General features: G+C 50.9%; 4 protein-coding genes and 2 pseudogenes across 14 annotated transcripts; 3 read left to right on the forward strand and 3 right to left on the reverse strand.

Annotated features, from left to right (window-relative positions):
• The first annotated feature begins 4,276 nt into the window (after positions 1 to 4,276).
• Positions 4,277 to 24,931, forward strand: NYNRIN (NYN domain and retroviral integrase containing). 3 transcript variants are annotated; one of them, XM_077908786.1, is made up of 9 exons: positions 4,415 to 4,556; positions 4,790 to 4,890; positions 13,499 to 14,166; positions 14,286 to 15,902; positions 16,781 to 16,911; positions 17,054 to 17,150; positions 18,816 to 18,917; positions 19,141 to 19,242; positions 20,358 to 24,931. In XM_077908786.1, the coding sequence occupies exons 3-9, from the start codon at positions 13,655 to 13,657 to the stop codon at positions 23,209 to 23,211; spliced, it is 5,415 nt and encodes a 1,804-aa protein (XP_077764912.1). In that variant the 5' UTR covers positions 4,415 to 4,556; positions 4,790 to 4,890; positions 13,499 to 13,654; the 3' UTR covers positions 23,212 to 24,931. The 3 variants fall into 3 exon arrangements, with proteins under 3 accessions (XP_077764911.1, XP_077764912.1, XP_077764913.1); XM_077908785.1 differs by lacking the exon at positions 4,790 to 4,890 and having other exon boundaries at positions 4,277 to 4,556; XM_077908787.1 differs by lacking the exons at positions 4,415 to 4,556; positions 4,790 to 4,890 and adding an exon at positions 4,934 to 5,071.
• A 2,444-nt stretch (positions 24,932 to 27,375) lies between these two features.
• Positions 27,376 to 46,728, forward strand: KHNYN (KH and NYN domain containing). 7 transcript variants are annotated; one of them, XM_077908790.1, is made up of 9 exons: positions 27,376 to 27,488; positions 30,521 to 30,723; positions 38,785 to 39,005; positions 39,847 to 40,961; positions 41,091 to 41,221; positions 41,307 to 41,403; positions 44,445 to 44,552; positions 44,758 to 44,859; positions 45,365 to 46,728. In XM_077908790.1, exons 2-9 carry the CDS (start codon positions 30,615 to 30,617, stop codon positions 45,618 to 45,620), a joined length of 2,139 nt encoding a protein of 712 aa, XP_077764916.1. In that variant the 5' UTR covers positions 27,376 to 27,488; positions 30,521 to 30,614; the 3' UTR covers positions 45,621 to 46,728. The 7 variants fall into 7 exon arrangements, 5 of the variants coding, with proteins under 5 accessions (XP_077764916.1, XP_077764915.1, XP_077764919.1 ...); XR_013385876.1 differs by lacking the exons at positions 27,376 to 27,488; positions 45,365 to 46,728 and adding exons at positions 41,979 to 42,046; positions 42,731 to 42,824 and having other exon boundaries at positions 28,430 to 30,723; positions 44,758 to 44,775; XR_013385877.1 differs by lacking the exons at positions 27,376 to 27,488; positions 45,365 to 46,728 and adding an exon at positions 42,731 to 42,824 and having other exon boundaries at positions 28,907 to 30,723; positions 44,758 to 44,774.
• Positions 34,508 to 37,785, reverse strand: CBLN3 (cerebellin 3 precursor). Its single transcript, XM_077908798.1, has 3 exons — positions 36,740 to 37,785; positions 36,316 to 36,435; positions 34,508 to 35,979 (listed from the first exon to the last, which is right to left on the reverse strand). Exons 1-3 carry the CDS (start codon positions 37,037 to 37,039, stop codon positions 35,782 to 35,784), a joined length of 618 nt encoding a protein of 205 aa, XP_077764924.1. The 5' UTR covers positions 37,040 to 37,785; the 3' UTR covers positions 34,508 to 35,781.
• A 1,264-nt stretch (positions 46,729 to 47,992) lies between the features above and the next one.
• SDR39U1 (short chain dehydrogenase/reductase family 39U member 1) lies at positions 47,993 to 51,026 on the reverse strand. Of its 3 annotated transcripts, none has more exons than XM_077908795.1 (6): positions 50,930 to 51,026; positions 50,542 to 50,648; positions 50,375 to 50,457; positions 49,890 to 50,011; positions 48,979 to 49,122; positions 47,993 to 48,685 (listed from the first exon to the last, which is right to left on the reverse strand). In XM_077908795.1, the coding sequence occupies exons 1-6, from the start codon at positions 50,943 to 50,945 to the stop codon at positions 48,339 to 48,341; spliced, it is 819 nt and encodes a 272-aa protein (XP_077764921.1). In that variant the 5' UTR covers positions 50,946 to 51,026; the 3' UTR covers positions 47,993 to 48,338. The 3 variants fall into 3 exon arrangements, with proteins under 3 accessions (XP_077764921.1, XP_077764920.1, XP_077764922.1); XM_077908794.1 differs by having other exon boundaries at positions 47,993 to 48,751; XM_077908796.1 differs by lacking the exons at positions 50,375 to 50,457; positions 50,542 to 50,648; positions 50,930 to 51,026 and adding an exon at positions 50,167 to 50,368 and having other exon boundaries at positions 47,993 to 48,751.
• Positions 51,027 to 51,568: 542 nt separating this feature from the next.
• Positions 51,569 to 51,669, reverse strand: LOC144321393 (U6 spliceosomal RNA; annotated as a pseudogene).
• A 12,049-nt stretch (positions 51,670 to 63,718) lies between these two features.
• LOC144320371 (alpha-ketoglutarate dehydrogenase component 4 pseudogene) lies at positions 63,719 to 65,475 on the forward strand (annotated as a pseudogene).
• The last annotated feature ends 2,157 nt before the right edge of the window (positions 65,476 to 67,632 follow it).

Below are 67,632 nucleotides of genomic sequence, written 5' to 3' on the forward strand. Positions count from 1 at the left end.
AAATATATCTTCACTGACTGAAAGGCTATCTTTGTCATATTCTGAATTTCAGGGTTCAGTTGCTCTTCTTTCCTACATCATTGGTCTGTTCCACGCAACAGTTTGTCTATTCACGCACCAAGTTGCTAATGTAGCTTTATATGTTTTGATTTCAAACCTTTAGCTTCCTGAACTGTGAGAGAATACATTTCTGTTGTTTCAAGCACCTCCCCCCACCTTTGTGGTAACTTGTAATGCTAATACAGGGACAGAGCTGGGATTTGAAGGCGAGTCTGAAGCGTGCCTGGGTGGCTCAGTCAGTTGAGCATCTGTCTTCAGTTCTGGTCATGATCTCAGGGTCCTGGGATAGAGCCTTACATCGGCTCCCTGCTCATCTGGGAGCCTGCTTCTCCCTCTCTCTCTGCCTCCTCTCCTGCTTGTGCTCATGCTCATGCTCATGCTCTGTCTCTCTCTCAAGTGAATAAATTAAAAAAAAAAAAAAAAAGTGAAGGTGATCTGAGTGCGAGCCTGAGCCCTATATTCTGAGTGGGAGCCAGGATATGCATTCATCCCTGTTGCTGAGAGACTATGTGAGGAAATGAGTGTATCCTCAATTTCCTTGGGCCTCATCAGCCTATCTGTGTTATAGACAAAGAGGTATGCTGGCCATTCTGTGTTCCTTCCAGTTCTCCTCTTTGCTCTCCAGCACCCTGCCCAGTGTTCAGGAGGCTGATCTCAATGGCCTGCCTCAACCCTTCTTCCTTGCCCTTTGGCTTCTGTCCAGGTTTGGCCAATGCCAGTCACTGGCAGCTAGTTGGAAGTCTGGTCCCTCCACACTGGGTGGCAACTTGTCAGTGGCTGTGCATCTTTACCTAAGGCCATAGCTCTTGTCTTGTGACCCTCTACTGCTCTGGCTCCGGTCCCTTAGTTCTTCCCCTTTCCCTTTCAGGCGTACGGTGGTAACAGTTTCCCCCACACTTACCCCAGAATCTCTCACTGGTTTTCCTTCACTCTGCCCACATCCTCATAAAGATCCATTCTTTAAACTTCCTTCAGCCATTTCTTTAGAGGGAACCATGTGCTTCCTACTGAGATCCTGGCCAATATGGAGAGCCATCACTCTCCCCCAGAGTAACTCCAGTTTCCTTGGCTCTTGCCTACACTTGCTTATTTGGAATCACCTTATGTCCTGACCATTCTATGTGCCTCTGGGAAGCTGCTTTCATTCCAATGGGAGCCCTCCAGGGCAAGCTGCTCTGGATTCTGGCAAAGTCAGGGAGAAGCCTGTCTCCCCTCTGAGTTACTCCCACACAAAGGTCCCAAGTAGGCTGCCTAGATCCCAGGGCTCCCCACCCCCATCTCCAGGAACTGGAATTGGCTTGTCTGTCAGGCTTCCAGGGCTGGCCCCTCCTTTAATCACCAAGAGCTTTCTCTTGGAGGCTTCTCATTCCTTATGCAAACAGGCTCCCGGCAGGGTGTGCTACCCTGTTGCCAGACTTGCCGAGACAGATCGAACTCTCCTTAGACTTGAGGTGAGATCCTTCTATACAAGGTTGGGAAGGTAGACTTGGGCTAGGGCAAGGAAAGCCTCTGACACAATCAAACAAGTTTAACCTAATGTTATAGGCAAGGGATCACTAAACATATTCATGCTGGGAGAGGCTTGCTTCAAAAATTAAGAGCTTTGCACATCAAAAAAAAAAAGAGATTTGCACATCATCTTGAGTACCCATTCCTGCTTTCCCTTTCGCTGAACTATCACTTCACCAGAGAGGCCCCATCGGGGCCCCCTTCATTATCACACTTTGCTTTATATCCAGTAGAATATTTATCGTCGTCTTAAATCACAGCTGTTTTCTTCTTTCTTCTCCCAGCCCACGAAGGCCAGGAGTTATCTTCGTCAATATTATACTCCCAGGGCCTGGCTTATAGTAAACGATAAATATGTGTTGAATTTGTTGAATGAGTGAATGAATTTGGCCCCGTGAATGAATTTAGATGAGGAGGCCCGAAGAGATCAAGGATTCAGCTACCTGCTTAATCGTGTGCAACTCGTCACGGGCAGTCGGCACCAGAGCCAGACTATTTAACTAAATCCACTATATCCGAGGAGAGGCAAGAGGAGGGGAATGGGTTAGCAGGGAGGGTGAGGAGAGCCGGATCCTGGCTGGTGACAGTGGGAAAGAGGGGATCTCTGGGAAAGCGTGGTGATATATTGGCCAGAGGTGAGGTGGGAACAAAAGATGAGATCTAGGAAGGGGAAAATTAAAATGTATTGGGTATCTGTTCTGTGGCAGAAAATGTGCTAACCTGTGCGGTCTGATTTACGACCTGTGCTGTAGGTATTTTTATGAGCTGAAGAAACGGAGTCACAGGAGTTTAAATAAATTACCCTCTTTTATCCATTTATCAAGTACCCGACTCCCAAACTTGACCTCTTTCCATCCTCCACAAGGCCCCTTTGAACTTGAGAACAAACTTGATCTTAAGAGAGTTTTCCTTGAAGATGCCACTGTGCATGGGGTCCACCGTCAGTTAGAAAAGGTCAACGACAGACAGTTATGCACTTATTCAGGGAAGAGTGAGGGGCAGGGGTAGGTGCCTCTCGCCGTGCTTCAGAGGAGAACCTGAATCTTGAGCAGCAAGCTTCTGATAAAGGGGTTGCAGATTGAAGTAGGAAGAGCGGAGAGGACCCAAAGTTCACCCTGAGGGTCTGCTTCAAGGTGCTATAAAGAGGCAGGACAGGGACATCAGATGGAGCACAGCAGAAGGCCACGGCGCCAGAGGCCACACAGATCACCTTTTCCTTTTCTGGATTCCAGTCTAGGAGGGGCAGCGGGAGTGGGGGTGGGCTGAGCCCAGGGGAGACCAGGAGCAGCCAACACCCTCGTCTCCCCAGCTGGGCCCTTTCCTTGCAGTGGGGTGTTCCTGGCTCCTTGCCTGCGTGGACCCAAACGCTCCACCGCGGGGCAGGCCAGATGTTCCAGGGCCGGCCCCCAATTAAAGTCCACCGCACCTTGCCCCCATAGGCACACTTGTGCCTGGTAGGATGCGGGGCTCCTTTGGGGTGCGTGTGTAAAATAAGGGTCAGTGCGGCCCCGGACCCAGGCTGGGCCCTTCCGCACGGCTGCATTCGGCGTTGTCTGGGCTGAGGATGAGTCGGGGCAGGGTGTCGGAGGGGGGTGCCCTCGCGGAGCTAGTCCCTGAGCGCCGCTGCCGAGCGCGGGCTGCGGGTCCCGGGTTGAGGGACGAACCCTCAAAGGCCGCGTGACACACCGGACCCCCTGCATCCCGAGCCTCCCCTCCGGCCATTACTCCAGCCGGCTGGCGGGGCTGACGGGGCTGGCGGGGCTGACGGGGCTGGCGGGGCTGGCGGGGCTGGCGGGGCTGGAGGGGCTGGCGGGGCTGGAGGGGCTGACGGGGCTGGCGGGGCTGGCGGGGCTGGCGGGGCTGGCGGGGCTGGAGGGGCTGACGGGGCTGACGGGGCTGGCGGGGCTGGCGGGGCTGACGGGGCTGGCGGGGCTGACGGGGCTGACGGGGCTGGCGGGGCTGACGGGGCTGACGGGGCTGGCGGGGCTGACGGGGCTGACGGGGCTGGCGGGGCTGCCGGGGCTGCCGGGGCTGACGCGGCTGGCGGGGCTGGCGGGGCTGACGGGGCTGGAGGGGCTGACGGGGCTGGCGTAAACGACGCGGGTCCGACCACTCGGGGGGCTCGCCCCGCCGCCAGCCCCGGGGGCTTCAGGAGGGTCCGGGCCGCCCGCCAGCCGCGGCGGCCCCCGGACTGGGGAGGGGGTGGCGAGGCGGCGCCGTCGCCTTCGTCGCCGTCGCCGTCGCCCTCGGCTCCCTGCCGGGTTTCCAGCCCGGAGTTTCCTCAGGCCGCGGCCTCCCCGGCTCCCCCCGCGCTCCCTTAACCCTTTCCTCGGGGGGAGGGAGTGGCCGGGTCCGCGCCTCCGGGGAGGGCTGGGAGGGGCGCGGTGGGAGGAGCCGGCAGAAAGTCCTGGAAGCCAAGCCCCCACTCCCACTCCCGCGCCCGAGCGCCCCCCTTCGCGTCCTCTTCCTTCCACCCGGGAAAGGGGAACGTGGAAGGAAATTAACTTTGACCCTGATTCCGGCTCGGGGCCTGGAGCTCGGGGGAAGGCGGAGGCTCCGAGGGCCCTCGGCGCCCCCCCCCCGCGGCCCCCGGCAGGAAGGGATCGTCGCGGGAGCCGCGGCCCACGGGGCCGGCGCGCGGCGGTGGCGGGTGGGTCCGCGTCCGCGAGCCGGGAGGACGCGTCCCGGGCGGGGGGCGCGCCGCTGCGACGGGGGGCGTGGCCGGGGCGCCTCCCGCCGGGACCCGGGTGACCCTCCGGGCCCTGCTTGCAGGGGCGGGCGGGGCCGCCATGCTCCTGTCCGGGGGCGACCCTCCGGCGCAGGAATGGTTCATGGTGCAGACCAAGTCCAAGCTCCGGGTGCAGCGGCAGCGGCTGCAAGTGCAGCGCATCTTCAGGGTCAAGCTGAACGCCTTCCAGAGCCGCCCAGACACCCCCTACTTCTGGCTGCAGCTCGAGGGGCCCAAGGAGAACATGAGCAAAGCCAAGGTAAACAGCCCGTCCCCACCCCCACCCCCTCCCCCGCCCCCAGCCAGACCCCTGTCGCGCTCCCCTGCCCCGGGGAGACGGGGGTCCCCAGAGGTCCCTCGACCTGGATTGGGCACTATGGCGGGCAGGTAGAGGGCCGATCCCCGGCCTTTTCACATCCCACTTCTTTCCCTCCGGTTCCCTTTTTCTTTTCTGCCTCACCCCCCTCTGGCGTGTCACTCCTGTCTTTAAAGTGCGCTGAGAGAGCCTCCATGGTGTGTGTTCCCCCGTGAGCCTTCCATGGCCGGGACCCCAGCGTCCAGAGCTTGCGCCTCCATCTGGGGAACAACTTAAGGTCCTGCATTTCTATGGCCTCTGCAACACCTCTTTGTTCTTCAGCAAGACTCTGGAAGGCTCAGGTCCTTCTGTCTCCTTTTAAGTCTCCTTAAATCCTGAGCTGCCCCTTGGAGCCTCTGGGAGGGCTAGGCTGGAGGGGCCCTTAGAGATGCTTCTAGAGCAATGCTGGCATTTTGCAGGTGAGGTATTGGGGACCGGAGAGGGTTAAGGGGCTTGCCTGAGCGCACAGTGTCAGGTGGGGGGTGGGTGGCAAGTGCTAGGACCAGAACCCAGGGATCTGGGCTACCTGCCCCACACTCTTGATGCCCCAGGCAGCCTCTTGCAGGGCCTGATGTATGTGAGTGTGTGTGTGTGTGTGTGTGTGTGTGTGTGTGTGTGTGTGTGTATGCAGCTGCTCTGGAAGGCAGCAGCCCTTGGGGATGGGTGGGAATCTTGGAGGAAGGCCGTGGGCTTTCAGATGAAAGGGCCTGCTGTGTGGGGCTGGGCACCAGACGGGCCTGGTCACAGTGCACCTCTCTTGCATTCTCCCTGGCTTCTCTCACAAGCTTCTCCTCCACTTGGGCCTCTCAGATTCCCTCTGACCCCCCAGTCATGGCCAAGGTCTCCCTCTTCCCCCAGATTCCCTTATCTTTTCCTGGTAGAAATGCTACAGCTTCCCTGGGTCCCAGGCCACCCACTCCTTGTGCACCATCTCCCTCCCCCCCCACTCCCCAACACACATACTGCTTCCCCAGCTGGGTCTGTACCAGTATCCTAATTGGTCAAGGCCATGGGTGGGGGAGCCCAGGATACACCGGCCAGTGGCAGGCAGGCAGGCTGGAAAGTTCCTCCCTTGGCCCCTCCACTGAGCTGCTTGGTCAGCAGTTTTTCCAATTCTGACAGAGGTGCTGGGGGAGGGAAGGGGGTGCCTGCTTAGAGAATGGATGGGCAGGAGCCTCTGTGATTCCGACTTTTCAGTAGCTGGGAGGGGGGGAAGCAGTTAACAAGAGCAGCCTTTGGAGTTGTTTTGGGTTCTTAATCTTTTCATTAATTTGAAATAGAACAACTCACCTTTTTATGGGATTTGCACTCTAAGAGGTGCCCAGCGCCCTGCCCCCTGCTTTAAATCCCAGATCAGCTTCTCCAGGCCTGTCTGCTCCTGTTCCCACTGCTGCCTCAGGGTTCCTTGGGCCATTGATCCCTCCTTCACCAGTAACCCTACTAATGTAACCAGTGGCTCCCTCAATTCCCTTACCCTGTCACCTCATTTCCCTTTGTCTTCCCTCGGGGAAGGGCCCTGTTTAAAATAGAAACACAGCATGAGGGGCTTCTGGGTAAGTCCCTCTCTTGCACAGAATGAGCAGAAAGAAGAGATGGTTGGAGGTTTGGAGCAGAAGATTAGGGAAGGTGGGAGGATAAGGCTTTGTCCCAGGAGTTAGGAGATCTGGGCTCAACCTTTTGTCACCAAGCTGTGTCTGGGACAGAGGGGTGTGGCAGCGAGAGTTTGAGATCTGGGTTTGCTACCCTTTAACTGGGTGACCTGGGTCAAATAATTTACTCTCCCTTGAGCCTATTTTCTCATCTATAAAATATGACACCCACATCATGGAAGGGTTGTGAGTCAGCTGAAATAATGCATTCTTAAGTACGCTCGCAAATTGGAGAGCTATGGGGGTATAGATGTCAGTTATTACTATTTTTAAAAGATTTATTTACTTTAGAGGAGGAGAGGGCCCGAGAAAGAGGGAGGGACTCCTCAAGCAGACTCCCCACTGAGGGCTCCATGTGAGTGGGGGAGTGCCTCCATCTCCAGTTCCCAGGACCCTGAGATGGTGACCTGAGCTGAAACCAAGAGCCAGATGCTCAACTCAACCAGCCACTCAGGCGTCCCATACATGTCAGTTATTTATTTATTTATTTTTTAAAGATTTTATTTATTTATTGATAGAGATGCAGAGAGAGAGAGAGAGAGAGAGGCAGAGACACAGGCAGAGGGTGAAGCAGGCTCCATGCAGAAAGCCCGACCTGGGACTCGATCCAGGGTCTCCAGGATCACGTCCTGGGCTGCAAGCGGCGCTAAACTGCTACGCCACCGGGGCTGCCCAGATGTCACTTATTTCTGTATAACTTTTTTTTGTTTGTTTGTTTAAGATTTTATTTATTTATTCATGAGAAACACAGAGAGAGAGGCAGAGACAGTCAGAGGGAGAAGCAGGCTCCATGCAGGGAGCCCAGTGTGGGACTCGATCCTGGAACTCCGGGATCACACCCTGAGCCGAAGGCAGACCCTCAACTGCTGAGCCACCCAGGCGTCCCTATTTCTGTGTAACTTTGAAGGAGTGCTTTTGTCTCTGATTTTCAGTCTCCTTATTTATAAAGTGAAAAGCTTAAATTAAAGTAAGATTAAATGCTCTCTAGGGTCCAACAATCTGATATGTGACAATTTCTCAAGTATAAGGATGTCTGTGGCTTCCATGTGGAGGTGCTGTGGCTGACTATTCCCAGCTGTAGGGACACAGAATCTTGCATTTTGATAACATCCCATGATATACAGGTCAATGGCAGAGAGGACCTAGTGAGACCAGAAACTGAAGTATGGGAAAGGGGTGAGCATGGGGGTGGCTGGATTGTGAGGTCGGTGGGGAAACAGGCTCATCTTGAGAGAGGCCTGGGTATGTTTCTAAATTACATGCACCAGCTTTCCAGGAAGATTTCTGTAGAACTCAAAAGTGCCTTTAAATTGTTATCTTGTGGTGGGATTTAAACAATAATGAAGATATTTACTGGAAATCACCTTCCCCGGGCAGCAAAAACAAATAGTGGGGTGGCCTGGCCTCTGAGGTGAAATCAGCAAGTGTAAAGGAGGGTTTTCATAATGATCAGAGTTACCCATGGACAAGCCCTGCTCACCCTCTGTGCTTGGCCACCATGTGGGGGAGGGTTGAGCACAGAGAGACATTTCGCTCTTCTCCTTTTTTAGAGATGATGGAGGGAGGTGAAGGGGGAGCCAGAGACTGGGTTCAGGGAGCTGTGGCACAGGGTGTAGTTGGCCGACTTTTGACTTGGCTTGTCAGATGGAAGCTGATCTGTCCCCTTGCTCCACACTGTGAGCACTAACATGGAAATTGGTGGCTGAGGATATGCTGGAGCTGGCTGCTACTGACCCCCTGTTAAAATGTCAGGAAGCTTGCAAAACCAGTGGAGTCCCATTGGTAGTTTGAAATCAGCCATTGTGGGAGTATTTGTGCCATAGAAATTGTCGAATGCCACAAATCAGGGCTCTGTTCCCCTCCCCCCACCCCAGGCTGATTGATGAATACTTACCAGCACACCTAATTGTGTTTTGGGCAATTAATCTTTCTCTCTTTTTTAAAATTTAATTTTTCTTCTGTCAAGGTAATGCACAATTAAAAAGTCCAATCACTTTATTTATTCATTCATTCATTTATTCATGAGAGACACAGAGACACAGAGAGAGAGGCAGAGGGAGAAGCAGGCTCCATGCAGGGAGCCCGATGTGGGACTCGATCCCGGGTCTCCAGGATCACACCCCAGGCAGTAGGCGGCGCCAAACTGCTGCGCCACGGGGGCTGCCCTAGATATCTTTTTATTTCCTGTGTTGTAGGTGGGGATTTAGTCCCTTTACATGACCATCCCTTCTTTTTTCCCAGTATAGTTATATTTACATTTTCTGTCAAACTTGCATTTCCTTTTACCATCATTATGCCTGTGCAGGGATCCCTGGGTGGCGCAGCGGTTTGGCGCCTGCCTTTGGCCCAGGGCGCGATCCTGGAGACCCGGGATCGAGTCCCACGTCGGGCTCCCGGTGCATGGAGCCTGCTTCTCCCTCTGCCTATGTCTCTGCCTCTCTCCCTCTCTCTCTGTGTGACTATCATTTAAAAAAAAAAAAAAAAATTATGCCTGTGCATATATCATTCACATCTGGGCATTGCCATGGACTCTGCTTATGTTTTCTTACTTTTTTTATTTCATTAAGACTAGGAACTCGTTTTTAAATTTGCTTGTTTTTATTTGTAGCCGATTCTTACAACTCTGGTAGTCTCTCACTCCAGTTTTCTAGAAGGTCAATCTATGGGTTCCGGGTGTCTTTGCAGTTCCAGCTTTTTTCTTGGAGACATCTTTCTTTCTGTCTAGCCATGACTGCACAGCTGTCATCCGAGACTTCAGTTTGCTGTCATGCTTGGCATCCCTTTGTCTCTTTTCTTTGTCCGATGTCTTATTTCCTGGACCACATGTCTTTCTCTTTCTTGGGTTGGTGGAGCACATCCATTGGTCGCATCAAGTGAGAAAGATGGTACAGTGCTATAGAGTATGCTGCTGATTGCTCTCAACGTGCTTGTCTCTTGTTCTACCCTCCAGTATGAAGTAGCAGACCCCCATGCCTCTTGGTGCTGGTGGTCTTATTATTATTTTTTAAATATATATATATATTTAAGACTTTATTTATTTATTCATAGAGATGCAGAGAGAGAGAGGGAGAGGCACAGGCAGAGGCACAAGCAGGCTCCATGCAGAGAGCCTGACGTGGGACTCGATCCCGCGACTCCAGGATCATGCCCTGGGCTGCAGGCTGCGCTAAACCGCTGCGCCACCGGGGCTGCCTGGTGCTGGTGGTCTTAAAACAATGCCTGGCATATGGTAGGTGCTCAGTGATAATTTGTTGAATGGCTCAATCTATTCTAAGATTTCTCTTCACCATCATCCTGGATGGTCTTTGCTTTTTTTCCTATGTCCGGTTTCCTTTGTTGATTAGCTGGAAGATGCTCCCAGCACCTTCCTGAGAAAGGTCCCCCCCATCCTTACCCCAGAAAGATTTTGTAGGAGGTAAAATGTTGGAGGAGGTAAAATGATGTGTCTTTGCATATCTACATTGCATATATGAAGGTCACTTGATTGATAGTTTGGTATTGAATTATCAATGGGAAATTATTTTCTTTTGCCTTTTTTTTTTAAGATTTTTATTTATTTATTCATGAGAGACACAGAGAGAGAGGCAGAGACATAGGTAGAGGGAGAAGCAGGCTTCCTGTGGGGAACCTGATGTGGGACTTGATCCTGGGACCCGGGGATTCCTGACCTGAGTCGAAGGCAGATGCTCAATCGCTGAGCCACCCAGGCGCCCTGGAAAATGATTTTCCTTCAGAAGTATGGAGCCATTATGCCATTAAAGTTTTGCTTTTGAGATGGCTGAAGCTCTTCGGGTACCAGGTCCTTTGTGTGTGAAGTTTTCTCTCTGGAAGTTTGAGGTTTTCCCCACTGTTTTGAGAGTGGGGAAAGGGTTCAGTGAGACCCCTTTGTGTGGGTTTGTCTTCATCCATCTTGGGTTACTCCTGCTGTACTCTGTGGGCTCATCCATCTGGACACTCATGTTCTTCAGATCTAGAACATTTTCTGGAACTATTTTGTTGATGATTTTCACCCCTGTGTTCTCTCTTTTTCTGGAACTCCTCAGCAGACATTGAGCTTTCTGGTCTTGTTGTACTTTTTCTTATTTTTTATCCCATTCTCTAATTCTGACTTTGTTTTCTGGAGATTTCCTGAAGTTTCTCTTCCAACCTTTTTATTTTTGAATTTTTTAAAAGATTGGAAAAAAAAAAAGATTTTATTTATGTATGGGGGGGTGCACAGGCAGAGGGAGAGAATCTCAAGCAGACCCTCCACTGAGCACAGAGCCTGACCCAGGTCTACCCCACAACCCTGAGAGCATGACCTGAGCTGAAATTAAGAGTCAGACGCTTGGGCAGCCCTGGTGGTGCAGCGGTTAAGCACCGCCTGCAGCCCAGGGTGTGATCCCGGAGACCCGGGATCGAGTCCCACGTCGGGCTCCTGCATAGAGCCTGCTTCTCCTTCTGCCTGTGTCTCTGCTTCTCTCTCTCTCTGTGTCTCTCGTGGATAAATAAATAAAATCTTAAAAAAAAAAAAAAAGTCAGATGCTCAACTAACTGAGCCACTCAGGTGCCCCACTCGGTCTGCCTTTATATTTATTTATTTGTTTGTTTGTTTATTTTGTAAAGATTTTATTTGTTTATTCATGAGAGACACACACACACACACACACACAGAGCATTGCTATCATTTTCTGAGCCTTTTGAGTATTCTGCAGGGTTATTTGAGGGTGATTCTGGAAGGCACCTAATGAATGGTAGCTGACTTAGGAAAAAAGCGAATCTTAAGTCAGGTGTTAAATAATAAAACACCTTGGTTGAGTATAGACTGACATTAAACTATTTGGTGTTGCTGTTTTTCTTTAACCTACAAGTTGACAGAAGACCTGTGGGACACTGGACAATGTGTTTTTACAAATACACCACTCTTTTTCTGTGCTTATTTTGTTCCTACCTCGTTCCTACCTCTTCTTTACTTTGTCACCTTCTGGAGGAAAAAGGTCTGGGTGGGCTTTAAGCAGGAAAATTGCTCCAGGTATTTTCTGGATGTAATTGCCTATTTATTGTTCTTCTTGTTCTTCTTCTTGTTCCTCTTCTTGTTTTTTTTTTAAATTTTATTGATTTATTCATGACAGACACAGAGAGAGGCAGAGATATAGGCAGAGGGAGAAGCAGGCTTCCTGCAGGGAGCCCGATGTCCTGGGATCATGACCTGAGCCAAAGGCAGATGCTCAACCACTGAGCCACCCAGGTGCTCCTTGCCTGTTGTTTCTTTACTTTTTTTTTCTGTAAGATATAGATGGCACTGTAATTAAGACCCCAGCCTTTGGAGTCAGAGTGCCTGAGTATCCCGGCCTACAATCTGTGTAACCTTGAACCTGTGCCCTTGCTTGCTCATCTGAAAGGGGGATGGTAGTAATTTCCTTATAGGACTGAGGGAGGAATAAATGTGATCATGTGTATAAAGAGCCCAAAACAAAGTTAGTGTTCAGTGAATATTAGTTCACATTTATTATTTGGAAAAAATCTTAGTTTTTAAATATCTTTTAGTTAAAAAATATTAAACAGTTAATGGAACAATAACTATTTTAAGCTCTTTGCACAAAGAGAAAGAAGCCACCCGCAATCTTCTCCAGCACATCTCTTCATTTTTATATATTGTTTTCAAGTAATTGGAATGCAGGGGGACTGGGATGGGCATTTGTTAAGGCTTATGACTGTTACCCTACCCTTGGTCAGATTCACCCTTGCCGGACAGTGGGACCTGCTACGGTTCTGTGTGGGAGGGGTTGGTTCAGGATGTCTATCAGGTTTTAAGCTGGTTTTGGACTGATCCAAAAGGGCTCAGACTTGGGCCTAAGTGCCTAGGTGAGGTGTATTTTAGGCCCTTTGGGGAAGGGGTTAGAGGTCTGTGGCCTGATCCAGGTGGAAGAGGTAAGCATAGGCCTGAGCAGGGGGCTGGAGTGGGCTTTAGGATGGCTGCTGGAGATCTGAAATGGAGCCTTTGTTCCCTTATGCAACTGTTAGGGAAAAACAGGAAGAGGGATGACTGTCATGGATGTGGGGATATGGAGAGACAGGAGGACATGAGGGTGAATGCAATCAACATGGGTTGGCTGATGACGAGCGAGAGCCCATGCTCGCATGGAGTTCATGGGGCCATGCTGGTACAACTCAGCTGTATAGAGGAGAAACCCAACTTCTCTCATCCCAGTGACTGCTGAAGACTGAGTGTGTGAGCCCCGTAAACATGAGGACTTGGTCTGCCTGGAGAGCCAGAGGCCTTCGTTCTGGTTCAGCCATTGTGCATATCTGCGGGGTTCCCCTGGATGTTGGCCCAGGGACTTACCTCCTCTGTTCCCTCTGGGCAACAGAGTTACCATGGTTACAGGTACAGGTTGTGCTAGAGACCTTCTAGAGGGGGGATTAAGCCAGAATCCCACAAGCTTACCCTGTAGTCACTGTGCGATCGGAGGAGGTGGAAAGAGCTCTGGTTTCAGAGTCGGATGTGGATTGTGGTCCTGGTTCATCACCCTCTAGCAGTGTGTCATTGGGCAAGTGGTGTATCCCTTCTGAGCATGCAGAATGGGGATGGGCGGTGCGATGCCAGACCCTAGGCTAAGCACTTCCTTTGTATTAACTCATTGAAGCTTCATAATAGCCTGAGGAGGGGGGAACCTGTTACCTCCATTTTACAGATGAGTCGCAGGCACTGGGAGGGCACATAACTTGCCTCAGGTCACATAAGTCCCTGGCACATGGAGGATACTCAGTAGTGTGCAGTTCTTTCTCCGCTAGCTGACGTTTCTAGAACACCAAGGTAGGGCTGGACCTTAGAGGTATCTCACTTAACCTGCCATCTTACAAAGGAAGGGACAGAGGTCCTGAGAAGAAGGTACATTTCCCACAGTTAACCTACCTAACCTGTTGTAGTCAAGTTGGAACTAGAAGCGGGGCCCTCGACTGTAAGCCTAGATGGTTTCCCCTTTCCCTGGGTGCCTGTCTCATTCTGTCACAGTTCCCTGGGAAGAAACGAATGTGTGAGGAGGTAGGACCAGCAGAGAGGGGCTGGCCTTGGGGGTAGCATTTGGATTATGGTAGGCAAGGGGAGGGCGTGTTCTTGCTGAAGGGCCGGCCTTGGGAGTGGGCAGTGCCAGCCAGTGAGTGCAGGCCCATAAAGGGATGACTTCTTTGTGTTTGCTCTCCTCACTGTGGCTTTAGGAGTATCTGAAGGGCCTGTGCAGTCCGGAGCTGTGGAAGGAGGTTCGCTACCCGCAGGCCCTGCACTGCGCCTTCCTTGGGGCCCAGGGCCTCTTTCTCGACTGTCTCTGCTGGAGCACCCTGGCCTACCTGGTGCCTGGTCCCCCCGGCTCCCTGATGGTCGGGGGGCTGACGGAGTCTTTCATCATGACCCAGAACTGGCTGGAAGAGCTGGTGGGGAGGCTGCGCTGGGGCCCTGCCGCTCTGCTCACCCCTCGGGGGATCTGGGAGGCTGAGGTGACCAGGGCGTTCGGGGCCCTGGTCTGGATCCGTGGTGACCAGTATGCAGGGGATCTGCTGCAGCTGCCCCCAGCGGTCCAAGAGCTGCTGCTGAGCCTGGTGCGGGATGCTGCGGGCAAGGAAGACATCATCGAGTGGCTTGGCCGCATTGGCACCTCTGAGTCCCGCTCTGACCCCGAGGTCCTGATCTGCCCTCCCCACCAGCAGAAGGAAGGCCCGGCTATGGTGTCTGTGGGAGACGGTCCTGGGCCCTTCCTGGAGGTGGGGGCCTTCCAGAACAAGAGTCTAGAACACTCAAAGAGATTGACCAGCCTGGGAGCCACCAGGGCCCTGGTCTCAGGCACCCCAGGCCAGAACATACAGCAAGAAACAACCAACCAGCTGGTACGGTAAGTTCTGAAGAATGTGTCTGGCTTTTCCAATCCTGTTCGTGCTCCCCCACCCCAAGGAAGTAGTTGGGGACTTAAGCGGTCTAACCACCTTTCCAACAAACTTGGGCTTCTTCCAGAGTCGATTCCAACAGCCATGGTGGTACGGACAGCCCTCGAGAGGAAGGCCCAGCGCGTGCCACCGGCAGCCAGGACTCTGCAAACCACACACAGGCCCTGTCCCAGCCAAGGCAGGGCCAGAGAGTGGAAGACAAACTCCCCTTCCAGCCTCCTGTGTCAGCCCTGGGTGTGTGCCCACCCTGGAAGGCCTGGACCCCAGGGCCAGCCTTTGGGCCCTTGTGGCCGGGTGCCATTGCCGCCACCTTCTGGAGGATCAATGAGCTGCACTCCCTCCACCTGGCTTGGCTGCTGTCCCAGGCATGCTTCAGTTTCCCCTTCTGGCAGAGGCCACTGGGCCCCATTCAGTTCAAGCTGCCAGGCCAGAACCCTTTGCCCTTAAATCTCGAGTGGAAGCAGAAGGAGCTGGTTCCTTTGCCCAGCATGGGAAGCCCAGACTGCAGACCAGATGGGGGACCAGGAGGAGATGCAGCCCTACAGAGTTGCCCAAGGCCAGAGACCCCCCAGAAGGTCATGAGTTTATTGGTGGTCTCAGGGGCCTCAGTAAAGGACAAGACCAGCCCAGGACTTCCACAGATAGGGCCACCCTTGACCTCTGTACCCCAGCTGCAAACTGGAAGTGAGCCAGGGGATCAAGGAAGCCTGCAGTGGGATTGTAAGGGGCCAGAAGAGGGGCCCTTTCCAGCACTGCCAATTGAGCAAGGAGTGTCTACACCTCAGGGGAGGCCCGTGGCTCAAGGGGGGCTGACCCCTCAGTCAGTACCCGATGCTCAAACAGTGCCTGAAACTCTCGAAGTGCCCATGGCTGCAGCAGTGCCCACAGCTCAAACCCCACCCGCAGATCAAGGGCTGTCTGCAGTCCCCAAAGTGCCTACAGCTCAGACGACGCTGGCAGTCCACACAGAACCTGCAGCTCTCGAAGTGCCTTCGGCTACAACAAAGCCAGCAGCTCAAGGGGTGCCCACAACTCAGAAGGCAGCCGAGGGTCTGCCGGTATCAGCAGCTCCCGTGGTACCTGCAACTCCAAAAGCTTCCGCAGCTCAGAAAACGTCTGCGGCAAAATCATTACCTGTAGGGCCCCAAACACCCAAAGCTCAAACTGGGCCTGCAGCTAAAACAGGGTCTGTCGCCCCCAAAGCACCTGCCGCCCCCAAAGCACCTGCCGCCCCCAAAGCACCTGCCACCCCCAAAGCACCTGCTGCCCCCAAAGCACCTGCTGCCCCCAAGGCCTCCAAAGCTCCCAAAACACCTGCAGCTCAGAAGACTCCCACAGATCCAGGGCCAGTCTTGGATGTGGCCAAACTGAGCGAAGGCCAGCCTTCGTCAAGGGGTGGTGCCTCTTTCCCAAAGGGCCAGGGGGAGGCTGAGAGGCAGGGTCCCCATTCTGGCAGCACCTTTGCTCCCAGTAGTAAGCACCCACCTCAGATGGAGGGGCTCCTGGGGGCTCGCGAGGGGACTGCAAGGCAGCAGCCTCGCCACCCACAGGCAAACAGCACAGTGACCAGCTTCCAGAGGTACCACGAGGCCCTGAACACACCTTTTGAGCTGAACCTGTCGGGGGAACCCGGGAACCAGGGGTTGCGGCGAGTGGTCATTGATGGCAGCAGTGTGGCCATGGTGTGAGTACCCACAGACGTGGGGTGGACATCTGCTCTTGACCTCTGGGTATGGGTGATGTGAGGATCCAGTGAGGAAACTGGGAGGGAGGTGGCAATGGTGAGCGGCATGCTAGGAGTGTGGGCGGAGTTGTTAAGACAGCCCTGCGAAGGGAGATTTTTGTTTTCTTTAATAGAAGCAGAAACAGGCTCAAAGAGGTGATGAATCTTGTCCAAGATTCCAGAGTCTACTAAGGGGCCTGGCCAGCCTATAGATTGGCTTCTGATCTGTCCACTGCCAAGGCCTACACTCTTGCTGCTGCAGCGCACCTGACATGGCATGGTGTCTGTCAACCCCCGGCTGGCTCTCAGTGTTGAGCCCGCACCTTATGGCCCGGCACAGTGTCCTTTATGCGGTTTTTCCTGACCGTGCCAATCAGCCTGTAGAGACGATCCTTCCGGCACGGCACTTACTGCTGTACACGTGTTAGCATAAATGTATGGAAGGCCTGTGGTCTTTTCCCACACACGATGGTAGTGATCTGTGCTGAGCACACTCCCGGCGCACAGTAAGTGCAAAGACTGTTTGCTTCCAGCCCTGAATTGACTTCTTTGTGTAGAAATTAAGTTGCCTTCTTTTTCCTTTTGCCCTGGAGGTCCCTACACACAAACATATGCGCCCCACCCCGCAAGTGCACATGAACACACACAGGGGTGAGTGAGCCCGGTAGGTGTTCACAGAATGTTTGATGATGGAGGAAAGGGAGAAGGGCATCGTTGGTGCTGGTGCAGGTGTGTGGCACTGCCTGCTGAACTGCCGGGCTTGGCTCTGAGGGAGTGGGAGAGATGCCAGGCTGCTCCTCAGGGGGAGGTTGTTCCCTCACTTCCCACCACCCCCACAGGCATGGCCTCCAGCACTTCTTCTCCTGCCGTGGCATTGCCATGGCGGTTCAGTATTTCTGGAACCGGGGCCACCGAGAGGTCACTGTGTTCGTACCTACCTGGCAGCTGAAGAAGAACCGGAGGGTGAGAGGTGAGCTGTCCCCTGCCCACTGCCGGCCTCCCCCCACCCCGGCCCCTCTAGTGTCACCATGCTTTTTCTTCCCTGCCTCTCTGTCCCTACCATGGTGTCTTGTAGCCCTTCTGAGCATCTGTCTTCTGCTTTTCACCTCCAGAGAGCCACTTCCTGACGAAGCTGCACTCCCTCAAGATGCTTTCCATTACCCCCTCCCAGCTTGAGAATGGCAAGAAGATCACCACCTACGATTATAGGTGTGCCAGTCCCAGGCCTTCTTTCTGCAGGGCTCCAGGGGCTGGGCTGGTGTGTCATGTGGAATCCTGCCTCTGCGAACTCTGGGGAGATGGAGGCCAGATGTCAGAGGGGCGTGTCGGAGAGGACGGCCTGGTGCACAGGCCCTCTGTAGGGAGAGGGAGGGAGACAGTGTGGACAGGGCTCCGAGATCGGCTCTTCCCAACACCAAGGGGGAGTCCTGACTTTGAGACTCTGCAGCTCCACTCCCTTGGTAAGCAGGCTTTCCTCCCCCATTACCTATGGCCTGAGACGCGCTTTGGATAGGACTAGCCCAGGTGACTTCTGGTACTTCCAGTGAGCTGTTGCCCAAGATGTCTGTCTGTCTGTCTTGGTACAGTTTGGGCTAAAGTTCATGTCTCAAGGAACTGCTTCACAGTCTTTTCCTCCCCTCAGCCCTGGCACTGGGAGGAGGTATGTGCGTGCGACTGTATGTGGTCAGAGCCCTGGTGGGCTCTGAAAATGGAGTTAGGCTGGCCCTGTCTCCTTGCTAAAGCCCCAGTGCCTACCTACTTGGCAATCCTAAGCACCCAGTGCTCAGCATGGCTGCAGGACTAGTACGCACAGGGGGAGCCTGTGATGCTGCCCCTGTTTGGGCAGAGAAGGCCCTGCCATAGTCACCGTCCGAGGCGGGAGATGATGCTGGGCACATGTGGGTCTTGGTGGGCACACGTGGGTCTTGCTGCCCCGAGGCACTTCTTGGGCTGGGCATTGAGAAGTTCTGTCCCTCCCCACTTTTCCCAAGACCTGGCATCTTACAGGGGCTGGGCATGGTCACCCAGGCGTCCTTCCTTTGAGAGCTAGACCGGTTGGTAAGGTCTTTAAGTGCCTCTAATTTCTGGGCTGGCTTTGAGGGAAGATGGCTCATCCGCATAGGGCCCTCTGCTGGGCACTTATGGAATGGCATGCTTGGGGCCGCCAGGATGGCAACCTTCAGGGAATGCCGAGAAGTAGGTGGCCTTTGCTTTCTTTCCTGGTCACAGCCCTCTTTCAAGGAGAGGTGGTCCTTGGAAAAGTGGATTTGTTTATTCAGGTATGTGTTTTTATATATGTTTAGGTGTATATACATACATACATAGTACACGTGTGTATGTGCCGCGTGTGTACGTACATGTAGATGTATGTATGTCTCTTGGCACGTATGGGGAATGTTGTGCCTTGGTGAAGAAAGATAATGGAATATCTGTGTGCACGCTGCGTGGCAGGCCCTGAGGCAGACACGTCAGTGTGCTGTCTCATTCAGCTTAATCCTCACAGCAATACAGTGTAGGTATCTTCTGTCCATTTTACAGACGTGGAAACTGAAGCTGCAAAAATGCATGCGTGAACATGGATGAGTATGCAGTTTCTCGTACGCGTGTCTGTGCATGCGTATGTCTGCCTGTTAAACAGGGGTCTGCGTTTGTGTGTACAGTTGGGGGTGTGCATCCAACTTCACACTCCCGGGGGCTTGTGGTGACCCTGGATGGCTGCAGAGACGAGGGGATGGGCTCCTGATCTGGCTCCCCAACCACCAAGGGCAGCATTTTTGGTCAGCACACCTCAGCGTGTCACTGCAAGTTCATTTCCCCCAGAGGGCCCCGTGAGTGAGGGTTTTTGGGTGGTGAGCAGCACCCCTCCTCCTGCAGGTTCATGGTAAAGCTGGCAGAGGAGACGGATGGCATCATCGTCACCAATGAGCAGCTCCATATCCTGATGAATAATTCCAAGAAACTGATGGTGAAAGATCGGTGAGGCGATCCCAGGGACTTGAGCTTTTCCTTCTCTGCTGATGTCAGGCAGTCTCTGGCAAGGGGGTGCTGGGTCGGGGAGAGGTGCCCTGGAGCCATGCCCACCAGCACCTCCTGGGAGGAGATACGGGTCTCAATGCCCTGTACAGACACCCAGGGGGCAATGGGCTGTAGATGAGTCAGGGCCTCCTCTATGACCATATTTCTTCTCTCTTGGCTCCAGCCTGCTGCCCTTCACGTTTGCGGGGAATCTTTTCATGGTGCCAGATGACCCCCTGGGCCGTGACGGCCCCACCTTAGACGAGTTTCTGAAGAAGCCAAACAGGTAATGGGCCGGCCTCCACTGCCTCCGAGGCCCTCCTGGGGCTGACCAGAAGCTTAGTGCTAGCCAAAGTCTGTCTAGTAGTGCTTAGCAAAGAGCAGAGTGATTTGATTTTTCAGCTCTTTGCACTTCTACCACATATTGATGCCTCCATAAGCCACTTGTGGTATGGTTTTTTAGTTTTACAGTTTTGCATGCATACTTGAATACTGCATGCACCCTTCCACAGTTGGCATCTGGACTACTCTACGTTTTATTGTTTTTTTCCCCAGATATATGCCATGTTAATGCACGTGGCTCATTTTAATGGGGGTTGTGATATTCCTTTCCATAAGTATCCAACGGACTTATTGAACTTTTTGTTGTGGGCCATTTGACATTTCCCATATTATGCTGTTGGCATCAGTGCTGCGGTGGACAGCGTCATTCTTATTTCATGGTGAACAGGGGGAGCTGTGCTAGAGTATATACGGGTGAATTTTTTCCATATCTATTATCTTTGATTCTCACACTCACAACTTGAGTTAGACATGTATGACCATTATCCTGGACCTGGCATCCACCTGCTCTGAGCAGCCTCACTGCCCACTCCACAGCTCCCAGGGCCCAGCCCGGGACTGTGGTCAGGGCCACTGCGTCCTGGGCCAGGTCCCTCAGTCTCATTTCCCTGGTTTGGGAGAAAGTGATGTGGAGGACGTTTGTCTGCTGTGCTCTCCCATGTCCCTTGTCGGGCCTCGTTCCCTGTCTTGGTCTTCCCCTGGCTTGCTCATCGGAGGGGCCGGATGGAAGTGTCAGTCATTTACCTCTTACCAAGTCATTGGCTTAGAACTGGTTGAAAATGTCACTTGGATAATGAGGTTTTGATCAGATGAGCGTCCAAGTCATAGCTGAATCTCTAATATGGAGGCCTGGCAGGTGCTGGAGCTAGAGGAGGTACCTGCGGGCAGGGTCCTGATGCAGGCTCTGCTGTGCTGCAGGCTGGCACCTGGCCAGGCTCAGGGATGCATGGCCATGGGGCAAGGCTCTGCAGATGCGCTTTCTCCCTCAGGGGCCCCCTTCCTCCTCCACTCGGCCCCTTAGCGCCTCTCCTCTGCTCTTCCTCTGCCCTTCCGGTGTAGGCTAGACACCGATGTTGGCAACTTCCTGAAGGTGTGGAAGACGCTTCCTCCCAGTTTGGCCAGCGCCTCTGAGCCGAGTGATGGTGCTGACCCTGTACCTGTGGAGAGTCTGCAGAACACAGAGGAAGTCAGGGCGGAGAAGGAGGAGAGGCAGCAGGACGGGGAGCAGAGGGAGGGGCAGGGGGTGCGGGAGCCACCTGAAGAAGATGCCCTGGACTCCTCCCTGGCATCAGTGTTCAGGGCCGAGTGCCCTTCCCTATCAGAGGAAATTCTCCGGTGCCTCAGCCTCCAGGATCCCCCCGACGGGGCCCTGGATATCGATCTCCTGCCGGCACCGGCTTCCCCCTATCTGGGCATCCCCTGGGACGGGAAGGCACCCTGTCAGCAGGTGCTGGCCCAGCTGGCCCAGCTGACCATCCCCAGCAACTTCACTGCGCTCTCCTTCTTTGTGGGGTTCATGGACTCCCACCGGGATGTCATCCCTGACTATGAAGCTCTCGTGGGGCCCCTGCACAGCCTCCTCAAGCAGAAGCCAGACTGGCAGTGGGACTGGGAGCATGAGAAGGCCTTCCTGGCTCTGAAGCGAGCCCTCGTGTCTGCCCTCTGTCTGACGGCCCCCAACGCCCAGTTGCCCTTCCGCTTGGAGGTGACCGTGAGCCAGGTGGCCCTAACGGCTGTTGTCTATCAGGAGCACTCAGGGAGGAAGCACCCCATAGCCTATACCTCAAAACCCCTCCTCCCTGACGAGGAGAGTGAGGGCCCCCAGTCGGGGGGAGACAGCCCCTACGCTGTGGCCTGGGCCCTCAAACATTTTTCCCGCTGCATTGGAGACACCCCCGTGGTCCTGGACCTTTCCTACGCCTCTAGGACCGCTGTGGGTCCCGAGATGCGGGAGGGCCGCAGGGTTTCCAAAGCGTGGTTGATCCGATGGTCCCTTCTGGTGCAGGACAAAGGCAAGAGGGCGCTGGAATTGACCCTCCTCCAGGGCCTGCTCGGAGAAAACCGACTGCTGACGCCCGCCTCCTCCATGCCTCGCTTTTTCCAGGTTCTGCCTCCTTTTTCCGACCTGTCCACTTTCGTCTGCATCCACATGTCGGGCTATTGCTTTTACCGGGAGGATGAGTGGTGCGCGGGCTTCGGCCTCTATGTGCTGTCCCCCACCAGTGCCCCCGTCTCCCTCTCCTTCTCTTGCTCCCCTTACACCCCAACCTACGCCCACCTGGCGGCCGTGGCCTGTGGCCTGGAGCGCTTTGGGCAGTCCCCCCTCCCCGTGGTTTTCCTCACACACTGCAACTGGATCTTCAGCCTCCTGTGGGAGCTCCTGCCCCTGTGGCAGGCTCGAGGCTTCCTCTCCTCGGACGGCGCCCCGCTACCTCACCCAGGCCTGCTCTCCTACATCATATCGCTCACCTCTGGCCTCTCGTCCCTCCCGTTTATCTACCGAACCTCCTACCGGGGCTCCCTGTTTGCTGTGACGGTGGACACATTGGCCAAGCAGGGTGCGCAGGGTGGCGGGCAGTGGTGGAACCTTCCAAAGGATGTGCCCGTCCCCGTAGTGTCCCCCCACACCATGGGCCAGCGGCCCGACTTGCTGGCCTTACAGCGCAGTGACAGCACACTGGCTGAGATTATTGCCAAGCTGCGGGCCGGGCAGAAGTTGCCTGGCTCCTCCCCCTTCAGCTCCGTCTTTAACTCACTCAGCCTCGACCAGGAGAGCGGCTTGCTCATGTTCAAGGGGGAGAAGAGGCCCCGGGTCTGGGTGGTCCCAAGGCAACTCCGGAGGGACCTGATTTTCTCTGTGCACGACCTTCCCCTGGGCGCCCACCAGAGGCCCGAGGAGACCTACCGGAAGCTGCGTCTGCTGGGGTGGTGGCCTGGGATGCAGGAGCACGTGAGGGACTACTGCCGGAGCTGCCTGTTCTGCATCCCCCGAAACGTCACGGGCGGCGAGTTGAAGGTGATCGAGTCCCCGTGGCCCCTCCGGTCCACTGCCCCCTGGTCCACCCTGCAGATCGAGGTGGTGGGCCCGGTCACCGTAAGCGAGGAGGGCCACAAGCATGTGCTGATCGTGGCTGACCCCCACACCAGGTGGGTGGAGGCGTTCCCACTGAAGCCCTACACACACACAGCGGTGGCACAGGTGCTGCTGCAGCACGTGTTTGCCAGGTGGGGCGTTCCCGTGAGGCTGGAGGCGGCCCAGGGCCCCCAGTTCGCGCGGCACGTCTTGGTGAGCTGCGGGCTGGCCCTGGGAGCCCAGGCGGCGTCCCTGAGCCGGGACCTTCAGTTCCCCTGCTTGACCAGCTCAGACGCCTACTGGGAATTCAAGAGGGCCCTCAAGGAGTTCATCTTCCTGCATGGCAAGAGGTGGGCTGCGTCCTTGCCCTTGCTGCACCTGGCCTTTAGGGCCTCCTCCACCCAGGCCACGCCGGTCCAGATCCTGACTGGGGGCGACGTGAGGCTGAGCGAGCCCCTGTGGTGGGAGATGAGCAGCGCCAATATTGAAGGGCTCAAGATGGACGTGTTCCTGCTGCGGCTGCTCGGGGAGCTGCTGGAGCTGCACTGGCGGGTGGCCGAAAAGGCTAGTGACAAGGCAGAGAACAGGCGTTTCAAGCGGGAGAGTCAGGAGAAGGAGTGGAATGTGGGTGATCAGGTCCTTCTGCTGTCCCTCCCCAGGAATGGCAGCAGTGCCAAATGGGTGGGCCCCTTCTACATTGGGGACCGGCTGAGCCTGTCCCTCTACAGAGTCTGGGGCTTCCCAACTCCGGAGAAGCTTGGGTGCATCTACCCCAGCAGTCTGATGAAGGCCTTCGCCAAGAGTGGCACGCCTCTGTCCTTCAAGGTCTTGGAGCAATGACCTGGTCCGAGGTCCTGGGCTTTTGCTGCTAGGCCTACCCCATCCCCGGGAAGTGGTCTCATGGTCCCCTGAGAGCCTTGGTTGTGCCTTCTGTGGAGAAGTTAGTTCACAAAGCTTTGCTGAATTGCCTTGAAGTGGGGGGGGGGGGGCAGTGTCCCTACAGAGACCTCCCCAGTTGGGGGTATTGGGAGCATCTGTCAAAGGCTGTGAGATAGAGGCCTCTGGCAGTTTCACCTTGGGGTAAGGGTAGTCCAGGCTCAGTGTCTTTCCCCAAGCATCCCCTTCGTCCTGTCACATGGGTGGAGGTATCTTACACATACTTCCCAGAACTTTACTTCTGGTGTGGCTCTGGGCCTCAAAGTCGGAACTACATTCCCTCCTTCAATGTGGACTCTTTACCTGAACTGTTCATTGGGGGACCTTTTGCCCTTCAAGGTGTCACAGCTGACACAAATTCATGAGTTTGTCACAGCCCATCCTGCATCCTGTAGCTGCTGTCCTCAGGCCAGGGTTGGCCTGCCCTGATGCCAAAGAGGGGCTGGCAGTTCTGAGCCTGAGGCTTGTAGCTGGGGTAAGAGTAGGGCCTGCCACATAGAGCATCCTGCTTGTCAGCAGGGGAAGGGCAAGGGGAGACAGCCTACCTCAGTTGGCTCCAGCCCATGGAGACCAGTCCCCATCCCCTGCTTCAGTGGCATCAACCATACAGAAATCAAGGATCTCAATGCCGAGCATGGCATCTTAACAAGCTACTTCAGCTGGACCGAGGGGCCCAGGCCTCTGTTTCAAGGGAACAGGGCATCTAAAATGAACAGTCTGGCATGGCTCTACCTCCCAACCCCACCCCAAAGCCCACGCCCTCTTTTCTCCCCGTGTCTACTGTAGCCTGCATCCCCAGACCCCGCAGTGTGTGACTGCTTCTGTTGGATCACCCCATCCCCTGCACCTGCCTTCTGCGTAGAGCAAGACCCAGCTCCCTCAGAGCCAGTCTCTGCAGAGATTATCTTGTAGGGAGAGTGAATTTCTCATAGGCATGTGTGGTTACGCTTACTCCTGTGAGTTGCTGATGCTGCCACCGACAGAGTAGTTCCAGGTGGAGGCTGGCACGCCGTGTCACTCTGGCGGGGCCTCTAAGTAGTTTATTTCTACAAAGTGGAGCCAGTCTGCTGGCCCAGCCCGGGCTGCCAACGAACTGGGCATTGCTAGAGCTAGGCGTAGCCTTCCATTGCGTTCAATCTGTGTTTTGCAGCCAAGGGAAGAGGCCCAGAGGAGGAAGTGATGTGCCCAAAGTCACAGCTAGTTGGTGGCTGAGTTGGAACCAGGTTTAAGCTTCCTGACTCTAGGTTCACTTTAAACAGGGTTCTGGCAACACGTTCAAGGGAGATAATCCTTCAGAATCCCCTCCCAATTCCCCACCTCCCAACTCTTGTAGACAAACTGCTTCGATGTTGCCCTTAAACCATTTCCAGGTATTCATTCTGTCCCGGAGAGAATGATTGGGTGACAGCTGAGAGATGGAAAAGTGAGCTGTGGGATTGTTAGCAGGTACCTTTTTTCTTTTCCCTCAGCTCCCCAGCTTCTCTAACTTCCTCCCTGCAATTGTATGCCACCTCCTCCCTCTCCCCTTCCCCTACCCCAACTGTTAACCACGTACGTTTATGACCTTATACCCTTTTATATGATTTTTTTTCATTCGATTTGTCAATAAATGGATCCAAACGGAGCCAATGTCCAGTTCTTTTTAGCTGCAGACTCAATTCTGGGAGAGGGGAGGGTGGGGGCAGTTGTGGGGTATGGCTGCTGCAGGTTTCCCAGGCTGACTTGCAGAATTGAAGGCCTGGGCTCTTTCTTTCTTTCCTTTTTCTTTCTTTCTTTCTTTCTTTCTTTCTTTCTTTCTTTCTTTCTTTCTTTCTTTCTCTTTCTTTCTTTCTTAATTTTTTTTAATTTATTATTTGTGATAGTCACAGAGAGAGAGAGAGAATGAGGCAGAGACACAGGCAGAGGGAGAAGCAGGCTCCATGCACCGGGAGCCCGACGTGGGACTCGATCCCGGGTCTCCAGGATCGCGCCCTGGGCCAAAGGCAGGCGCCAAACCGCTGCGCCACCCAGGGATCCCTCTTTCTTTCTTTCTTTCTTTCTTTCTCTTTCTTTCTTTCTTTCTTTCTTTCTTTCTTTCTTTCTTTCTTTCTTTCCTTCCTTCCTTCCTTCCTTCCTTCCTTCCTTCCTTCCTTCCTTCCCTTTAAAAGATTTTGTTTATTTATTCATGAGACACAGAGAGAGAGGCAGAGACACAGGCAGAGAGAGGAGAAGCAGGCTCCACGCAGGGAGCCCGATGCGGGACTCGATCCTGGGACTTCAGGATCATGCCCTGAGCCAAAGGCAGACGTTCAACCACCGAGCCAACCAGGAAACAGTCTGTCTTTCTTTCTTTCTTTCTTTCTTTCTTTCTTTCTTTCTTTCTTTCTTTCTTTCTTCTTTCTTTCTTTCTTTCTTTCTTTCTTTCTTTCTTTCTTTCTCTTTCTTTTCTTCTTTCTTTCTTTCTTTCTTTCTTTCTTTCTTTCTTTCTTTCTTTCTTCTTTCTTTCTCTCTTTTTAAAATTTTATTTATTTAAATTCAATTTGCCAGCATATAGTATAACACCCAGTGCTCATCACAGCACATGCCCTCCTTAATGCCCTCCAGTTACCCCCCACCTGCTTCCCCTTCTGCAACCGTTTGTTTCCCAGAGTTAGAAGTCTCATGGTTTGTTTTCCTCTCTAATTTTTTTTGCCACTCAGTTTCCAGGCATCACCATTCTGAGCTTATCTGACCCATGCTCTTATTTTACAGATGAGGAGACTGGCACCCAGGTGGAACCAGGGTGGGAGGGGAGCCCAGGCCATGTACTTCCATGCCAGTGCTCTTTCCAGTTCTTGTCTTGGAAGAACTGGATGAATGAAGGCTGGCCTGAGAGAATGGCGTCAGCGCCGGCCAAGCTTAGTTGTATTGGAAACATGATAGAATTAGGTTTGGATGTTGACTCGGTGTCTGCTACTGTGTGCCTTGTTTCCTGAAGCCTCAGTTTTCCCATCTATCTGCTGCAGGGTAACGATTCCCAAGTTATGGGACGGTGAGAGGGTTACATGAAATAATCTGCCAAGAGGTACTGTGGTGCCGAGTATGGTATAAGCATTCATCACTGTTACAGACTCCATGTTTGAGTCCCCCCAAATTCATATGTTGAAACCCTAAACTATAGTAGGATGCTATTAGGAGGTTATTAGATATTAGAGGTATTATTAGAAGGGCCCACAGGAGATAACCAGAGCTAGTTGAGGTCATTGGGGTGGAGCCTCCATGGTGGGATTAGTGTCCTTATAAGAAGAGAAAGAGGCTAGAGCTTGCTCTATCTCCACCATGTGGGGTACAGTGAGAAGATGGCCATTTGCAAGTCAGGAAGTGGGCTCTCAGCAGACTCTGGATCTGTCAGCCTCTTGATCTTGAATGTCCAGCCTCCAGGACTATGGGAAATAAATGCCTGTTGTGTAAGCCCCCTAGTCTATGGCATTTTGTAATAGCCTAAGCTGACTACACCAATTACACGCCAGCTAACATTTCTCTTCCTGCTCCTGGACTATTGCTGCTTTTGCCTTTCAGGCTCAGAGACTTTCCTAACGGTGGCCAAACTTCCCAACGTTGGGACTTTGCTTCTTGCTACCTTTTTCACCTGCCCAAACTTATTTTTTTTTAAGATTTTATTTATCTATCAATTTATTTTTAGTTCTTTATTTTTTTAAAGATTTTATTTATTTATCCATGAGAGACAGAGGGAGAGAGAGCCAGAGACACAGGCAGAGGGAGAAGCAGGCTCCATGCAGGGAACCCGATGTGGGACTCGAACCCGGGTCTCCAGGATCACGCCTGGGGCCGAAGGCAGGCGCCAAACTGCTGAGCCACCCAAGGATCCCCTACTTCTTTATTTTAGAGAGAGCGCGTGTGTGGTGGGGGGAGGGGAGTATCTCAAGCAGACTCCACACTGAGTGTGGAGGTTGACGTGGGGCTTCATCCTAGGACCCTGAAATCACGACCTGAGCCAAAAGCAAGAAGCAGATGCTTAACTGACTGTGCCACCCAGGTGCCCCTCACCTGCCCAAACTTCTGTTCAGCACTGGCAGGGGTATGGAGTGGCAAGAAGGAAATGTCTTCCCGGAGAACTCTGCAGTTCGTGTGTACACTGTCATTCATATCCATGGAGCACCTACTATGTGCCAGGCCCTGTCCAGGTGTGGCGTGGGTAGCAGGTAATGAATCTCTGCCTCTTTGGTATCCACACTCAGTGAGGGTGACGATTCAACAAGCAAATACAGGGCAGTAAGAGAGAATGTGAGAGGAGCTTGTGGCTCAGGCGCCTGGGATCTCAGTGCCTCTTTAAAAAAATTATTTATTTATTTATTTATTTATTTATTTATTTATTTATTTATTCCTAAGAGACACAGAGACATAGAGGGAGAAGCACGATCCTCACAGGCAGCCGGATGTGGAACTCGATCCCTGGACCAGGATAACGCCGAGTCAAAGGCAGACGCTCAACTGCTGAGCCACCCAGGCACCCTCCTACCTGCTTTTTAAAGATTGCCCAAGAATCTTTGGGACATGCACCAGTTTTAACTTAGCTACTAAATCCAAATGATAACAGTAACTTACATGTACCAAGTACTTGCTTTGTGCCAGGCACTGGTCTCAGTGTTTCCAAACCCTGTGGAGTAGATACAATTATTTTTTCCATTGTACAGAGGAAGAAAATGAGGCACAGAGAAGTTAAGTCATGGAAGGTCACGGTGTGGCTACTAAGTGAGAGGCTCTTGTGCCACCATCTTAACAACTATGCTCACTGCTTCTCACGCGAGCATACTCACTTGGTTGCTAGAGTTAATCGCCTCTATCTGCCTTCAATCTGTGGCCTCACCATCTTGCATTAATGTGTTATAGTGTCAGTTAAGATTTCTCCAATTCAGGTTGGTGCAGATTAAGACGCTTTACAAACTAAAATAGGTCCCGATTTCCCTTGGGTGGGTCTAAGAACGACTTTTTAAGATATTTATTCATTCATTCATTCATTCATTCATTCACAAGAGACACATGGGGGCAGAAACATAGGCAAAGGGAGAAGCAGGTTCCTCCTGGGAGCCGGACGTGAGACTTGATCCCAGACCCCACGATCATAACGTGTCTGCCAAAGGCAGACACTTAACCACTGAGCCACCCAGGTATGTGGTCGTGACAAATTTTGACTTGAAAAAATCTGAGGTGTGATGAGAAAAACAGCAATTTTGAATTGTTGCTTGGGCATTTCACTGTATGACCACCCTGCTCATGCCCAGAGGCTCGGCCATTTTCAAGGATCAGGGCTTAGGATGCCGCCTCCCCAAGTTCCTGCTTTGCTTTTCCTGGGACACCTATGAAAATAACCACTTAGAGTTGAGCCCACAAACATTTTAGTGACTTCCGTGCCAACCACCTTGTGAATAATAGGGGTTTATTACCCTGCTCTCTACCTTCTGCTCATTCACTCAGGACCAGGGACAGATGATTGCTCTTCCCTTGCTTCATTGTGTGCCCCCTCGCCCAATTCTGGGATTTTTTAAAAAAGATTTTTATTTATTTGAGACATATATATAGAGAGAGGGAGAGGGAGAGAATGAGTGGAGTGAGGGGCAGAGGGAGAAGCAGATTCCTGCTGATCGGGGAACCTGATGCAGGACTCGATCCTGAAACTCCAGGATTATGACCTGAGCTGAAGGTAGACACTCAATTGACTGAGCTACCCAGGCCCCCCAATTCTGGGATTTGAAAGTCATAAATTTTGTGTCTTTACTTCCTTTGTGTGTCCTGTGCTGAAATCACACCTTCAGTGAAAATGGCCCTGGGGTTTTCACTTACCTCGGGTGAGAGCTCAGACGGGGAAGGGGCTAGCTACCTGCCTAGGATGCCTATGTGGGTGGCTTGTGCCTCCTCATTCAGCAAGTCATAAGCTGCATATTTTTAATTAATACTCCAGCTCCAGGTCCCCCAACAGAGGATGGTGCTACTTTCCCTCAGCTAGTACCTGGTGCTACTTTGTAAGCCTCCACATTATTGGAGATGGTGAAAATGAAGCAGGAGAGTTTGCAGTGGCTGTGTTGCCAAGCATCTCAAAACCCACGCTAAGAAAGTCTTCTGAGACTCCCCCACGCCCCATCCCGTACAGGGCTGTGAGCAGTGAAGTTCATTTAGATAGATCACTATGGCAGTCCCAGTGTGGAGAATGGGCGGAGGGAGGTGAAACTGGAGAAAGGCTTTGGGGAGCTAGGGCATCTGGGTGGTGCAGCCTGTTAAGCATCCGACTCTTGATTTTGGCTCAGGTCATGATCTCAGGGTCAGGAGATTGAGCCCTGCATCAGGCTCCACGCTGGGTGTGGAGCCTGCTTAAGATCTCTCTCCCTCTCCCTCTGCCCCTCTCTCACCTAAAAAACAAAACAAAACAAAACAAAAAACAAGCAAGCAAGCTTTTGGGAAACTCCACCTGGGAGATTCGTAGTTTGAGCCAGGGTGAATGGAAAACAATGGATGGAACCCATGGGTGTAAGTGATCGGCTACTGGGGAAAGGGAGAGGGAAGAAGGGAAGACAGTGGTTAGGGCTGGGTTAGGGCAACAGGGAGATTCCATTTACAGAGAATAGACACGCAGAGAGGACAGATCTAGGGAGGAAAGTCGATAATTTTAGGTTGACTTTACGGTGGGATGTTCAATGTATAAGTCTGACATTTAGGAGGGAGATAGGGGTAGAGAGAATGAATGTGGAAGCCATCAGCACATGGATGGGAATTCAAACTTTTGGGGGTGTGTCAGGACAGAAGGGATCTTAGGGCAGAATCTTGAGGAAAACCAACATTTAAGACATGGGCAGAGGTAGAGGAGCCTGAAAAAGAAACTGGAGACCAGGTAGAGAATAGAGGGCAAGCCCAGAAGGCGTGGATAGTCAGGGAGACTGGTGCAGAGTTCTAGTAGTAGGGTGTGGTCAACAAGGGCAAATGTTAGGGAGAGCCTGAGTAACAGAAGAGACGAGGACGTGTCCATTTACTTAAGTGACATGGAAGTTGTGAGTGACCAGCAGAGAGCAGTTTAGGTGGAGCAGGAAGGCCACAGTTGACTTAAGAGGTGAGAAACTGGTGAGCATAGTTGACTCCGACTTTAAAGGGGAGGAGAGATGACGCCAACCAGTTGAGGGGCATATAGAGCCAAGGATAACTATAGACCTCCACTTATTTCCATACCCGTCTTTTTCTCTTTCAGATTTAAGATACTTGAGTCTCTTTAACAACTGCCAGGTAGGGGGAGAAAGGGAGAAGTTGCACCTGCAAGAGAGAAGTGAGGAAAAGAAGAGGGGATGTTTGGAGGAAGCGAGTTCCATGACTGGTGCATACAGATGGCTGCCCTGACAAGAAGACGGACACGTCTTCTACTGAGCCAGATAGGAGGAAGCAGAGAGGAGAATGGTGAGTTTCTAGATATGGTGGTGGGAAGAGTTCCTGTTTGGGGTTTCTGTTTCTTCTGTGAAGTAGAAAGAGGGGCTGTCTGCTGCTGACAGTGAGGGCAGAGTTGGGAGGTGTAAAAGGTTTAAGGAGAGAACAGAAGTCTCTGGATGCAGAGGAGGATAAAGAGAAATACCTGGTAGAGGAAACCACAGAAGACTTGCTTGGAGGCTTGAGGACCAGGGGTGGCTGGACACCATGAATTTAGATCTACAGCATATCTTTCAGTGGTGGGATTTTTCTGCTGCAATCAGTTGCTGGGATGTGGGCACAGGGAAGTAGGATAGCTGGATTCTATTAGGATCCTTAAAGTCTGAGGAGTTTTTGTACCTGGAGATAAACACTAACCACCATCTGTGCTTTATTTGTTGTTTATTTACCTCACAAACCTACTTTAGCAAAATTGTCTAAACATTTAAACCTGATTGATATGCCCAATAAATCAAAATAGACATATTTTACAAATTAAATTATTTAAACTTTGATTGTAAACTTAAATCTTTGTATATATTTAGATAAGATCACCAGTATAATGTATTAACTGCTCTAAAAGCATGATTTTGGTAAAGCACACACATCTTACAAGGACCATGACATTTATCACACCTATACTTACACTTATCATAAAAATGTGTCTGTAGACTCAAGAGATGGACACTATTTCAGTTTATATATTCAAAAAAGAACATTATCTCAGTGCAAATGAAGTTTTTTATTACTAATCAACAAATACCTGGTTGGGATCACAATCGGATCACATAAAATGACTAAAGTCTGAGCTAGTGCTTACCTTGTGTAGTGTGGAGATTTCTCAAGCCCACACTTTTTCCATGTGATTAGTGTTTTTTTTTTTTTTTTTTTTTAGATTTCATTTATTCATTCATGAGAGACACAGAGAGAGGCAGAGACATAGGCAGAAGGGGGACGCCTCTGTGGCTCTGGTTGAGCATCTGCCTTAGGCTCAGGATGTGATCCTGGGGTCCAGGATCGAGTCCCGCATCGGGCTCCTTGCCGGGAGCCTGCTTCTCCTCCCTTTTCCTGTGTCTCTGCCTCTCTCTCTCTCTCTCTCTTTCTCTGTCTCTCATGAATAAATAAAATATTAAAAAAAAAAAAGACATAGGCAGAGGGAGAAGCAGGCTCTCTGTGGGGAGCCTGATGCGGGACTCGATCCCAGGACCTGGGATCGAGCCAAAGGCAGTTGCTCAACCACTGAGCCACCCGGGTGTCCCTCCATGTGATTAGTGTGTTGTAGCTGGATGCCTTTCCTTTAGATGATTCCATCTATAAGTTTAATGACTAGGATATTCCAAAAATTTCCATGCCCTGATCTCTGGAAACTTGAATTATGTTTCACAGTAAAAGGGACATTTTCATATGTAATTAAGCTTAAAATAGGGAGACTATCCCGGATTATTTAGGTGAGCCCCGGATTATCTAGGTGAGCCCCGGATTATCTAGGTGAGCCCAATCTAATCACATGATCACATAAAATCAGAGAACTTTCTCCACTGAAGTCAGAGACATGGATAGGACAGGGAAATTCAAAGTGTACAAAGGACTTGGCCCAACACCGTTGGCTCAAAGATGGTGGGTGCCAGGGACCTTAGTCCTCCGGCCATAAGGAACTAAACTGTAAATGAGCTTTAAAGTGGGTTCTTCCCCTTCAGCAAGGAAGGCAGCCCTTGCTTTTGACCTTATGAAACGGCAACTAGAGAATCCAGTCATACTCTGCTGGACTTCTGACCTACAGAAAACTGTGAGATAATTGCTACGTGTTGTGTTAAGCAGCTAATGTGTGGGTGATTTGTTACACAGCAATGGAAAAACAATACAATAACGTCATTGTCATTATTTACAAATTTATGTAGCCCATTTGCACTTTCAAAAACATCTAGTTGTTTTCCCCTCAATATGCAGTTTCTTCTTCTTCCTCATTATAAAACTCCTGATGAAAAACAAAACAAAACAAAAACAAAACAAAAAAAACCCCCCAAAACCTCCTGATGTTCAGCTGAGCATGGCTGCCTGGAATAGACTCTACTTCCTAGCCTGTCTTTCTAGCCTGGTGTGGCCAGGTGTGACTAAATTCTAGACAGTGAGAGGGATACACCTTTCAGAAGGCTTCTATAAAGGAGAGTGGTGTGCCCTTTCTTCCTTCCTCCTTCCTGGGGGGCTGGAAGGCTGATGTAATGGCTGGAGTGCAAGGAATCATTTTGGGCCATGAGGACAGCATGCTAAAGTTGGTAAAACGGCAAGAAGGGAAACTCAGCTGTGATCATCATAAACTGCGAGCCAGCCCTAGACTCTTTATTTGCAAATTCTTCTATGTGAGACAGAAACAATCTTTCTTGGTTAAGCCGTTATTATTTTGCGTTTACTGTTACTGCAATCTCATTGTAATTAGTATTGTACTATAGAGGCTCCCTTTCCCAGGAGATGATGGGTCAAGTTTGAGCTATGAGCAGTTATCTTTTGGATGTTTGGCTAATTCATCATCTTGCAACACACTGTTGGACTCCCTTTCTTCCTAGTTGTAATATATGACCAGATGGTGCCAATCAGTCTTCTTCATTCTTGATACAGTTCCAACTTTCTCTGGAATTACTCACAGCTCTATGTTCACCCCTTGCTACTTAAACAGATAAGAGAAATGAGTGTGCCTTATGAAGAGATAAAATGCCTACTATATTTATACTCTTCTACTTATCAGAATTAACTAAAAATACACTATTATATTTGTTCTTTTCCACTTGGTATATTAACTATCTTTTTGCACACTTTATAGTGACTTTTTTCTTTTTGAATATTGCTACAGAGTACGGATTTTAAAAATTCACTTGTTCCAATTAATTATATTATTTCATTTTTTATTTTTTAAGATTTTATTTATTTATTTGAGAGAGAGAGTGCATGCGAGATCAAGCAGGGTTGGGGCAGAGGGAGGGGAAGAGGGCAGGAGCAGACTCCCCATAGAGTGGGGAGCCTGAGGCGGGGCTTGATCCCAGGAACCCGACACAATGACCTGAGCTGAAGGCAGGAGCTTAACCAACTGAGCCACCCAGGCACCCCTATTATTTTCTTTTGATGATCAAATTGTCACAACATGTCAGGTGGGAGCATTTTAAGACGGATTCCTGTCTTTTCAGCTCTCCCTTATATAGTTTAAAAAGTATCCTTGCTTTCTGTCATTGACATGTTCCTTTTTTCTTTTAAAGATTTTATTTATTTATTCATGAGAGAGAGAGAGAGTGAGAGAGAGAGAAGGGAGACCAAGGCAGGGAGAAGCAGGCTTCCCATGTTGCTGAGAGCCTGATGCGGGGCTCCATCCCAGGACCCTGGGATCACAATCTGAGCTGAAGGCAGATGCTAAATGGACTGAGCCACCGAGACACCCTAACAACATGTTCCAAACCTAGAGTTATTTAAGACATGGAGCTATTCTCCAAGGAACACGGAGTTCTTTTTATTCATTTGTTTGCTTGCTTATTAAAGATTTTTAGTTTTAAGTAATCTCTACACCCAATGTGGGGTATGTACCTACAACCCTGAGATCAAGGATCCTATGTTCCACTGATGGAGCCAGCCAGGAGCTCTGCCCCCTGAGTTATTTTAAGGGTGAATAATATTTGAGGTGCTAAAATCTAGGTGCTAAGAATGCATATCAGATTTTTCCTGATGTTGTTTCCAGGCTGCTTTAGCGACTTTTGAGAGAATTATTTCTTTTGAAAACCACAAATTCACATTGGTATTTCCTATTTAATGCAAGCATTACTAATTTCCTTTTTTATTTGACTTGAATATGCAAGTTTACATTTATCTTCTCAACAACATACCTGCTTGTATCCTGTAACCCCTGATCCAAATTGTAATGGCATCTTGTCTCTTCAGTGATCCTGCAGTTTCCCATTGACCATCATTCTCTAGTTGCTTTACTGATAGGTTCATCCATACTGGGAGAACGGGACAGCATGGTAAGACAGAGAAATTTTATAATACTGGCAGGAGAGCATTTGAAGGGATGAGTCACATCCAAGATGGTGGGAAGTTTAAGAAGGAGGACAAGGCAGCACAAATCAGGAGAAAGAAGAGAGTCTGAGGGATAGTCTGGAGCAGGTACAGTGAAGGTAGCTGAGAGAGCTGGGAGGACGGAGGTGGCTGTCAGAGTATGGAGTGGCTTAAATTCAGATCACAAAGGTGGAGCAGTTCTGGGTGGTGGCCTTGTCACTGACATGTTCCATGCCTGGAGATCTATACTTGCTCATGTATGACTTTCTACCCCTACCCCCAGCTGTCTAAAGAAGCTCAGTACACCCACTCTTGGCTAGAGCAAACATACACACCCCATGTCGTGGATGGGGAGGGGAGGGCCAGAGTCCATCTGGAACCTAGAACAGATAGATACCTGGCTTCACTGCCTGCTGGCTGCCCCAATGTCAATGAAACATGTATACTGTGTTCAGGCTGGGCACAAGCTCTTCCTGCCCCACTGGCCACAGGCTCTGGGCCACTCTGTGGCCCTCCCAACTCTTCTGCTGCCTTAGCCCAATGGTGCTGGCTCAGCTTCTGATTGTGCTGGCCAAGATCTGTGATGCTTGGCACACCTCATAGGAAGGAGCCTGCAGGCTACACTGAGGCTGGTCCATCTGGGCCCCTGTGGGGGCCTGTCAGGCTCACCTGTGCCACCTGTCCCCAAATAGCACTGAGCAGAAAGCTGGGGGTGGAGGAACAGGAAGAGCAGAGTCTGCAAAGTAGCACAGGCCTCCCTACCTGCCAAACCCTGCAGGCACAAAGAGATGCAGTGGGAGCCTGGGGGTGGGAGGGGAGGTAAGAGGGGCCAGGTCCCCAGACACCACAGCTCTAGTCTTCACCTTGGGTGTTAGGCACAGGGTCCCATGCAAGAAGGTTGAATATAGGCAGCCAGAGGGAACCTCTCTTCTTCCCCAAAGATGCTGCTTTAGGGGCAGGAGAGGACAGAAGTCAGAGGTCAGGGGTTAGATTCTGGTCCTTGAAAGGCTTGAACCTTTAGAGTGGGAAAATGAGGAAGCCAGAGAAACTCGAATATTTCCAGCCACCCAGTAGGTTCCCCCGACGCAGGCGTAGGGACACCCGGTCCCCGGGGTCCAGGGGCAGTAACACGGAGCTGGTGGCTGCCTCTCGAGTCACATCAGGGTCGTTGGCAAAGGCTGAGATGACAGGCCATGTGTTCAGCATCAGGCTCACCTGGGGAGGTGAGTCCAGTTAGCTCTTCTCCGCAGCCCTCTTCCCAAGACCCCACTTTCCCTAGGGCTTCTTCTTTTCTCAGTTCTTCTTTTCTCAGGAACTTTTCACAGTTCCCAAGGGCTCAGTACAATCTGGTAGGAGGGCTGAGAGGTGGTCACTGTTGGACTCTACTTCCTCCACCCTCGCTGCTAGGCTGGCCCTTTCCTCCCTTGTTCCTGCCCGCTTCCTCCCCACCCCATCAATGGAGGGTCTACCTATGAGTCAGCTGGACTCCACTTATTCCCCCTCCCTCTCCTCCCCTCCTGACCCACGACAGGGCCCCAGCACACAGGTCACCTGGACAGTTTGGCGGTTGTACACCTTCACCACATGGAACCGGAAGCTATAGACACCACGGACAGGGGCCACGAAGGAGCCTGAGGCGCGGTCAAAGCCACCACCCTCGTTTACCAGGACCTGTGGGAAGTAGACTTTGCTGAGTAGGGTTCAGGAAACCACTAGGTTGTGGAGTGGGGCAGTGAGTAAGGAAAAGAAAGGGTGGCAAGGAGATAAGAACAGGGAGGAATGCACAGATTCAAACGAAATGGTGAGAAAGGACAAGGTGGGATGTGGGTGGGAGTGTAGGGAAAGGAACCAGGCAGTAGGGTTGAGGGGCAGCTGGTTGCAGAAGGGGACTTTTCCCTAAGAGCAAAGTGGTTTTGGGCGGTGGATTCCAGGTCCTTATAGGTTGTCTGGACAAGGGCAAGGGCAAGGGGATTACCTGGTCAAAGTAGATGGCTCCACTGGTGCCATTGCTGATCTCTCCTGCTGGCTCATGGTGGTGGCTGCGGACTGCAGCAAATGCCACTCTTCCGGGGGGTGCCTCTCCCAGGGCTGCTCCCCCAGGCCCTCCTGCAGCTGCTCGGCCAGGCTCACAGACCACCAGACACTCGCCCTCCAGCAGGACAGGCTCTGCCCCCTCTTGGGCCCATCCACACCCTAAGGTCAGGAGCATCAGTGCCAAGGGCACCCTGGGGCTGAGTAGGAGACCTGGTAACCAGTGTCGCTTTGCTCCCAGCATGGCCGAGGGGCTCTGTGACCCACAAATCCTCTTGTCTCCTGCCCCTTCTTGCTGTTCCTTTCAGTTCCCACTTCCCTCAGACTCTCACTACCTTAGCTCCGCCCCTCAGCCCTCTCTCTGGGGCTCCGTGTTCCCTGGGCTCAGCATCTCTCTCCATACCTCTCTGTGCCCCACGACTCTGTCTGTCCTGCTTCTCTCTCCTGCTGTCACTGCAGTTCCCTCCTCCTTGGCAGGGTATGAAGTGACAGCAGCAGTTGGGCTCCAGGAGGGAGAGGAGGGATGAAGCAGCCATTCAGGAGGGCTACAGCCAGAGCCCAGGGCAGCCCTTCTGGAGGGCTCTGAAGGCGGCATCTGGGACAAGAGAGAACTTGCTATGCATCTAACAGTGTACATGTGCCTATTGGAATGTGTGTGTGTGAGTGTGCACGTGTGCACAAGACAGCCCTACAGCCCCTTCTTTCCCCTTGTTCCTCCTATCTTCAAAATCCCTCACTAGTCAACAGCCCTCTCCGTGGCCCCTTTCTGGGGCTGGAAGAAAGTGGGCGCCCTTGTCTTTTCCCTACAACTGTCTGGGTGGAAAGTGCTTGGGCCAACGGTATCCGTATCTTGTGACCGTGGGCCAGTCTCTTCCTCTCTTTGGTCTTCCACATCTTCATCTGAGGGTACTGGATTAGTCCCTTTAAGGCCCTCTTCGCCTCCAGCTCTCAACGAGCGGTTCTTCTCTCCCGAGAAACAGCGGCTCAGAACGCACGAGAAACCGGACTGACAGGCAGAGGCGAGCGGCTCAGGCAGGCTGGGAGGTGGAGCCCGCGGGCACTGCGGGCGAGTGGGCGGGGCCGGGGCCGGGGGCGGGGCCGGGGCCGGGGGGCGGGGCCGGGGCGGAGCCCGGAGGCTGGCGCGCGCTAGGGCCCGGAGCCGGCCCAGGGCGGGGGTGGGGGGGCCTGGCTGACTCCACCCCGGGCCAGGAAGTGACTCAAAAAGCTGTTCGCGACGTGCAGACCGGTCCCCGTTGGGGGAGGACTCCGAGAGGGCCCGCCCAGATTCTGCCCCGTCCCGCCCTTCTCCGCGGGGCCTGCAGGCACCGGGCGGCGCCGGCGGGACCGAGGCCCGAGCGGGCGGCCGAGCCGGGTAGGCGCGCTCTCCCCCGCGCCGGGGCTCCGGGAGCCGAGCCCGACGCCCCAGGGCCGAGCGGCCGGGGGGAGGGGCGGCCGGGGGCGGCGGCTGTGGGCGGCTCCCGGCCCGGCCCCGGGGCCCGGGCGGGGCCGGAGCGCCACCGAGACGGGCTGCGGGCCGCGGAGGGAGGGGGCGGTGGGAGGGGCTAGAACCCTGGAAATGGCAGACCGGGGGCTCCGGAGGACTTGCCAAGTCAAGCCCCAGATCCGTGCGTAGGAGGCCGCGCTGGACCCGGAGACTGCGGAGACCCCGAGGCGAGGAACAGTTTTGTCATCTGAGCACTTCTGGCCTCCGGACCGAGCTGGAGCCCCCCACTCTTCCCGCTTGGGGCTGTGGTCAGCCTTTTCCAAAGGCCAGATGCCCATCCCTAGTAGGCAGCCTTGTGTGCTCAGGACTTCCTCTCCGGAGAGAAGACTCGGTTCTGGATAATCTGACATTCCCTTCCTAGACGGACCCAGGTTGTTTACTAGATTGGTGACTAGGTGCGACCTGTTGATAGCTGCTGTAGGCCGGGAGAGCAAAATTTGGTTTGAGGGGATGAGGAGGCGCTGAGCTGGCTTCCCTCCTTCCAGGGCTGGGTGGCCAGGCAGCCATGCCTACCTGGGGGGCCGGCTCCCCGTCCCCTGATCGCTTTGCCGTGTCTGCGGAGGCTGAGGACAAGGTGCGGGAGCAGCAACACTACGTGGAGCGTATCTTCCGCGTGGGGATGAGTGTCCTACCGAAGGACTGTCCCGAGAACCCTCACATCTGGCTGCAGCTGGAGGGCCCCAAGGAGAACGCCAGCAGAGCCAAGGTGAACACCCCTCTCTGACCCTTCGGGAACAATGACTCCCTCCCCCACACAGAGCCAGAGGAGAGGAGGGGCTGCTGGGGAGGATCTCTCCACTCCTTGGTTGTCTTACTGGCAACCTCAGTGGCTCTGAGCTTTGAGGGACTTTGCAAATCTGTATTTATCTGGAGTTTTGGTTTCATTTCAGCCGTGTTGAGCCAGGTTCTGCCAAGACTTAGACAGGTGATTCCACTCAAATCAGCTGTGCTGTTTGGGAGATTGGAGATAATCCAGTTGGGCAAGCAGGCCCTACCAAGGAATTCACTGGGGGATGGGAGGCCAGGCCGCATTGCTTCCTTCCACCAGAGGTTCCAGTACAGCTCCACCACCTACCAGCCCTGTGGGGGAGTCTCCCATTTCCTTATCTACGAAATGTGAATAATTGCAGTGTCCACCTCATTAGGCTTACTGTGAATGGGATAAAGCATGAGTTCAGCAAAAGTTAGCAATGACAATCATTATGGTGGAAATAAACAATACATATACGCATAAATATTTAGAGAGACAGCCTCGTTAATTATATTCAGTTAACTATAATAGTATCTCAAATTGAGTCAAGTTCTAAATGGAAGTATGAACCATAGACTATCAGCTAAAAATGAAAAGTAGATTCTTGATCCCTTTTTTAATCCTTACCTTTTTCAGGATCTGTGGGGCTCCATTGCTCTGTCCAGGCTTCCTGGAACTTGGTTGGGGGCGGGGGTGCAATGGGCTTAAAGAGGCTACTGGGCCATGTAGAATTCCAGCAATCTCCTTTTTTCCTTTCGTTCTCCCCCCTCCCCCCACTCCTCCATTGCTCCCCTAGGAATTCCTGAAGGGTCTTTGCAGCCCGGAGCTGCAGGATGAAGTCCACTACCCACCCAAATTGCACTGCATCTTCCTGGGAGCCCAGGGCTTCTTCCTTGACTGTCTGGTCTGGAGCACAACAGCTCACCTGGTGCCAGGGCCGCCCGGCTCGCTGATGGTCAGTGGCCTGACCGAGGCTTTTGTCATGGCTCAGAGCAGAGTGGAGGAGCTGGTGGAGCGGCTGAGCTGGGACTTTCGGCCAGGGCGAGCCCCTGGAGCCTCTCAGGGTGCTGGCGTGCTGAGAGACTTCTCTGCCCTGCTGCAGCCCTGTGGGGATGCCCACAGAGACGCCCTGCTACAGCTGCCCCCGGCTGTCCAGGAGGAATTGTTGAGCCTGGTGCGGGAGGCATCCAGGGGGCAGGGGCCCCATGCACCACCCCTCTGGGATAGGGGGAGCCCAGGCCCACTGGGTGCTCAGTACCAGGGAGTCAGAGCTCCCTTGAGTGAAGACAGGGAGTCCGTGGACCCTGGACCTATGGGGTGGCGAGAGTCAAGGGGAGAGAGACATGTTATGGAGAAGGAGGGAGGGAAGCAGGGTCCTCCCAGGGCGATGGATTTGGGGTGGAAGGAGCTGCCTGGGGAAGGGGCCTGGGAGAAAGAAGGGGCTTTCAGATCACAGTCAGAAGGAGGAGTGCCAGGGCAGGTAGGACCTCTGACAGCAAAGGCCCTCGGGCAAGAGGGGATGCCTCAGGACAGAGGAAGTTCGTTCTGTGTCCAGGGTGAGCCTTCTGGGGCCCAGGGCCCCTATCAGAGGGCAGCTCAGCCCCGGGGAGCCTCCCTCCTCCAGCGGCTACACAATGGGAGAGCCTCACCCCCAAGGGTGCCTAGCCCTCCGCCTGCACCCGAACCCCCATGGCACTGTGGGGACCGAGGAGACAGGGGAGACAAGCAGCAGGTGGTGGCTCGAGGTCGTGGGTCTCCATGGAAACGAGGCACTCGAGGGGGCAACTTGGTGACTGGCACTCAGCGTTTCCAGGAGGCCCTGCAGGACCCTTTCACCCTGTGCCTCGCCAATGTGCCTGGCCAGCCGGACCTCCGTCACATTGTCATCGATGGCAGCAATGTGGCCATGGTGTGAGTACCCCGGTGGGCCTGAGGATCCTGGGGAGGGGGAATGCTACGAGCAGTGTTGCTGACCTTGGGGACATGGGCCGCGAGGCCCCTGCTCTGGGGCCCTAGAGTGCTGACCCCTTCCCACCACAGGCATGGCCTCCAGCACTACTTCTCCAGTCGGGGCATTGCCATTGCTGTGCAGTACTTCTGGGACCGGGGTCACCGTGACATAACTGTCTTTGTGCCTCAGTGGCGCTTCAGTAAGGATGCCAAGGTCAGAGGTGAGTTGGGCCTGGTCTTTTGTAACCTGGGAGAGGCCCCGCTTCAGCTTGAGGATAACCCCGTTGTGCTCCTCTGTTTCTCTAGAGGGCCACTTCCTGCAAAAGCTGTACTCGCTCAGTCTGCTCTCCCTCACTCCCTCCCGAGTCATGGATGGCAAGAGGATCTCCTCCTATGATGATAGGTACTTGCTTCTCTCCTGCCCCAGTCTTGAGTTTCAAGGCCCCTCCCACGGTGGGCGCCTGGGGGAGAGACAGAAGCTCCTGTCTGTGCTGTGTCTAAGCCTGGGTAACGGGAAAATGGCCAGTTATTCCTCCGTGTGCCTGTACGAATGGGCCAGTAAACCTGCCCTGCAGGCGCGATGAGGCAGGTGGTAGACAACTGTGTTGGCCCATTCATTCATTTTTCATTCATCAAACTGAGTGATGTCTTGTATTTATGTTAGCTGGTGACGTAAGTAACTGACAGGTACCTTCTTACAACACAGATTTCCAAACACGAAGAGAAATTCCACAACATTCTGGCAGCACCAGAGTAAACATTCAAAATCACAAGTCAAATGAAGAGACACATGCCATGCATGCTAAGACTGTACAAAACATGGTCTAATAGAAAGATCACTGAACTTAGACTTCCTAAGACTTAGATCTTAGGAAGATCTGAATTTGAGCCCCATATTGTACTATTCATTGACTTGGCCTGTGGACACCAGTCTCTTAGTGGGCTAACTTTTTTTATCTCTGGGTCCTCTTCATGCAGTCACCCTCCTTGTGAATATCAAAAGGAGCAAGCCAAAGAGCTTGCCTCACTCAAGGTGCTAGGCAAAGGTACAGTGATATTTCTTTTCTTTTTTTTTTTAAGAGTACAGTGATATTTCTTAACTGTTCACTTACCAATCAAGTGTGGTAGTGAGTTGCATCTCTCATACAGAATTAGAGATACAGGGTAAGAGAGTTTACTCTCTTGACCAAGGTTGTTACGTGGCAAAGGAAAAGTGAGAACTTAAAGATGTCAAATTGTTTAAATGAAACATACAGGGCACATTCCCTCCGCTGGGTACACACCCAGTGTGGGGAATGAGCAGAATTTAAAGATTTTATTTGTTTATTTTAGAGATAGGGAGAGTGGGGAGTTGGGGGGGTAGGGTGGGGGAGCAGAGGGAGAGGGAGAAGACTCCACGCTGAGTGCAGAGCCTGATGCGGGGCTCTGTCCCATGACCCTGAGATCATGACCTGAGCCGAAATCAAGATTGGACGCTTAACCGACTGAGCCACCCAGGCACCCCAGACGTGGGCAGATTTTAAAACCTAATTAACAAGTTAAAATCTTTTACAACTACAAGTTCTTTATTCTCTAGGATTTTTAGTGTTAAAGAAGAGACTAGTTTTCAAACTGTAGTGATGATATATTTTATCATTTTTGAATACTTAACTTTTTCTCCCTAACAAGCAAATGGTATTCTATAAAAAGGCAGTTCACTTTCTCCCACTGCTCTTCTGTTTTATGTCTAGATTTCACAGATTATCCAAGATATGGAACCTTTCCACACCAGCACTGACACAGAATTGAAACTGAAGAGCGAGTCAGTTGTAATGAATTTTAAAGGCACGTGTCTGTACAGTTATGTAGGTCCCAGTAGGCAGACAGCACAATGTGAATTTGGAATTTTGTCTGGTTACAATGGGTGACACAGTGGTGCGTGGCATAGGCTCACTGAAAGAGTACAGCTGAGCAACAGATGATATAACACGATAGCAAAATACCTTTAACCTGCAAATACCTTTTGTATATTGTACGATACCATGTACATTTATATGTCATGTCCTTCATTTGTTTCCCAGACAGAAACTCAGAACCAGACATCTGTTACCCTGAATCCTGATCACTAGTCTCCTGTATGCCACACTATCTTTCAAATACCACCTGCTCACTTAGCAGCTAGCAGTAGGCACATGGCCTGCAGCAGGAGGTGGGGATGCTGGGAATTAGGGAGGGCCTGATCATCGACTTCAGACCCCACACAAACCCTGAACCAAACACAGTGGCAACTTGGAGGACAGAGAGCCCCCCTTCTGGTTTTGTGGGAAGAGAGGGATTGGCCAGTTTTTGTTGATTGATGACAACAGTCATCACTGATGATTGTTGATTGATGGGCTGGATCTTTTTTTTTTTTTTTTAAGATTTTTATTTATTCATGAGAGACAGAGGCAGAGGGAGAAGTAGGCTCCCTGCGGGGAGCCTGATGTGGGACTCGATCCCAGGATCCCAGGACCCCGGGATCACGCCCCGAGGCAAAGGCAGATACTCAAGTACTGAGCCACCCAAGTGCCCCCATCTTTTGGTTTCTGAACCTGTTAAAAAAAAAAAAGACCCCCATCCACTGCCTCATGAGTCCTATCCCAGTTTCGTGGAATTAGAATTACTAAAGCGGGGTCGAGGCATCTCTCCCTGGATGATTTAAGAGCTCCCTGGATGAATCTGTTCATCAGTGAGGTTAGGGAAACACCTCCAGATAGAGGGAATAGTTTGAGAAACATGGTGGCAGTCAGCACAGGACATGTTTGGAGAACGGGGTGTTATCTGATCATTGATCTTGGCAGGGTTGAGAGTACATTAGGAATATCAGGAGAGAAAAGGCTGTAAGGGTGGCTCCAGCTAGGTTCTAGAAGGCCTCAGCTTCCAGGCCTGGGCATATGGACTTTGTTCGGCAGATAAAGGGCAAGCAGGGCAGAGGTTTGTTTAGGGGAAGTCAGGAAAGACTGGAGGGTGGTAAATGGTTGGGGTCAGGGGATCCCCTTCTCAGGAGACTGCAGTGTCTCAGCTGCAGTGTTCAAATAGCTCTGAGTAATGGTAGGAATGGAGAGGAAAGGGTAGAGTGGAAGGCTTTTCAGAGGGAAAACATGATGGACTTGTGACTGACTGGTGGGGCAGAGTGGAAGACAGAGCTGGGGCCAGATCTCATTGTCTCTCACTAATGAGGCACAAAGTGTTGGGTGGAGGATTGTGGTGGGTGGAGGGGATGCCATTGGGACACAACACTGGATTCGTCTTTGTTTCCTCTTTAACCTGTGGCACCTGAGTCTGGCAGTCACGTGGTGGTTGGGTCAAGGTGAGGTGGGAGGGGGCAGATCTCCATCCCCAGAAGTAGGTTATGGGAGCTGATAATATTCTTTGGGGTTGGGCCCTTGGAGAATCCCAGAACGGCTGCTGTGATTTTTGAGACAGGTTCATGGTGAAGCTGGCTGAAGAGACCGATGGGGTCATTGTTTCCAATGATCAGTTCCGGGACCTTGCGGAGGAGTCTGAGAAGTGGATGGCGATCATCAGGGAGCGGTGAGGGAGCCCTCCCCTGAGGACAGGGTGCATAGTCAGATCTTTCTCTAAACCGGTTCTGCTCTGCCACTGGGTGAAGACTGGGAAGGGGCTCGATATTATCTGGAAGGATGGTGGCCAGTAGACGGCTGGTGGTGCTGGTGGCAGCTGTCTGGGAGGCTCATAAGAGCCCCTCTGTGATCATACACTGTCTCTCTGCACCCAGCCTGCTGCCCTTCACTTTTGTGGGAAACCTCTTCATGGTTCCTGATGACCCATTAGGGCGAAATGGCCCCACGCTGGATGAGTTCCTGAAGAAGCCAGTCAGGTAATGCCCCAGGTTCTCCGAGGCAGCCCCCAGCCCTGGCCCTCTGTCTGCAGGTTCCTTGCAGACCTGGAGACTTGGAGGCAGTGTGACTTCATCTGGGCCACTAATTCTGTAGTGGTTCCAGTTGCCGTGGGCTTGGCCTTTAACCGCTTTTCAGGAAATCCTGACGTAGGCCCTCTTGGCTGGGAGGGAAGCTTCCCCTAATCTGTAGTTTTGGTGGGTTATTTGGAAGAGGGTTGCTTTTACTTACAGTCAGTTGAATTTAGCACACCGCCTGCTGGACCATTAAGTAAGCAATCAATGTTTTAGACTAGAGCTAGATCCTAATAGTGACAGGGCTTCCCTTCAGTGGAGAAGTGGGTTGATACTGCCACTCAGTGGTCAGCTGGGGGAACTTCAGGACTGTGTTTTGGTGTCCCCAGCCCCTGCTCCCAAGCCAGGAATCGCCCAGCTGAGCCCTTCAGGATGCTCATCCGCTCTTCTTGTTCCCTCTGCTTCTTCCCAGGGCACAGGGGGCTTCTAAGGCTCAGCATCCTTCCAGGGGCTTCACAGATCATGGTCAGCAGCAGCAGCAAGGGAGAGAGGAGGAGGAAAAAGGCAGTGGTGGTATTCGCAAGACCCGGGAGACAGAGCGGCTCCGGCGTCAGCTGCTGGAGGTGTTTTGGGGCCAGGACCACAAGGTGGACTTCATCCTGCAGCGGGAGCCATACTGCCGGGACATCAACCAGCTCTCAGAGGCCCTGCTGAGCCTCAACTTTTGAGCCTCACCTGCCCGAGTGGCTGCCACCCCATCAGCTCTAGCCTGGCCCAGCTCAGCTCTTTCTGTGAGGGTCCTTGTGCTGCTCAGACCCTGACCTAGACTCACTCTGAGTTGGTGTGACTTGATTTCATCTTGAGTTGGGACCTCAGATAGCTCTCAGGAGGTTCTGCTCAGCCTTAACTTGTTGACCTTGCCGTACAGGGTTTCTGTAGGGAGTGGGGGCCCACTGGGAAGAGCAGGTCCTGAAGATGGGGTCCTGAAGATGCAACCTGAATGCCTAAGCTCCTCCTTCAGACTGAATTTGGAATGGAGGCTGAGGTGGGTAGCAAACGAAGAGCAGGTGGCAAGGAAGCTAAGCCTTTCCTTCCCCTGGCTGTGGCTCTGGATGGCCACGGGGACAGGTTTCTTCCCAGGCCTGGCTGGGCTCCTGCGTGCATTGAACGGGATGCTGGGCCCCGGGGAGGGTAGTGTTATGGGGTCTGGGTCACAGTGGGGCAGCAGGGAGCTGGTGGAGAAGGCAGAGGGAGGGAGACTTGGCTTCTGGTCTCAGCTATGTCTGTCTGTGACCTTGATGGAGCTGCTTGGCCTTTACTTCTGCCTGTAAATCAGGGGTAGAAGTGGCGGCTGGGAAGAGAAATAACATAGAGGAAAGCTCCTTGGAGGAAAGTTACTTGCATCAAGTCTCAGGTGTGTCTGTCTGCGGCTGTACAGGCTGCCTAACCAAAACCTCTTTCCCAGAGCTGAGGATCCTCTGTCCCCAGGGCCCAGGCCCTAGATTTTAACACTGCGTCCTCAGTATAACGTGCCCTATAATGGCTGCGTCCCTTTTGGGCAATCCCCCAAATCCACATTTACAAAACAGTTAATTAGGGGTGACTGTTTGCATTACCAAAATACTCTCAGGGTTCCTATAAATGGCAGCTCTCCTGTTGCATTCAAGTGTTTACAGATGAACGAATGTGTCAGAAAGCCCCTGGTTAGATGCACTTGTTGAAGTGTTGAGTGTTCACCAAACTGATGAAGCCATGCTCTGCAATGACAATGTTAATGTGATCTGACCCCAGCATTTTCTTTACAGAACACATGTTCCATAAACTGAGCCCCACTTCTGCTTTGTGTGTGTGTGTTTGGGGGTGGGAGTGTTTATAGAGGTATATGGAGATGAACCAATTTTCTGGAAAGTGAAAACCAAAGAATCCCAAGTTGGAAGGTACCTGACTGGCCACCAGATCAACCACTGTCACAGAAGGACTTTGCCTCTCCATCCTGATTCCTACATCCTGTCCTTTATCTGCTTAAACTCCTGTGCCAGGAAACTGACTACCTCCAAGTTGTACAATTTCATCTGTGGACAGTATTGGTCAGTAGACCTTCCTTTAGCACAGCCCCCCACTGTACTTTTCTGTGACCTCTACCTTTGAGGCCAGTCCTTCCCTCAGGAACAATGCAGAGCCCACCAATTTCCTGAAGAGTCCAAGATCAGATAAAGAAGTAGGACAGGTGCCCCTGGATTCTGTACTGTCTGGGCTCTGCGGTAGATCCCTGGACATGGTCCTTTTCAGGCTGTGACTTCTCCCTGGGTGGCACAGCAAGTTGAGTACTGCCACCTCAGTTCTTCACTCTAGCAACTAATGTGGGGAGCTGGATGACAATGGAGAGAGTCTCAGGGTCCCAGTGTCTTCACCCTTCCTCCCCAGTGGTGTTTTACACCACTAGCCTGTACTGACCTGAGCTGGGGGCAAGTGTGTTGGGAAGAAGCTAGTTAGGAAGTGACAATGACTCAAAGAGCCCATAGTCCTCTGGGAAGAAAGGAGATTGGCTAATATGGCCCAAATTTGGGCTAGGGAAACTACTGGTTAAGTTACGGCAGATAACCAGGGCAGTAGGCCAGGGGTATCCTCTGCCCTTTTGTCCTAGGGACCCTGAATGCCTAAGTGGCCTCAATCAGATGAGAGGTAAGTCCTAAGCATCTTATAGACAGGGATGTTGGCTTTGTCCTACCGCAGCTTGATGATCTAGGAGACCAGCGTGTGATTGCTTTATCAATTCACTGCTGTTCAGTGAGATTGAAGGCTGTTCTAGACTGGGGCCTTGTCTCTTCCTCTGATGGTACCCTAATGACGCTGTGTGGATTAAGTATGCAGGGTGACCAGAGAACCTACTGGAAATGGATCATCATTTCTCTCATTTTCTAGTCTCCACCTTTATAACCTCATGCCCTGGATTTATTACCAGCTCTTGGCAATGGAGGAACCAAGAGAGAGAGAGAGAGATGTTGTCCATTAGAACATTCAAAACCCCATGTAGAGTCATCTGGCATTTTCTTGGACATAAATTCCAGGAGAATCTAGGCCAGAGAGGTGAACTGAAGCCTGTGAGATAATTTATCTTTATTGTCTCAGTCGCAGAACATTTTCTACACAACACAAAGGATAACTGGGATAGTAATGGGACATGTAGGGAAGGGAAACCAAACTTGGAAATTCTTTTAAAAGGAGTCAAGAGGTTAAGGACCCAATTTGAGGAGACTGCAACCTTGAGACAGTGGACAATCAGTTAAATAAGGTGGAGCAACAGAGCAATGAGGAGGAGGGCAGGGTGAGGAACCCCTAAGAACCAGATAGTTTCAGGTCTCAGAGGAGTACCTGAACCTATTCAGTCTGTAACCAGCAAGCCTCTGTAGAAGGACAGGCTGCAGGCCCTGCCAGGAGCCTCCCACTTAGGCTACGACTTCCTTCAAAGCAGCCCCCAACTCTGGGAAGGAATACCGGTAGCCAGAGGCGAGTGTCTTCCGTGGGACCACCTTCTGGCCCTCCAGCAGCATGATGGCACGCTCTCGCCCAAAGACAGCTTGTACCACCATGCCGGGGAGAGGAATGTAGGCTGGGCAGCCCAGGGCGGCACCCAAGGCCTTGGCAAACTCAGCATTTGTAGTGGTGGGGGCTGGAGCCACTCCATTCAGGACCCCTTGCACGTGGCTTGCTTCAAGTGCATGGACCAGGATTCCTGCCAGGTCCCGGATGTGAATCCAGGGGAAGAACTGGTGGCCCGAGCCGATGGGGCCCCCTAGGCCCAGGCGGAAGGGCAGCAGCATGTGATGGATGGCACCACCCCCACGGCCCAGCACAACCCCTAGAGCAGGCAAGAGGGAGGATGCAGGAGGCTCCTCAGCCAATGCCAACTTAGCTCTGTAGCAGCTGAGGGGTGTGGCTCTCTGGGGCCTTCGGTCCTCCCACCTGCAGGCTGGCCAGAAATGGCAGCCTCTAATCATTCTCTGAAAGCTCAGCTCCCCCACTCCCCCCGCCCAGGGAAGACATTCCAACCCCGGCCCCTGGTTCTCACCGGCCCCTGGTTCTCACCGGAGCGCACCACCACCTGGCGTGTAGACTCTCCAGGAAGCCTGGCTGCAGCTTCCCATTTGGTTACCAGGTTGGAGAAAAAGTCAAAATCCCCTCCTGGGCTGTCCTCATCATACTCCGCAGTCAGGCTGGGTTGGTAGTAAGCTGCCGGTGGAACAGCACTGGTTTGCCCCAGTGTCCTTGGTCCTGGCTGGCTTTTTGCACCCGATGTTCCTCGCCCCCCTGGGATCTTCCCATGGGAAGACAGTGCCTTATTTTTCCCTTTGAGCTACTCCATGGGTTGACCTGTTCTTGCCCTGGGGTAACTTATCTTTAGTTGCAGGGCTAAGCTGAGGGGCTGCTAGAGTGTAGTGGTTAAGAGTAAAGACTTGGGGGCCAGGCTGCCTGAGATTTACTCTTAGCTCCACCATTTATTAAGCCTGTGACTTCAGGCAAGTTATATAACCTATTTGCATCTTTAAAATGGGAATAATAACAGTAGCTATCTCATAGGGTTCTTGTGAGGATTAAACACTGTCATATGTGTAAAACACTTAGAATAGAGGCTGATATATATTCTAAAATTGTTTGTAATTATCTAGTCTCAATGGTGAAATACAAGAATCAGGAGTTCTGTTCCTGAAGAACTGTGGTGTGACAAGTCCTCCTGTGCAGGGACTTGGCAGCAGTTGGGACTTTTTCAGGCATCGGGAGCAGTGCCACTATCCCCTCTTCCTCTAGAGATCCCCGTTTCTCAGTGAAAGTATGCAAAGGCCTGGAGAAATATGCATGGATTGAGGGCCTAGGAAATTCCTATGCTTGGATAAGACCAGTGCTCTGGGATATGCACAGCTAGAAGAGCCTGAGCTAGCCCCTCACTGTGCAACCTCTCTTCCTCTGGCTAATATAAAGGGTGGTGATTTGGGACATACCTACACCAGTGACTAAGACCCAGGCCTGAGGGGGTTGAGGGGCCTTGTTGATGGCTCTAGCCAGTATCTGGGTGGTCTCCAAGCGGCTGCTGAGAACCTCTTTTTGGAAGGTTTCATTCCATCTGCAGGAGAAACAAGAGGGAAATAAGCCACTAAATACATTCTTGAACATATCCCTTCCTCTTTCCCCGGGGCTCATCCAGACCCATTTCTAGCAAACCCCTGCCTTGTGGCTTAGAGAAATGGTCCATCTCTCCTGAAGAAAGAAAAGGTACACATTTTGGGCATCCTGAGTATAAGTGAGGATGAAAGTCAACAGCTGAGGGCAGGAGGGCAGGAGGGTGTGGAGGGAGGAGCGGGGAGCGATGCGTGGTTCGCAGTAGTTTCGTTCTCAATCTGACATTCTCCAGGGCTCCCGGTTCTCATCAGGGTCACGCCGTCCTCCCCCTGCTCTGAAGGATCTCAGCTCCAGGGCCCCGGCTGACCTTCGGAGGGGGTTGAGGATGTTCTCCCCGGCCAGGTTGACAGCCGCCTCGCAGCGGGGCAGCCCCGACGAGGCGAGCTCATCCTGTTAGAGAAAACGCAGCGCTCTTCTGTGGGCGGGGGCGCCGCCAAGCCAGACCTTCCCACGGCTTCCGGAGGACGGACATACCCACGTGATCCGACCGGGCCCGGGCTTTCGGGAGACCAAAGTCACTTCGTGGCCCCTGGCTCTCAGCAGCTGGGTCAGGGCCGTCCCAATGAAGCCCGTCCCGCCACCTGACCAGAAAATACAAAGTATTTGTTCTCTCGGGGTCGCCCTCCGTCCCCGCATCCGGCCCCCTCCTCTGCTCCGCTCCTCCTCGCCCCCGCTCGCGGTGCTGAGGAGACTCGGGGCCCTGCGACTGGGGAGATTCGGCGTCTTGAGGCAGGAGGCCAAGGCCGGTGCACGATCGCCCGAGCGCGGGTCAGCGCCCTCCCTCAGAACGCGCCTCCCACCTCCCAACCTCGGTCTCAACCTTTCCGCGAAGCCGCCCCCGGCCCTTCCCGCCCTCCCTCACCCACAAGCACCCGCATAGCGACCGGGACCTAACGCGCCTGCGCAAGATGTGGGGGGCGGGGAGGGGGGAGGCCCCAAGCGTGGCGGCGAAGGCGACCTCTGTGCGCATGCGTCGGTGGGCAGCGCGCTCCAGGGAGGGAGGGGGCGGGCGGGATTGGGAAGGGGCGTGGCCCCGCCCGGCGACCCGGAAGGATTCCCGGAGGAGGCCGCGGCGTCGCCCTGGGGCGGCGGGGGCGGGCGAGTGGGCGGAGGAAGGAGGGAGGCGGGCCGGGGAGGGAAAGTTTTAGTGGAGAAACGGAACGAAACAGCAGCCGCGACCGACCCGCGGACCGGAAGCCTGTCGGCTCAAAGCGTCGGAATCTGGGTCGGTCAGTAGCGAAGCCAGAGAATCCGTCTGCCCGTGCTACGGATTTCTTTCGACCCGGCCTCTTGGTTTATCGCTTCTCCCTCTTGGAAGGCTCCTTGCCGTCTTCTAAAGTTCCCCTCCTGTAAAATAAGGCAGCTCCAGCCCTTCTCTTCGAATGCTAATGCCCTCTCTTTGTCTTTGTCTGCATGGCCAAACTTCTCAAAGGAGTGGTGCCCATTTTCAACTCCCCAATTCACTCCTTTTTTTTTTTTTGTTTTTTTTTTTTGTTTGTTTTTAAGCATAGAACGCTTTGCGAATTTGCGTGTCATCCTTTTGTAGGGGACATGCTAGTCTCAGTAAAGCTCCAATTTTAGTGTTGGTGTCGCTAAAGGGACCTTCATCATTCATTGACTCTCTCGCCAAGGTCACCGTCCGCGTGTCACCAAAATGCCCGGTTTTCAGTCACTTCTCTGGACCTCTGTTTCACTGGACGCTTGCTGGACACTTGCTTCCTTTGGAAATGCTCATCTCTTGGCGTCAGCTAAAGCCGCAACTCTCTTCTGGGTCTTCCTCCAGTCTGTTTTCAGTTGCCGTTGCTTCCTCTGCCTCCTCTCAGGTCTTAAAATGTTGGTATTTCTGGAAGCTGGCTCCTAGGACCTTCCTTTCTTCCCTCTGCACTTCCTCCCAGGTGATCTACGTTGGTCAGTTTGAGTCCAGACACCTGGTTCCTGGACCTGCTTTGAAAGCATAGGCAGAGCTATAGTTCTGTTAGCTGCATTATTGCCTTAGGTCTACTTTCTGTTTTGTTCCCTACTTAATTGTCTTAGCACCTCTTATCCACCATTAACTTTGCTTTTTTCACTCCTACTCCCTGTTTACCGCTGATTGTAGAAAACTAATGAGGACTGGACAGTAACATTTGTCTTGAAGTTATCTGATGTACCTGGTATACCAGATCCTGATCAACCCCTCATTCTCTGGAAAAACGCCTACCTCCAGTTTGCCCCCTTTCAGAGTTTCAAGAAACCCCTCACCTTCCTCTTAACTACTCCCTCTCTCCCCAAACATAGTAAGCTGTCCCTAGGCCCAAAAGAACAAGGCAGCTTTGGGAGTGACCCCTGCCTTCCCGTCTGATAATAAAACTTTCTTTGCTTCAAAACTGGTGTCTCAGACATTGACTTTGGGTGCACCAACAGGTGTCAGTTCTGTAACAAATTCAGTTACCAGTTTTTCAGAGACTTCCCAAGATCTTATGCAGGGGAAATCTCTCCTCTGACCTCTTCTTTTTTTAAATTTATTTTTATTTTTTTTAAGATTTTTTAAAAAAATTATTTATTCAGAGACAGAGAGGCAGAGACACAGGCAGAGGGAGAAGCAGGCTCCATGCAGGGAGCCCAACGTGGGACTCAATCCAGAGTCTCCAGGATCACACGCCCGGCTGCAGGCAGGCGCTAAACCGCTGCGCCACCGGGGCTGCCCTCTCCTCTGACCTCTTGTCCCCTATTAAAACTTCCTACTAGGGATCCCTGGGTGGCGCAGCAGTTTGGCGCCTGCCTTTGGCCCAGGGCGAGATCCTGGAGACCCGGGATCGAGTCCCACGTCGGGCTCCCGGCATGGAGCCTGCTTCTCCCTCTGCCTGTGTCTCTGCCTCTCTCTCTCTCTCTCTCTGTGACTATCATAAATAAATAAAAAACAAACAAAAAAACCTTCCTACTAGACATGTCTTCTTGGATGTCTGAAACCTTGCTGATTTTACTTACTAAATATCTCCAAGATCCATCTATTTCTGTTTATCTCTGCCACCACTACTCTTCAAGTCGTTATCCTCTTTCGTGTAAATTTCTGCTGTAGGCTCCTAGTAGGTCTCTCTGCTTCTAAGGGTTTCTCCTCTCCAAACTGTTCCACGTTGCAAACAGAATGATTTAAAACCCTCTGGAAGAACACTATGTTGGCTGTACTCCTAAAAAATCTCGCATTGCAAATTTCCTGGATATGCTGGATACAATTTAACACATTCCCATTTAAATGCATTGTGAAGGGAGCCTGGGTGGCTCAGCGGTTGGGCAGACGGGGTTGGACGGTTTGGCTCAGGGGTGATCCTGGGTCTGGGGATCAAGTCCCACATCGGGCTCCCTGCCAAGGAGCCTGCTTCTCCCTCTGTCTCTGCCTCTGTGTTACTCATGAATAAATAAATAAAATCTATAAAAAAAATAAAAGACAAAACAAAAAACCCACCAAGTCTAAAATGTTTCCAGAGAAGACATTAAAAACATGAGATAGAGACAACATACTATTAAAAAATTCCAGTGGAATTGATAAAAAGTTAATTTATAAAAAGTTAATAAAAAATTAAAAATAAAATGATTGAAAATTAAAAATGCAGTGAATAAGTTTGGTATTGGTTAAGAAATGATTAATTTGATTTTTAAAAAATTATTTATTTGAGAGAGAGAAAGTGGGTGAGCATCAGGGAGGGGCAGAGGGAGAGGGAAAAGCAGAATTCCTGCTGAGCAGGGAGCCTGATGTGGGGCTTGATCCCAGAGCTCTGGGATCATGACCTGAGCTGAAAGCAGACAATTGACTAGGCCACCCAGGATTTGAAGACATTACCCAGAATGCAGCAGAGAGAGTCAAAGAGGTAAAAAATATAAAAGAGGGCATAAGAAACAAGATAAAATGAGAGATTCAAACTCTTCTATTGGCAGACTCAGAAGAGAGGAGACAGGGGAGGGGACACAGAAAATATTTAAAAAGCTAATATCTGATTATTTTTCCAAATTAATGAAATATATGAATATTCAGATTAAATAGGCAAAATGAATCTCAAGTAGAATAAATAAAAATAAATCCATAGATTTATTTACCATAATAAAACTATAAAAACAGACAAACAAGTATTAAAAGAGGACAGAAATAAAAGACAGATTATCTATAAAGAAATAAACAGGGGCGCCTGGGTGGCTCAGTGGTTGAGTGTGTTGGCCTTTGGCTCAGGCTGTGATCCCGGGGTCCTGGCATCGAGTCCAGCATGGGGCACCCTGCATGGAGCCTGCTTCTCCCTCTGCCTATTTCTCTGCCTCTCTCTCTCTGTGTCTCTCATGAATACATAAATAAAATCTTAAAAAAAAAAAAAAGAAATAACAGTTAGATGGGCAACAGACACCTTTGCTGAAGAAATAGGAGCCAGTGGAGTAATAAAATAAAGGCTTCAAATGCGAAGAGAGAATAATTGCCACCCTAGAACTGTTTACAAACTGGAATTTAAGAATGAAGGTACACCAAAGGTACTATTAGACAAGCCAAAAAAGAGAGCATTTACTATCATCAGACTTATAAACTTTGCAGGAAAAAAGAGCATGATCTCCAAAGGAAGGTGTGAGATGCAAAAGAATAATGTTCAAAAAATTTGTAAACAAATGTGTAAATATAAGCAAATATTGGCCATATAAAGCAATACAATAATATTTGATTTGTGGGTAAAAATTGAAACGGAACTAAAATATGAGTCACCAATAATGGAACTGGAGCTGAGTTGCTGGGGAAGAATAACAATACTGAATAATATTAAACTTTGTGACATATACATTTGAAAAATGAAGGCAACTATTACATATTAGAAATAAAATGTGCACTTCCAAGTCAGTAGAAACGAGAGAATAATCGAATCAATTCAAAAGAGTTATCAAGAAATAATAAAAAACGAAAGCTTAGACAAAATTGGAAAGCTCAAAGTAAGGTAATAGGGATAATCAGTATCTATAGATTTAACAGACTAAGAAATTGAAATAACTAGATGCACTGGAGTTACAGATTTCACCATGGATGGATCTTACAACTATAATGTTAAAGTGAAAAGGAAGTTGCAGGAAAGTGTTCACAGTATGATACTATTTATTTTAAGATTAAATATAGGCAAAATAATGCACTTTTTATTGAGGAGACAGATTTGTGGTTAAAGTAAAAGAAATACATGGGAGTGAAAGTGAAAAAAATCCCAGGATAGCATTTACCTGTGGGGGCCAGCAGGAAAGCAGTCAAGGAGGAGCACTGGGGGACCTGACTTCTTATTTTTTAGGTAAAGTGGTGGGTACCGTGCTCAGCTCCTTTTGCTGTTGCAGGAAGCAGCTGTGGGGGAAGCTGTCTCGTTTTGGTGAGTGAAATCCTTGTGATTGCTACAGACTCAGCAGAGACCCTTGCTTCCTGAAGGGCAAACCAGCTGCATTTGCACCAACACCCAGATACAGGCAGAAATGTCTCAATGTCTCATGTCTTGTTGTCTGGCTTTTAGCTTTGAATATTTTAGCTGCTGAAGGGTCAGTCAGGTAGACTGTGAGAGCTGCAAACAGTTCAACGTAACTAGTTCAGCTGTAAGAGGAGAGGCTAAGAAAGAAGTCAACTCACTCATCCCCGGGACCCAGACAAAGAAAGACTTTAAGGAGTTTGAGTATGGTCAGCCAGGACCTGTTCCCCAGCAGCCCCCGGAAGAGAAGTGGTTGCTGGGAGCTAGCACTGTCCCTGTCTATATCCCCTCCCACGGAGGACACAAAGCTCCGGAAGGAACTCCTGCCTTACCGCCATGAAGTTATTGATGAAACTCCACTGTCCTGAATCCATGGTCTAAAGGCATCTGGTTTAACAGGACCTCCCCTCCCTCTGCCCAGTCCCCAGCTCACTGTAAAAGACAAAGCCAGGAGAGAAAGAAGAGGTGGTCAATAATAAGCATGGTCCCTCTGGGTGGTAAGGCCATCACCCCAGGGCACACCAGGGAGCCAAGACTTAGGGGGCGTCCTGGCTGCTGCCTCAGCTTGGGCAGGGGCAGGGCAGGATGGGGGCTCTGCTGGTGACGGGCACCTCTGCCCTTCCCCTATGCTGCTTCTAGGTGTGTGAATGTCTCCTGCTTCATTTTGTTTGGGCAGATTTTTGCAACTTCTCTTAGGCTCTGGGATGTTACTTGCTAACTGCATTCACGTTGTCATTTCACATAGTTTCTTATTAAAATATGGTAGAAGCCGCTGACCATCCAATCAAAATCCTAATACTGGAGACATAGAAGATTAAGGATCTTAGAACCCCCTCCCTCCCTTTAAAGATAGTTTCCTTTGACCCCAGGGTTTGTGGTGAAAAAAGCAGAGTTCCTGGAGTCTCACCCTCTGTGGGAATGCCAGCTTTCCCCCCCGGGGTGTGTATGGGGGGTCATCTTCTCTTCTCTCCTCTCTTCTCCATGAGAGTTCTAGATGCCACCCTCTCCTGTCAGACCTCTATCCAGGCATCTGTTCACATTGGGGCCTTACTCAGGAGTTGATACCTTCTCACCTCCAGCATCAGCCCCATCTCCTTCTGTCCCTGGTCTGGACCTGCTGTGAAGACCAAGTGCTTCCTGAGATCTCTCTGAGTCTAGTTTCCAGAGCAGTGAGTGAGAAATGAAATGAGCCGAGGATTGCCCTCCCTCCTATGGACTCTGCCAGTGCTGGAGTCTATGTGCGTGTGTGTGTGTGTGTGTGTGTGTGTGTGTGTGTGAAAAAGAGCGAGAGCAAGACAGAGAAAGAGACAGAGACACACCCACAGAGATTAGACTCTTGTCAGGCTGAAGGGAAATGTTCAGTATGAACGACAGCTCTTCTTGTACCACCAGAGGCCTCACTAGTCCAGAAATTCCATTTCCTGCCCTCTCAGAGGGACGCCATGGTCGGCAGACTGTTACCAGTGTTCTGTTATTTATTCATTGGCCTGTTAGTACTATTTGGCACCCATTTGGGGAAACTCTCAAAGGCGGGGGTGAGGTGCTGAGAAGCCAAAGGATGCTTCTATTATTCCAGATGGAATGGACGAAAGAATGAAACATGAATCTAAAACAGCAGAGCTCTCTCCACCAGGGATCACCTGACCAGTCCAAGGAGTAAACAGAGAGGTTAGAGCAGCCATTACTTTCATGCAAACTGTGCTGCTTGAGGAAGGGGTGGAATAGGTTTTGTTAGGGTGGAATTAGAGCTGCTGTTTTTACCTTGGGTTTGGGATGAGGCCGCAGGCAGGCAGGCAGGGTGTGAGCTGCACTTCCTTTAGTAGTAGCCTTTATGCCCAATTATATGCAGCATCCTTGTGGGAGAAGGGAGATCACAGATACAGTAGGAAAATTAATTAATGACAAATTGAAAGGTAAAATATTAAAGGTAACCACCCTGTAAATTAAGAAAGAAAATGTCTGCATTAATGTTTTCAGGCATTTACGGAAAAAAAAAAATCCTCATTGGTGATTAACCAGCATAGTCAAAGAGGCTGGTACAGGTAAAAATAAGTCTTTAAAAAATATGGTCAGGGGTGCCTGGGTGGTGCAGTTGTTTGGGCACCTGACTCCTTGTTTTGGCTCAGATCCTGATCTCAGGGTTGTGGGATTGAGCCCTCGTGGGGCTCTTGGTTCAGCATGGAGTCTGCTTGAGATTCTCTCCCTCGCCTTCTGCCCCTCCCGCTCGTGCTGTCTCTCAAACAAATAAATAAATCTTTAAGAAAACTATGGTCGGGACACCTGGGGAGCTCACCAGTTGAGCATCTGCCTTTGGTTCAGGGTGTGATCCTGGAGTCCCAGGATCAAGTCCCACATGGAGCCCCTACAGGGAGTCTGCTTCTTCTTCTGTCTGTATCTCTGCTTCTCTCTCTGGGTTTCTCATGAATAAATAAAAAAAAAAAAAAAAAAGAAAAGAAAAAGAAAAAGAAAAAAAGAAAACTATGGTCGAAGGACATCTGGGTGGCTCAGAGGTTGTGTCCCCAGCCTGGGGATGGAGTCCCGCATCAGGCTCCCTGCTCAGAGGGGAGTCTGCTTCTCCCTCTCCCTCTGCCATTCCCCTGCTCCTATGTGTGTGTTCTCTCTTATACTCTCTGTCTCTCTCTCTCAAATGAATAAATAAAAGCTTAAAAAAAATCTGGTCAAATTGGCTGGGTGAGGAAAAACAGAGGTCACTGGATGGCAAGAGTTAGATATCAACTAGAAATAAGGTAACCAAAAAAAAAAAAAAATTAAGGTAACCAAAACACTGAGAGGGACTGGGAACAACTTAACAACAACAAAAAATCCAAACATTTTTTTTTTTTTAAGATTTTATTTAATGAAACAGAGAACATACATGCATGCACGAGCAGGGCAAGGGGCAGAGGGAGAAGGAAAAGAAGTTTCCCTGATGATCAGGGAGCCCGAGTCAGGGCTCAATCCTCGGATCCTGGGCTCATGACCTGATCCGAAGGCAGGCCTCAACCAACTTAGCCATCCAGGAGCCCGCAAAATCCAAACATTAATTAATTAATTAATTAATTAATTAATTAATTATTTTTAAAAAAAGATTTTATTTATTTATTCATGAGAGACACACACACACATACACACACACACACACACAGAGAGAGAGAGAGAGAGAGAGAGGCAGAGACACAGGCAGAGGGAGAAGCAGGCTCCATGCAGGGAGCCCAAACTTTTAATTGCCACGGGTTACCTGAGTATCCCTCCCCTGTAGTATACCAGAGTGCAGTTGTATTCACTCATTCTACTGTGGATGGACTTTTGGATTGTTTCCAAGTATCATGTTCTTATGAGGATTCTTGTTCATGCTTTATGATGCAGGTCTTCCTTTTGAGTATATTACAAGAAGTGGAATTGAGAGGTCAGAGAATGTGCATGTTTTCTGCTTCTCAACTGATGCTGTCAAAGTGGTCGAGTCTGTTTACAGGCCCTCCCGCACTGTTTAAATATTTTTATTTATTTATTTATTCAGAGAGAGAGAGAGAGACAGAGACAGAGACAGAGACAGGCAGAGGGAGAAGCAGGCTCCATGCAGGATCACGGCCCTGGCTGCAGGCGGCGCTAAGCCGCTGCGCCACCGGGGCTGCCCCTCCCGCACTGTTTAGACGAGTTCCTGTTGCTCTCCTTGCAGGTACTGATATTATTAGTCTTGTAGCCATTCTGGTGAGTGTGTAGTTGTATTGCGTTGTCGTTTCAATTTGTATTTTCCTGATTGCAAATGAGGTTGAGTGCCTTTCACATGTTTATTGGCTACTTGGATATCTTGTTTTGTGAATTTCTTGTCTCTTGTCTGCATTTCTATTGCATGGTCTGGTTTTTTTCTTATTGCTCATAAAGCATTATTTATAAATTCTGCGTGTGAGCCCTTAGCTGGGCATATGTGATAGATACAAGGATCTTCTTCCACTTGGTAGCTTGCTTTTTCACTCTCTAAAAGATGTCTTTTGATAAATAAAGGTGATTCTTGTTGTCCAATATATCAAATCATTTTTCTTTTGAGACAGTAGTTCTTTACTAGAGGTGACTTTCAGATAAAATACAGGACATCTAGTTAAATCTGAATGTCAGATAAACAATGAAACAAATTTAATAGAAATATTTCCTAGATAATATTTGGTACACATACTATTTTGCTGTTTTTTTTTTTTTAAGATTTTATTTATTTATTCATGAGTCACACACACACACACACACACACACACACACACACACACACAGAGGCAGAGACCCAGGCAGAGGGAGAAGCAGGCTCCATGCAGGGAGCCCAACGTCAGACTCGATCCTGGGACTTCAGGATCACGCCCTGAGCCCAAGACAGGTGCTAAACCACTGAGCTGTCCAGGGATCCCTATTTTGCTATTGTTTATCTAAGATTCAAGTTTAACTGGGTGTTCTGTTTTCTCCCTAAATCTGGCAGCTGTACCCCCAGGGGACATTTGACAATGTCTTGGCGACACTTTTGGTTGTCATAATTGGGGTAGTATTGGCAGTGGTACTGGCATCTAGTGGGAAGCCAGGGATGCTGTTGAACATCTTACAATGCACAGGACAGCCCCCGTAACAAGAATTTATCCAGTTCAAAATGTCAGTAGTGCAAGATTGAGAAACTCGCTTTACTTTAGTGGTTTTTGTGTGCCTGGAAGAGATCGTTCCAAAGCACAAGGTTAAAAGATACTCTCTTGTCACATTGTCTGGGGGTTTCATTGTTTTACCTGTCATGTGTGGACCACCTGGAATTGATCTTTGTGTGTTTGTGAGATGAGGTCAAATTTCATTTTCCCCATGGATATTCACTTGGCCCAGCAGTGCGTTCTGAAAGGACTGTCCTTTCCCACTATCCTGCAGTTGTTCCTTTGTTTAGACCAAGTGTCCATAGATGAATGTGTCTCTTTCTAGAGTCAATTCTGTTTCATTGCTCTAATTAATTGTCTTTGCATCAACATCTCATTGTGCTAATTACAACAGATTTAATAAATCTTGGTTTCTGGGAATATTTCAGATCGGATTTTCCCAGAACACACCATGATACAAAGATTTGAGTGCAAGTAGTTCATCTGTGATGTGATGCCTGGAAGTGTCAACAGAGGAGTGGAGAGAAGTAGAGTAGGGAAGGAAAGAGGGAAAGAAAATACAGGGTATGTTACTGAGCAGATAACTGCTGTGGACACCTGGGGCTTCATCTCACCTGGGACTTTGGGGAGATGGTGTAAGACATGCCTCAGAGTTGTCTCATCAGCCGAGTGATGACACTGGGTTAATTAAACACCAGTTTCCATCCCTTATGGGTTGAAGCTACTTTAGGGGCCACTGCTCTTCTGCTGTGTGCATTGGCTAAACATGCACCTATTCCAGGGAAAGCTTTTAGGGAAAGAGTTGTGGATGACTAGAGTAAGAAACCTTCTATGGAAGCACCCTTCAGTGAGCAGGGACGGAGTAGGGACAGAGTCAGATCATCTCTTCCCTCTGAAATGGTCAGGTCCACTCCTTACACTGAGTTCATTTTGCCTTGTCATTGATTCTTCAAGGTAGCGGTCATTTCAATTTACATAAAATGTACACACACATATATATATTTTGGGTATCTTATGGAGGCCGAGAAAAATTAAGGCCATCCCACCTAAAGTTTAGCATTAGCACAAGTACAGCCATCTTAGGCCCCTGTGAATAAGAGCTGAACTTTACCGGAAAAACTGCAGAATGTCCTCAATGTCCTCGGCAGGTAATCCCATATCAGAAAGACAACAGAGCCCACACCGGTGGTAGAAAGTCCCATATTAGAAAGAGAACAGAGCTCAATGCCCTTGAAAGCCCCATATCAAAATGTAAACAGAACTTGAGAAATTCCTCCATCCCTTCTGAAAATCCCCTAGACCAGCCTATAGAAAACCGAGCTGTAACCCACTTCGGGGTCCAAGTCCCTGCTCCGCTGTGTTGGGTGTACTTGGACGCAAGCTTGAGCTTGTAAATAAACCCTCGTGTGCTTGCATCAGTGTCGGCGTCGGCTCCTTGGTGGTTTCTTGGATTCGCAGTCTTGGGCACAACATATGGGGGCTTGTCTGTGATCCGAGAGACCTCCAGGACCCTATCCGGAGACTTTCACGCGTGGTGAGTGCACTCAACTTTTTCCACTTTTTGCGTGCATATTCTCTGAGAGCTCTAAACTGTACTTTTACCTGTAGGAATTCCAATGTGTATTGGGTTGGCATTGGCTTAGGCGGCGCGCTGGTGGGCCATCGACTGGGGGTCTTGAGGAGACGTCCCTTGCCCCTGCCTGGAGGACGGGGTCCTCATCTGTAAGGAGGACGGGGTCTTCATCTGTAAGGAGGACGGGAATCCTCATCTGTAAGGCGGACGGGGCGTCCTCATTTGTAAGGAGGATGGGGTCCTCATCTGTAAAGGAAGACGGGGGTCCTCATCTGTTAGGAGGATGGGGTCTTCATCTGTAAAGGAGGACGGGGGTCCTCATCTGTAAGGAGGGCCGGCTGCCAGCCCTTCGGGTTGCTTTCTGTTTTGTCTCCGCAACCGCACAGGAACGTTTGTCTGTTACCGTGTTCTTGTTAACTGTTTGCGGGCTGGTCTGTGTTACTATGTCCTTGTTAACTGTTTGTGCATTTGTCTGTGTTGTTGGGTCCTTGTTAATCGTCTTTACTGTCTGTGTCTTGGTGTGGATTGGGGACATAATGGGGGAGACAGAAACCACTCCCCTGTCTCTTATGTTCTCCCACTTCTCGGATATTAGGGAAAGAGCTTGTATTCTGAGCATAGACATATGGAGAGAGAGATTCCAAATTTATTGCATATCAGAATGGCCAACCTTTGACGTGGGATGGCCCCAAGAAGGTACTTTTCACCTACCTATTATCTTACAGGTTAAGGCCGCGATCTTCAGGAACAAACCGGACGGCCACTCTGACCAGGTGCCCTACATCCTGGTCTGGCAGGACATGAGTGAGAATCCCCCTCCTTGGCTAAAACCATTTTTACTCTCCAAAGTGCACAACTCGGCTGAAGGTAAGGAGAGACTCCAGGTCCACTGCCAGACTCTAATGGCAGGTCTCCAGGCTGCCGCGCACAAGTCTCCCAGTCTGGCAGAGGTATGGTTATGTAAGACAGGGTAAGGACGAGAGTCCAGCAGCCTTCCTAGAGAGAATACTAGGAGAGAAGAGCTTGCAGGACTTATAGTAGCAGAAAGAGTCTATAATAATAAAGTCCGGAAGAGCAACAAACCAAACTAAGTGACCAGCAGACCCGAAACCTGGCCAAGATCCTACTGGCCACAACCATGGATGACCCACAGGAAAGACAGAGGCACCTCAAGAAGCTGGCTTCAGGGACAGGTAAGGAGGATGGCCCTGGTCCCTGTTGGGAGCGCCCTAAGCTGAACAAAAACCAATGTTCTTATTGCAAAGAAGAGGGCCACTGCGTGAAAGACTGTCTTAACAAAAGACCTCAGGCCCCTGAAAGATCTTGGAGATGGAGGACCTGGACGACTAGGGGAGCCGGGGTTTGGCACCCCTCCCCAAGCCCAGGGTAACTCTCAGAATGGAGGGGCAACCTGTTGAATTCCTAGTAGACACTGGAGCACATGATTCGGTTTTATTACAACCCCAAGGGAAATTGGCAAACAAGACTTCATGGGTGCAAGGGGCCACGGGCACCAAACAGTACTCATGGACTACCCGAAGAACCGTGGATCTCGGCATGGGCCGGGTATCCCATTCCTTCATGGCCATCCCTGAGTGTCCCTACCTGTTGTTAGGTCGGGATTTGCTCACCAAGATGGGGGCACAAATTTGCTTCCACCCCGAAGGGGCAAAAATCCTAAACAAGGAGGGGCACCCTATTCAGGTGCTTCTCCTGAGTTTAGAAGACGAATATCGTCTCCACCAAATGCCCTCAGCCCCAATGACTGACACTGACCATTGGCTGCAGGAATTTCCCCAAGTGTGGGCAGAAACTGGGGGAATTGGGCTGGCCCGGCACCGACCGGCCATATACCTAGAACTAAAGCCGGGGGCAGACCCTGTCAGGGTCCGCCAATACCCCATGCCTCTCGTAGCGCGTAGGGGAATCACACCCCACATACGGCGACTACTGGACTCGGGCATATTGAGGCCTTGCCAATTGGCATGGAACACTCCCTTGCTGCCGGTTCAGAAACCGCACTGTAATGATTACAGGCCACCCCAGGACTTAAGGGAAGTCAACCGGCGAGTAGAGGATATGCACCCTACGGTCCCAAACCCATACACCTCTTCTATTTAAAAGATGCCTTTTTCAGCCTGCCTTTAGCACCCAAGAGCCAAGACCTCGTCACCTTTGAATGGATGGACCCTGAGAAAGGCATCATTGGCCAGCTCACCTGGACTCGACTACCACAAGGATTCAAAAATTCACCGACCATCTTCGATGAGGCCTTACACGAAGACTTGGGGGAGTTCTGTTCCGAGCACGCTCATTTGATATCCTGTTGGCGGTGGAGGACCAGGACACATGCCTACGAAGCACCAGGGACTTGCTCCAAACCACAGCGGCTCTAGGATACCGGGCCTCAGCTAAAAAAGCCTAGATCTGCAGAGCAGAGGTGAGCTACCTTGGGTACAAATTAAAGGATGGATAAAGATGGTTGACGGATGCATGGAAGGAAACCGTCTTAAGGATCCCACAGCCACAAACTGTCCGCCAGGATGAACAGAGGCATTTCCCACCAAACATGAAACAGCACAGACCATGACCACATCTTAACGAGGTATGGTTTTCCTGTTAGAATTGGATCAGACAATGGACCAGGACTCGTCTCTAAGGTAGCACGGGGAGTGGCACTACTACTTGGGGCAGATTGGAAATTACATTGTGCATATAGGGCCCAAAGCTCAGGACAGGTAGAGAGGATGAACAGAACATTAAAGGAGACCTTAACTAAATTAGCCCTGGAGACTGGCGGGGACTGGGTGACTCTCCTCCCCTTCGCCCTATATAGGGTGAGGAACTCCCCATATAAGATGGGACTGACTCCCTACGAGGCCATGTTTGGTTTTCCTCCACCTATTATCCCCAATTTAAAACCCGAGGTGCTTGCTGAATTTGATCACCAACTCCTTTTCTCCCTCCAAATGTTACAATGAACCCATGAGCAGGTGTGGCCTAAGCTGAGGGCCCTCTACAAGACTGGGCCACCCCTGGGCCCCCATCTGTATTGGCCGGGTGACTGGGTGTACATGCGGAGATACCAACACCAGACACTTCAATCTCACTGGAAGGGACCCTACATCATGAGCCTGACCACTCCCACCTCTCTCAAGGTCGACGGGATTACTCCCTGGGTCCACTACACCCACGTCCAGCCAGCTGACTCACACGCTGTTCTCAAGGACTTTGTTCCAGAATGGAAAGGCCAACCAGACAAGGACAATCCCCAAAGCTAAGACTGTGCCATTCTCACTTACCCCACTAATGTTGCTTCCCTGTTAGCCATTTAAAAATGTGCACCCGGGTCATGATGGGCAGCAAGATGGTGTCCGCCAGCAGGGTCGTTCAGGTAGTCAAGCCACATACACCATTAATAAAGTTCCCTGACAGAAGAGACAATCCTAAACCTAATGTATCAGAAGTTTTGAGATCAGCAGGACTACCGTCTCATTCTTCTTCAATTTCACAGCATTCTAAGGGAAGTAAATCACCAGATTTGCTGATGCATCATGGTCCACCAGATACTGCAGAAATAATAAAAACATTACCTCAGAAATACAGAAGGAAACCTGTGTCTCAAGAAGAAATTGAATTTATCCAACGTGGAGGTCCGGAATAATCACTGACAGTGTGGCTGCTGTTTGTCATCAGACAAAAGAATAGTCTTTACAATAAAGAACTTCCAAAATGGCACATGAGAAATTATACAGTAAACAACTTGAATAAATACTCTGTTAAAAAAAATAAAAAAAATAAAAATAAAAATGTGCACCCAATTCAGCCTTGCTTTTAAAGTCTTTTAAGGGTTAAAAAGATGGGAGCATCTTAACTGTAGAGAGGCTTTTGCAAGCAAGGGGGGGGGGGGGTTATGTGTTGCCCCAAATGAGGAGTGTTGCTTCTTTACTGACCACTCAGGAATAGTCCGGGAATCTATGGCAAAAGTCAGAAAAGGTTTGGCTAGACGCAAACAGGAGCGAGAACAGCAACAAGGTTGGTTTGAATCATGATCTAATCATTCCCACTGCCTCACTCTGAGACCAACCTGGACCCATGATTGGGTCCTTCTTTAGGTTCCTCTGAGAGGGGGAAATGTGGAGGCCGAGAAAAATTAAGGCCATCTCACCTAAAGTTTAGCATTAGCACAAGTACAGCCATCTTAGGCCCCTGTGAATAAGAGCTGAACTTTATGGGAAAAACTGCAGAATGTCCTCAATGTCCTTGGCAGGTAATCCCGTATCAGAAAGACAACAGAGCCCACACCTGTGGTAGAAAGTCCCATATTAGAATGAGAACAGAGCTCAATGCCCTTGAAAGCCCCATATCAAAATGTAAACAGAACTTGAGAAATTCCTCCATCCCTTCTGAAAATCCCCTAGACCAGCCTATAGAAAACCGAGCTGTAACCCACTTCGGGGTCCAAGTCCCTGCTCCGCTGTGTCGGGTGTACTTGGACCCAAGCTTGAGCTTGCAAATAAACCCTCTTGTCCTTGCATCGGTGTCGGCTCCTTGGTGGTTTCTCGGATTTGCAATCTTGGGCACAACAATCTATCTATAAGAGATATTATTATTGTTATTTTAAAATTTTTATTTATTTATTTTAGAGAGAGAGAGAGAGAGGGGAGAGTGAACAGGAGGGGCAGAGAGAGAGAGAGAGAGAGGGAAACAGAGAATCCCAAGCAGACTCTGGACTTAGTGGGGACCTGGACACGGGGCTCAACCCCACTACTCAGATCATGACTCTGAAATCATGACTTGAGGGGAGACCAAGAGTCAGTTGCTTAACTGACTGTACCACCCCGGTGCCCTCTATAAGAGATATAAGGAACAGGCTTACACCACCATAGGAACTGGCAAGTTTGAAATCTGTAGGTCACATCAGGAGGCTCAAAATTCAGATAAGAGTTGATGTTGCAGTCTTGAATCTGAATTCCTTAGGGCAGCCATCTGGAAATGGGCAGGTTTTCTATGTCTTAAGAATCCTTCTATGTCAGGCAACCTGTCTTTGCTTGTAAGGCCGTCACCTGATTGTCTGAAGCCCCCTTGCCTTATAGAGGTTTACTTAAAGTCTACCCATTTGAAAGACTTTTTTTTTTAAGGTTTTATTTATTTATTTTAGGGAGGGGTGCCTGGGTGGCACAGTTGGTTAAGTTGTCTGCTTTCAACTCAGGTCATGATCCCAGGGTCCTGGGATCAAGCCCTGCATGGGGCTCCCCGCTCAGTGGCGAGTCTACTTCATGCTCATTCTCTTTCAAATAAACAAATAAAATCTTAAACAAATAAACAAACAAACAAACAAACAAACAAACAGGGGCAGCCCGGGTGGTTCAGTGGTTTAGCGCCGCCTTTGGCCCAGGGTGTGATCCTGAAGACCCGGGATTGAGTCCCACATGCAGTCCCACATCGACATCGAGTCCCACATGCTCCCTGCATGGAGTCTCTCTCTGTGTGTCTCTCATGAATAAATAAATAAAATCTTTAAAAAACAAACAAACAAACAAACAAACAAAAACAGTGAAAGTGCTTTTTGGGACACCTGGGTGGCTCAGCAGTTGAGCGCCTGCCTTCGGCCCAGGTTGTGATCCTGGATTCCCAGGATTGAGTGCCACATCAGGCTCCTTGCATGGAGCCTGTTTCTCCCTCTGCCTATGTCTCTGCCTTTGTCTCTCCATGTCTCTCATGAATAAATAAATAAATTCATAGATTCTTTAAAAAAATATATTTATTTTAGGGAGAGAGAGCCTGCGAGCAGAGGGAGAGGGAGAAGCAGACTCCCTACCAAGCAGGAAGTCCGAGGCCAGGCTCCATTCCAGGACTGTGAGATCACAATCTAAGCAGAAACCGAGTCAGGCACGCTTAACCTACTAAGCCACACAGACGCCTCACA

This window comes from Canis aureus, chromosome 9, assembly GCF_053574225.1.
Source record: "Canis aureus isolate CA01 chromosome 9, VMU_Caureus_v.1.0, whole genome shotgun sequence".
In the NCBI taxonomy this organism is placed as follows: domain Eukaryota; kingdom Metazoa; phylum Chordata; class Mammalia; order Carnivora; family Canidae; genus Canis; species Canis aureus.

Excerpts from the sequence above, each read along its gene's own strand:
- KHNYN (XM_077908790.1), top strand. The coding sequence starts at position 30,615 with ATGTTTGGAGGAAGCGAGTTCCATGACTGGTGCATACAGATGGCTGCC. Across the intron at positions 30,724-38,784 it reads AGGAAGCAGAGAGGAGAATG|GGCTGGGTGGCCAGGCAGCC; the intron begins GTGAGTTTCTAG and ends CCCTCCTTCCAG. Across the intron at positions 40,962-41,090 it reads GGCAGCAATGTGGCCATGGT|GCATGGCCTCCAGCACTACT; the intron begins GTGAGTACCCCG and ends TTCCCACCACAG.
- SDR39U1 (XM_077908794.1), bottom strand. Across the intron at positions 49,123-49,889 it reads GGTCTTAGTCACTGGTGTAG|CTTACTACCAACCCAGCCTG; the intron begins GTATGTCCCAAA and ends TTCCACCGGCAG. Across the intron at positions 48,752-48,978 it reads CCAGGTGGTGGTGCGCTCCG|GGGTTGTGCTGGGCCGTGGG; the intron begins GTGAGAACCAGG and ends TGCCTGCTCTAG.
- NYNRIN (XM_077908785.1), top strand. The coding sequence starts at position 4,359 with ATGCTCCTGTCCGGGGGCGACCCTCCGGCGCAGGAATGGTTCATGGTG. Across the intron at positions 14,167-14,285 it reads ACAACCAACCAGCTGGTACG|AGTCGATTCCAACAGCCATG; the intron begins GTAAGTTCTGAA and ends GGCTTCTTCCAG. Across the intron at positions 17,151-18,815 it reads ATCACCACCTACGATTATAG|GTTCATGGTAAAGCTGGCAG; the intron begins GTGTGCCAGTCC and ends CTCCTCCTGCAG.
- CBLN3 (XM_077908798.1), bottom strand. The coding sequence starts at position 37,039 with ATGCTGGGAGCAAAGCGACACTGGTTACCAGGTCTCCTACTCAGCCCC. Across the intron at positions 36,436-36,739 it reads GAGCCATCTACTTTGACCAG|GTCCTGGTAAACGAGGGTGG; the intron begins GTAATCCCCTTG and ends TACTTCCCACAG. Across the intron at positions 35,980-36,315 it reads ACAACCGCCAAACTGTCCAG|GTGAGCCTGATGCTGAACAC; the intron begins GTGACCTGTGTG and ends TCACCTCCCCAG.